The sequence below is a fragment of the Myotis lucifugus genome, unplaced genomic scaffold, assembly GCF_000147115.1.
Source record: "Myotis lucifugus unplaced genomic scaffold, Myoluc2.0 scaffold_6, whole genome shotgun sequence".
Classification (NCBI taxonomy): Eukaryota; Metazoa; Chordata; class Mammalia; order Chiroptera; family Vespertilionidae; genus Myotis; species Myotis lucifugus.
The window spans coordinates 12,731,352-12,803,440 of NW_005871054.1; the positions used below are offsets into that span (position 1 = coordinate 12,731,352).

At 38.2% G+C, this 72,089-nt stretch overlaps 1 protein-coding gene across 7 annotated transcripts; it reads right to left on the reverse strand.

Moving 5' to 3' along the window:
• Positions 1-7,610: 7,610 nt before the first annotated feature.
• On the reverse strand, positions 7,611-53,996 carry SOCS5 (suppressor of cytokine signaling 5). 7 transcript variants are annotated; one of them, XM_023747073.1, is made up of 3 exons: positions 53,810-53,996; positions 39,066-39,152; positions 7,611-11,834 (listed from the first exon to the last, which is right to left on the reverse strand). In XM_023747073.1, the coding sequence occupies exon 3, from the start codon at positions 11,820-11,822 to the stop codon at positions 10,212-10,214; it is 1,611 nt and encodes a 536-aa protein (XP_023602841.1). In that variant the 5' UTR covers positions 11,823-11,834; positions 39,066-39,152; positions 53,810-53,996; the 3' UTR covers positions 7,611-10,211. The 7 variants fall into 7 exon arrangements, 5 of the variants coding, with proteins under 5 accessions (XP_023602841.1, XP_006083444.1, XP_006083449.1 ...); XM_006083382.3 differs by lacking the exon at positions 53,810-53,996 and adding an exon at positions 53,483-53,647; XR_001345922.2 differs by lacking the exons at positions 7,611-11,834; positions 53,810-53,996 and adding exons at positions 37,752-38,690; positions 53,483-53,664.
• Positions 53,997-72,089: the final 18,093 nt, after the last annotated feature.

The following is a 72,089-nucleotide window of genomic DNA, read 5'->3' on the forward strand; positions in this document are numbered from 1 at the left end:
AACTGACATCTTCTAAACCTCCAGCAATTCTAGAATCAGGTATGAATGCAGCCTTTTTATGATTTAGAGGTTAGGGTCTAGAATCAGCAGAATGATGCAGTAAGGCCTAAGAAGGTTGAGTCTCAATTTCAACATTAACCAAGTTAGAAACTTTTAACTATTCAGCTAATTGAGTCATAAGGTTAGAATAAAGCACAACTACTTTTTATCAATGTTTTTGACATGAGGCAAGGTAAAACTAGCAATTACACGATGCTCTCTTTAATTCTTTCAAATCAAGATTTGGGTTTTAGGTCAAAAGATCATATTTCATGCTTTTTAAATATATGCTCAATAGGTATTTAATTACTTTATTTTTGAAAATTAATTCATTCTTTCAACTGATATTATTTACGGCCTGCCATGGGCTGGGCACTAGACATACAGCTGGGGACATAATGGTAGGTCTCTGCCCTCAAGAGGCCCATAGTAACAACTTAGCAATGATTTTGTGTATAAGATGGTGTATGGCAAACACATATGATGGAAAGGGATACAGGAGTTTTTCCAGAAATCTCAATCATAAAAGGAGCCACATTGGTTTTCAAAGTCTCAGCCAGTAATCAATAATAATGTAGATTTCCCACAAGATGACACAGTTGCAATAATTTGTATTGGTGGCACAAGGTGGCTACAAACAGGTCTTATGGCTTACTGTAGCCATGCCCATGCTGTGTGTGCCTGTGTGCGTGTGCCTGTGTGTGCGTGTGTGTCCCAGTCCTGTGGTCATAGCCACAGTTATAAAATAGAAGGGTGTATTTAGAGAAAAATAATTAAACTTTAATAAAACTTTTCTATGTATATTGCCACATTTCTACCAGGATGTAAAAACATGAACTAAATTTATAATAACTCTACTTCTATTGATTCCAGAGATAAATTCTTTCACTTTATGGAAAAAAACTAAAAAATTTTATGAGCCTTGAAATAAAAATTTGAATAGAGTTATGGTTGGCTTTATCCTACTTCCAAGTAATTTTCTGAGCACGTTTTATAGATTTATTCCTCGTGAAGATTTAGAGATAATGTTTCAAGATTTTGACTCTGTCCTTCAATAAAACTCCACATTAAACCAACAGCATATAGAACTACTGGCTGAATTCACATTTTAGTCAAGCCTTCTGCAGAAGAAAGGCCAAAAGCATCTCTAGATTTCAGTTCTCCATTTCTACTAATGGAATAATATGCATGATGAATGTAAGAATAAAGAAAACAGTAACAACATGTATTGAGCACTTACTATGTGCCAGGCACCGTGCTATGCACTTCTCAAGGATTATTTAGTACAGCATTTGCTCACCACAGTGAGGTAGGTAGAGGAGGTAGATGAGAAAAGTTAAGAAACTTACTGGTTAGTAGGTAGCTGAACTGTAGCACAACCCAGGCAAATTGACAATAGCTACACAGCTATGAAGTTTGAGTTTATCAGAAGAAAAATGTTATGTAAAGAACAACTTTCTTAACTTAAAAATTATCTATATTATAAAAGGCCTGTGGCCGTAACACTGTAATGACCAAAGGACCGGTCACCTAGAGGTGCATTGATGGATCCCGACCATGGTGGTGCGGCGGAGGGAGTCTGGGGTCCCGTGGCGCGGGGGTGGGGGGGTCTGGATCCCGCGGCGTGGGGTGGGGGGGTCTGGGTCTGGCGCGATTTCACACGCTGGGCCTCTAGTCTTAAATAAATCCCTGTCTTGTATTAACTCATATATACAAATTACAAAATGCTCATTTTTCCAAATGCCATAGAGCTCTAAAAATGATTGGTGATTTATCTGCCATTTCTTATCTGAGATGATTTTCAAACTATGATTCTATGAGACAGGCAGATATTTTCTTTTTGACAAGAAGAAAAGAAGGCCAAGAAATATCGTGATTTGACCATGATGACATGAGTGGGGGCCAAGTCTCCTAACCTGAACCCAGGTCTGCTACTCCCCTGCAACCAACTCCTAACATCTCATATAATGTTTCTTCAAGGTCATTCGTTTCCACTAAAAAAGATGACTTTAGTACCATATCACTTTGGACCTATAGTTTCACAGATATAGTTACCTCCAATGGCAAGAGACTATTGCCTGAGTGTTTCCTAAGGCATTCATTTGTTCTGTGAATTATCCATGGGTTTCTCCATTCACCACAGGAAGGTCATCATATTAGTTATGTCCTTGGCTTTCTTTTAAAGCTATCTGGATGGATAGCTTTGAGCCCACACCACCAGAGAGAACACAGTCCCCATTTCGTCCATTCCCACATGATCATGAGTCCCCTTGGGTCTCTGCTCTCATTTAATAAGAACTGAAGAAACAGTAATCCTACACCCACCCACCAGAGGTTCGGTTCAGTGAACTGAGACTGTAATCACAATCCATTTGAAAACATGATACAATGCTTTTGAGTACTTCTCCATTTCCAACGCAGCATTCTTTCATGGCTTTCCTAAAAGTTCTAAATAGCTTTAAGGTGTTGGCATAAAAGTAATTACTTTTATCTATCTAATCATCTATCTATCCATCTATCTTCTTTGTATTGGAATTCACTAGAAGCTACCTGAAGAACTGTGAAAAAAGTATGTGTGCTTAAAAAATATCAACATATAAAGAAGGAAGATAATTTGAACACTAAGTATGAAAACAAGATTGGGGAAACAAATAAGGGAGCAGGGGAGAGATGTGTTCATTTGATCTTATCACCCCAGGGCCCTGCATTCTGGTTATTCAAGCAGAAAATTTATATTTTTTGTAGGAAATTTACTCTGAAACAACTTTTAAATGTCTCAGATATGGCATGTTACCAATCTTTTACTTTTATTAAAAAATTTAACTCTGGGTTATTTTAAACACAGGTATTTTCAGATATTCACATTACACCACTTTGCTTTTATGAGACCTACAGTAGTACCTGTTTTTGCTAACTGAAATATATCCAAAGAAGATTTTTGCTTTGATAAGAGACAAAAATTTAAAAAGCATTCAGCTTTTATTTTGCAGTGAGTCATTATAGACTCTGATCCAAATGCATGCTACTTACCACTGTATGTCCCCATCTTACTTCTCCATCTTCTGCTAAGTCAAATTCTTAGACATTCTTGTGATGAAACAAATCCAAGACACCAAATCACCCTGTTTCTACTCACGTTTCTGTTTTTCCATATCAAGCATGCAACCAGTTTTTGCTTAATTACTTTTTGCTTGGTCTATTTCCATATATTTGCATCATTATACTTTTACTAGAGGCCCAGTGCATGAATTCATGCACGAGTGGGTCCCCTCTGGGTGGCCTGCGGGGAATCAGGCCTAAACTGGCAGTCTAACACTGCCTGCAGCTCCTACCTGCTGCTCCCGCTCATCCTGGCCTCACTGCACCTGCCACAGGCTCGCGCCCAGTTAGTCCCGCTCAAGAGAGGCTCGAGCTGCTGCAGCAATGCTCACCAGCCATGAGCCCTGCGTCTGGCGCCCTCCTGAGGGTAGTGGCCTTCGGGATTGGGCCCTCCTGAGGGTAGTGGCCTGTGGGATTGGGCTGAAATTGGCTCTCCGACACCCCCCGAGGGGTCCTGGATTGTGAGAGGGCACAGGCCAGGCCAAGGGACCCCACCAGTGCATGATCGGGCTGGGGAGGTACCGTGGGAGGGCTCCAGGGCGTGTCCGGCCCATCTCACTCAGTGCCGATCAGCCAGACCCCAGCAGCAAGCTAACCTACCGGTCAGAGTGTCTGCCCCCTGGTGGTCAGTGCACATCACAGCATGCAGTTGAGCGGCCTTAGCATATCATTAGCTTTGATCGGTTGAACAGTCGACCGGTTACTGGATGACCGGACACTTAGCATATTAGGCTTTTACTATATAGGATATTTTGCCCGTGTTCTCAACTAGCTTATATTCTGTGAGGTGAGGGTTTTCATCTTCTACTGAAACTTTATTTCAAGAAAGCACCAGTGATTAGGCCTTTGCAATCTCAGTTCTTCTAACCATCGAATAATTTGGAGCACATCTGAGTATACTCTCTAAAAGTTATTCGAGGTTTAAGCCTCTTCTCATCTCTGTATGTTAATATCTATCTAAAAACCAAGCGACCATAACGATTGGAATGATCGGAATGACCGGAATGACGGGTTGCTATGATGCATACTGTGGCCTGCCAACTGGCCCAATGGGGGCGGGGCCAGCCGGCCAACCTCCTGTGTCCTCTCCCCCTGGCCGGCTGGCTGGACCCCACCCGTGCACGAATTCATGCACCGGGCCCTAGTAGTTTATAAATTTTGATCTTTTAACTGTTAAAATGCATGGAAAATATTGGAAGGGAATAAATGTTAATAACAGTTACTATTGGAAGACTACAAAATGGGAGTTGGGAGGGGGAGGGTTGGAGTTGGTGATAGTAGAGAAAGAGATAATATGGAGGTGTTTTTTTTCTTTTTGGTACTGTTTTATACTTTCAGTACTTTCTAAATATTCCATAATGAACTTGTATCTCTCACATAAAAATTTGTACTAAAAATACACAAGTAAACTTGACATGGAAGGCATGACAACCAAATTTGACATGGATAAAGTGTTAAAAGTGAGTGTAAGGTTATGATTCCAGTATCCTAAATTTTTTTGAAAGGAAAGTCTCCTATTAAAAGTAGTTGGCGTAAAAAACACACCTAATTTTGCAGAATCTTTGAATTGTCCAAAGATAAATATTGCCATAATTACTTCCCCCAAAGAAATGCTTTACTCCATGCAAAACCCCTAGCTGTTGCCCTCCTGTCCTATGGTTTTAAATACTATCTATCTAGTGACTCCCCAGATTTTACTTTCCCCTTAAGTCTACATTCATACATCCAATTGCCTACTCAGTGTCTATGTTGGGGTAATTAATAAGAATTTCAAAACTCAGCATATCGAAGATACCCTCAAATTTGCTCCTTCACTGGTTTTCTGAAATCTTAGCTGCTGGCATCACCATTCTTGCTCAGGTCAAAAATTGGTGTCTGATTTCTTCTTCACATCGAATCCATCACCAAATCCTTTTAGCTTTACCACCAAAAGACATCATGAATCTGACTTCTCCCTATGACTACCGCCCCAGTCCAGGCTCCCACCTTCTCTTACCTATTTAAAAAGTTTCACTTCAATAAACATGACACACTGAAGTAAAAGTAGCCATGAGAATTGTGCTACCTTCACTGGTTTCATAATCTGGAGCAAGGTTCAAGAGCAGCTGCCCCACAGCCCATTTCCAGGAAGGTATCCTTATGGAAGGTGAACTGAGATTGTGGGCACAGTGGCCCCTTTGCCTTCACTCGATCAGAGCAAGAAATGTGCAGTAACTTTCCAAGTACCTGAGTGTGTGTGCGTGACTTATTGGGTAGTGAAGGCTGGTAAGGCTGTCAGAATGAGTGTGTGGTTCTTTTAATGTTAAAATAAAGATGTGTATAGAAAACAAAAGCTGTCTCCCTTATTTTGCCCCACTATAGCTTGTTCTCCATGTACCAAAGGAATAAAAAGCAGAACATGTCACTCGCCTACTTACAATCCTCCAATGGCTTACCAACATATTCAGAATAAAATAAAAATTCCTTACTATGGATTCATAGCCCTCATTGGTTAGGCCCTTGACAATCTCTACGTTAGCACCTACTACTCTCCTCCCAGCCCCCTGCCACCCCCTCACTGGACTCCAGACTTGGTAGCATTTTCTTTCTCAATATATAAGCTCATTCTTGACTTGAGATTTTGTTTCTTTCATCAAAATGCTCTTTTCTTTGGTCATTCTCCTCTCACCACTCAAGGTCACCATTCCCCAGTGACCCTATAACTTTGTCTTATAGCCCAATGTAGACCCATCACCTAAAATGGTGACTGGCACTGAGTATTTGTTGAATGAATGGCTGAAGAGTCTAAATGTTCAATCAAGCTTCCGGGCACCAAAACAGTTGTTCCAACTGAACCATACTTTCCAATGGCAAGCACCAACCAACCACTTCCCACAAAAATCCCATCCCAAACCTCTTGTACACCATACTATTTAGAAAGTCTGTTCTGTATCAGCAGTTGCAAAAAAAATATGAAACAAAACCTGAGCCTCATTGGTACTGTAGTTTTTGTGCATACAACCAAGCAGTCTTGTCCTCTTTGGGAACTCTTCTCACCTTTAAGTCAGCCTTTTGTGTGCATCTTTATCTAATTTCATATAGTAAAACTGTGTTGGTGTGCAGAACAAGTGAACAAACTGGTGTAATTTTCCCTGTGTGAACACACTCCCACAGAGGGATAGAGTCCTGATTCACTCATAGCCTTTCCCTTCACCTAAAAGCAATTTTACAGCTATCAAAATAAGTGATTTAAGACCAATCTCAATAAAACTTACCAAATGACTGTTTAGTGCCAGGGAGCAAAGGAAGCTTGGGATAAAAATGAACAGTTCGCCCTATCCGGTTTGGCTCAGTGGATAGAGCATCGGCCTGGGACTGAAAGGTCCTGGGTTCGATTCTGGTCAAGGGCACATGCCTGCGTTGTTGGGGAGGTCCCCAGTAGGAGGTGTGCAGGAGGCAGCTGATCAATGATTCTGATCATTGATGTTTCAATCTCTCCCCCTCTCTGAAATCAATAAAAATATATTTTAAAAAATTAATAGCAACCAGGTTAAAATGTCAAATAAAAAGGTTCATAAGCTTTGAATTTTGTCAAAATGAAGCTCAGAAGTATCAATTTTTATGGTTCAATCCATTATAAATCTTATATAAACCTTCTAATAGACCTTAAGAAAACGGATCAGTTATGGGGTATAATTACTTGGGCTAAATTTTTGTCTAAGAAATATCAATTTAATTATGACTGTTAATAACTATATTTAAACCAAGCTATTTCTTTTTCATTTTTTTTACTGTGTTTAGCCAGAAAAGAAAATACTAATAAAAGCATTATCTTTGTACGGTGATTGTATGACAAAAAAGACTAAGAGTAGCAAGACTAAACTGTAGGTGTAGATAATCAAATTTGAATGATACAAGAAATACACACACACACACACACACACACACACACACACACACACACACACACTAGAGGCCTGGTGTACAAATTCGTGCATGGGTGGGGTCCAGCCGGCTTACCCCAATTGAGGCTGATTGGGGCTGGCCTGGCTGGGGGAAGGGGCTGTGGGTGGTCGGCCAGCTGGCCCCGCCCCTGATCGGGGTGGGCTGAATGGGGCCGCAGTGTGCGTCAAAACAACCAGTTGTTCTGGCATTCTGGTCGCTTGGCTTCTATATATATATATACACACACACATATCTATATATATGTACACACACACATGTATATGCACATATATATGGAATAAGGCCTCTAAATGACTTAAAATCAGATGGCAATATTGTCTAAAGTAATATTAACACCACAAATGTATGTATGTCTGTGTACATATATGCATATACAGAGAGAATAAATGAACAAGTGAATGAGTGAGTGAAAGAATGAGAATATATATGAATCAGAGTCATCTGTCTTTGGGTTAATTACTTCACTATGAAGATGTGCCTAAACTTCTAAAGAATTTCCTGGTTTGTATTAAAATACACTTCAAAAAGACCATGAAAACACAAATTTAGTTGACAGACTACAATGGGATTCAGAAAAAGACACAGTGAATATAGACTTCAGTGTAATTTCATGCTGGTGATTTTTCTTTTTTAAAATGTAAGCCACTAATATTTCAAGAAAAAATTTTTAAATCAAAAGTTGCATATTAATATTACACACAAACTGAAACATAAGTGACTTTTAGCACAGTGTATACATGCTTACAGAAACTCAAATATTTACACATTTAAAACAATTTCCATTTAACATTTAAAGTTCTGAAATACATAAATGCATTAATACTTTCTAGAAAACTACAATTAGAACATTGATTTGCTACAAGCATATAAAATATGAAGTGCTTTCTTGGAGTTTCAAGTTACCTCTTTAAAACAAGATCTTGCTTGCACAAATAGTCTGTCTCCAAAAAGCAGTAAGAACTTTTCATTTCCAAGAGGTTTATTTCCCAGGTACATGATCAGCTCAAGAAAATGAACCCAACGATTATGCAATATAATTATGTCATAACAACTTAATTGCACATAATGCTGTAAAGTAGGTTTGGATGAAGTTCTCAAACACTTTGGTATATGTTCTTCAGGGACTTCTATTAGGAATAACAGGAATTATTAAGTTCCTTCAATTCCCATTTTGCTTTAAAATAGATAAATCTTTGGTTAAAGTTCTATATTTTGGGCATTTGTTAATTAAAATGGTCCCCAAACCAATAAATGGCGCTGATGTATTAGTTCATAAGACTTCTTTTAACCTGCTTCTGGTGCAGTGGGAGGCTAGAAATACTTATTTACTATGACATGTCATTGACAGTTTCTATTTTTCACATAAAAGCAGAGAAATCAACAGGTTTAATCAATATTTCTCTGTTCATTTTGTTATAATCTAAACTGCACAGTAATTTGCAGTAACTATAGTGTTGCACAGTATATGTGATGATTGGAAAGATGTATAGCATTACATTTAGAGTTAGTTTAGTCAGAATAAGTCAATATTAGACTGTACAGTAATTCTGCATTGACTATAGTAGGTTGTCAGGTAAAGCTTATTTAAAAACCCCAATCCATTCCATTTACAAGAGAAATTGTTGCAAATGTATAAAACAGTAGATATACAAGGAGAACACCAAACATACTTTATTAGCACAAAAAAGCAGCCATAACAAGGCACAGCAAGCAGAGAAACATACATTAGCAGTCAAAGGGTTAGTGTTGCATACAAATATAGCTTTTCTTTTTTGTAGCCTTGGCAATAAGCCATCATGTAAAATAACTTTCTGTAGCAGCAGGTAAGGGAACTAAGGAGCACTCACCAGTGGTACAGAGCACATGAACAAAACGACACAAGAATGGATTCCACTACTTTAGTGCAAAATGTCTAGGACAGAACTGTAAGTTCAGTTCAATGCTAAGAAGCAAACACTAGAACTTGGTATTACTTCCAAAATAGCTCACTCAAGTAGTATTGCATACTATTCTAAGTGACAAAAAGGTGCTAAGTAAAGTTATTTACAGATACAATGGTTGTACAGTACCTTTTAAATCTGCAACTTAGATTTCAGATTTTCCATTAAAAATGAAATTCAATTCCATTGAAATTCTATAAATTGTACTTTAAGCAATTCAGCTATGAGCATTTACAACAAAGAGAAAAATACTGCCATCCAAATTATTACAGTTTAACAATAACCTCAACATCAGCAATCACTGTAGTTATTATTTCTGACTTGTTTGGGCATCTTCTAGTCTCATTTTCTTCATGGTTCACAAACTTGTCATGGGCATAGGAAAAAATCCAACATTAATAAATCAACAATTAGAGTGCATATGTCAACTTTAAACATCATACAAAGGACTAAATTGCAGCAGCTATTCCCAATATGTTTTAAGTTAAAGCACTCATTAAAAAAATTAACACCTAAGGCCTTTAAATAAAATTCTCCTACAAACTTTATAAGTCTGAAATTTTAAGAACTACTATTTAGAAAAACTGGTTTACTTAACAGTACCTTTTGCAGAAGAGAAAAAGACTAACTATAAACAATATCAACACTTAAGTAACTGCACTATGCCCTTGTGGCCAGAAAATTGCATTTATTTTTTAATTTTTTCTAAAAGGAAGGCAGTCTTTATTTTTGGATTTTCAAAGCTTGATTTATAGTAACTACAAACATCACTACTTTTGGAAGGTTATAAAAAAATTCTTAGAAAAAATAATAATTTCAAACATTAATCACACTGTTGAAATACTCATCCAATATTAACAATTTGTTCTTTAGTAAGAAATAGAATTCTTCATAGCAAATGCCTCAGAATTGCCTCATTCAATTACTTCAGCCATTAAAAACCAAACAGCTAATTCGGCAAACTATATTTGTAGCCTTACTGAACACCTGCAGTTCTATCTTCTGTTGTCTCAATAGCGACCATGTTTTTCTGAGTAACAGCAGATCGCATCTGACAGATACTAACACTTCTGACAGATACTGACACTAAGCTTACATACTGTACTGAAAAAAACCTAACACTGATATGTGTGCTTGCTATAGGTGTACTGTCTGATGCACATAAAAGCAGATATAGGACAGGAGAATTTACTTCGCCTTGACTGGTTCTCGTTCTAACCAGCGAACTCTAACTTTTTGTTTATAATGATACTCTTTTAGAAAATCCTGCAACATTGATGGTAAAGGGAGCCCATCAATTCCATCGTACGTAGTGCATCTGCAGATTACTGCACGGCAGATATACTGCAAGCTAAAAGGGAAAGTCCTATTTAGTGAGATAGTAAGCAACGGTTCAAAAAACATGCAAGAACTTGGATCTTTATAATGTTCCAAAAGTCCTGTTACAGTGGTGGAGTGAAATACACATGGGTCGTGGGCATCAAAGCTAAAGTTGTGATTCCACTGTTCAATTCGGGCGTGCAGGGATCTGTTGTAGCGACGGAAGCTCACAGAGAAGAGGTAGTCCTCTTGTGCAGAGTCCCTGAGCAAAAATGTGCCTTCAGGTTTCCCTTCAAGAAGGGCTTCTGCTTCATAACGGTCCATCACTCCCCAGTAACAGGGATTGCCTGTAATCTGAAGCAGATCAGGCACGAGGCAGTGTATATAATCAATCTGTGTATGGACTTTCCAAGCTCCCTGTCTGCTGACGTGGGCATGGCTGTCTCCAGATACCTGACGTTGCTTCTGCCTACGTGACTGCAAACACAGCGTGGTTGTGTCCTCTTCTGAGTCACAATTAGCTTGTGGAATTGCAGAACTGTCCCCACTTATTTCAGTCATCCCAGGAGCTAACTTGGGTCCCAGTTTATATAAGGGATTAACCTGTGCAGTGGCTTCAAATGTATGTATTTGTGCATTGGGAGGGGGGTCAACCCCTTCTTCAATACTAAGCCGCCTTCTCTCTCTAAGCCTATCTTCTTCATCTTCTGTAGAAACCAAGGATGGATCAAATGTATCAAAAAATGTTGAATGTGGGCTCACAGGGGCTGTATGCTGTTTAATCAAATGCCATTTTTGGGCTAAATCTGAGCCAGCAGGAAAAGGACATTTCTCAAGCATTAATTCAGAAAGGTGTATTTTTCTTTTATTAGAAAAGAGAGGCTTTGACTGCTTGTTGTAAGTTCTCATAGGAAAACACAAGCCCACAGTATCCTGCAACCTCTGTCTCAGAGAGCGACTTCCTACAGTTCTGCTGGAAACACTGTCCATGTCATGTACGGAGCTTACGCCGTATCGCCTCTCTCTCCTCTGAAGTGCACTTCGAGTTCTACCAAACTTTTTATCAGTATCCAGTGAACTTTGAGTCTTTGTAGAACAGGAATGTTTCTTCTTCCCACCCCACGGAGCATGTCGAGAGTAGGAATCTCTTCTTGCAAGTCTTGATCCTGTGGTGACACACGAGTCGTTATCCTTTTCAATGCTTATTTCAACAATCTGAGGAATTTCAGTGGCACAGTTTGGGTTTCTCCTTGAAGAATTCTTTGAAGGGCTTAATCCCAGTTGTAAGGCAACATTTTCTCTTAAGGGACTGCTTTGTTGCTGAGGCGCTGAGTCTCCTATACTGATGCTTTTCTCTCTGACAGACAAACATCTGTTGGAGTTCATGTCCACATTTTCACTACGGCTTCCTCCCTCATGACTAAAGAGATTCTGACACCTGTATTTGAAGTTATTCCACATTTTCCCCACTTTATCCATTGATTATAGGACCTAAAGACAAAACAGGGAAAGGAGAAAAATAAGTTAAAGTGGTGTGTGAAACAGAAAAGGCAGAACCCACTCCCCTTCTCTTTGGAAATTTCAGCAATACTGGTCAAGAGTCCGCCTTCCATTACTAAAGTGATAGGACAGACATTCTGCTAGGTAGCTGTAAGGTCACCAGGCCCTTTGTGGCACTGCATTCAAGCTAGTCCTCACTTCCCATTTCCTTTCAGATAACATACTCAGGACTCGGGGGAAAGGAAAGAAACACTTTCAATTAAACTCTGGTTTCTTTTTCCCATGTATCAATCTAATTTCATTATGACATTGATTGTTGCCTTACTTTGAATAATTTAGGTACTTGCCTGAAATATGAAAAGGGAAAACGTATTCTGTATTTTGAAACATATATGATTCAATTTCTCAAAAGTTATAAGCAGGACCACATTTATATAAATATTAAAATTAGTTAAAAACCTTTAAGTAGCAATCTTCCCAATTTCACTTACCAACTACTACTCCACTAACCTAGCAATCTAAAGCTTACAGGTTAATCACTTGTAAAAATTTTATATCTTCCCTCTCCACCCTACAATGTATCATATTTTATCCATGATTTTGAAGAAGCAATCTGAGTAGAAAGAAAAATAAGAGGAAGGAAAGAGAATACAATATTTAGGTTTAAGTGAAAAGATATCTTTAAGCTTCACAAGTCTCAATCCTGGAAGAGCTTAGAAGAAATAGAGCAATAAAAAAATTTATGATACTTTAATAATTAACAAAATAAAAACAAAAATATGCAATTTGGCTTCTTTATTCTTGCTCCTTTATAAAAATCTAAAGCAGTTTATGGCATTTTACAAATAAATTATTTTAAGACTACAATATTAACAGGCACACTGTCTTATTCAGTAACCTAAAAGTCAACACTGGAAGAAATGGAAAAACCTGAACTGACTGATAAAATTCTAGGTGGAAAATGATTTGTCCTCAGAATTTTAGGGCATTATTTCACTGTTCTAGTTAGGGGCTGTCAAAAAGTCCACATCATACTAATTCCCAATCTTCTTATGTGGCCTGTTTTTGTTTCATGAAAAATTATAGTTGTTCTTTATCCTTCGAGTGCCCCCCCCTTTTTTTTTTTACATTCATTAAGCTGGGGCCTTTCCATGTCCTTCCCACTGCCCCCTCCCTCTCTCCTGAAAGTCCTTTTTATTAGATACTAGAACTCTTAGGTTCATCTTTTATCATGTTTTCTTTTCAATATTGCATTTCCTTTCCTTTTCTACTGTCTGGTAGATTTCTTTGGCGTCACTTTCCAACATTTCTAGTTCAGTTACAATTTTTCTATCACAGTTTTAATTTCCAAAACAATTTTCTTGTTCTCTGTTCTTCTTCTTTAAATATATATATATTATTGATTTCAGAGAGGAAGGGAAAGGGAGAGAGATAGAAACATCAATGATGAGAGAGAATCATTGATGGGTTGCCTCCTACACGCCTCCTACTGGGGATAGCAACCCAGGCATGTGCCCTTGACAGGAATCAAACCTGGTACCCATTAGTCCACAGGCTGACGCTCTATCCACTGAGCAAAACGGCTAGGGCTCTCTGAATGTTCTTTTTAATAGTATCCTATTTTAATTTCTTGTCTGTAATATCTCATTTCACTAAGGATACAAAACATTTTAAATATTTTAACATTTTAAATATTTTTATCTGTTTCTTCTCAGTACTGTTTTCTTCTTAAGTTCTGTCTGATGAGCCCTGGCTATGCATCAGGACTAACATGCTAATCAGAAGCTCTGTCTACATGGGAGAGTTGTTTGCCAACTGATTGGTTTTACTACAAGGTAATGAGGCAATGAGTTGTTTTTTTATCCCCAAAAGTCAGTATCTGTAAGTCTGTCTGCTGGCTGGCTCATCCCAGAGACAAATGCTCCAATCTCTTCTCTAGAGCATACAGGGGTGAGCAAAAGTAGGTTAATAATAATAATAATAATAAATAAAATAATTACTGAATACATAAGAATAAACTGCTTTGAGTAATCACAACTGTAAGCCTACTTTTGTCAACCCCGATATATACCTGACTGCCATGTTCTGAGAACAAGGCAAGAGAATAATGGAGTCTTAACCTCAACCTTAAGTCCCTGTTTTTTCAAAGGTGTCCTTATTTATAAAAGCTGTTCCAGCTCCAGCTATATCTGAACCTCTTGATTAAATTTTCCCAGCTCTAACCTCTAGTTTCATCTAAGGTAAAGGAATGGTGATCTCCTGGCTACTGAGGGTGAAGATTGACACGTGGGAGCCTGATGCATACACTTTCAACCACACGTTTTCCGCTCTATACTTCATCCTTACCCTCTGAAGTAGCTGGTTTCTCTAATTTCTGAGCCAGCAGTGTAAATTGGTTTGCTCCTTTCTAACATACTCATTTTGCAGGCACTTAGATCGCCATTCTCAGTTCTGTTAATTTCTAGTGACCTGCTTTTACCAAAAACTTCACCAATTAGGCCTATTTTTATCTTCTCTCGTTTGTTTTTTGCTTCTGAATTTATCCCTTATGCTTTTTTTATTGCTTTAGTTTTAGTGGGCATGTGCAGGAGGCAACCAATTGATGTCTCTCTCTCTTACATCTATGTGTTCTTTTTCCCTCCTTCTTCTCTCCTTCCCTTCCATTCTCTCTAAAAATCAATGGGAAAAATATCCTCAGGTGAGGGTTAAAAAAAAAAAAAAAAGGACAATGCTCTAAAGTAGGGTGTGAACAATACTAAATAAACTATGTGCCACAATCTCATCACTATTTCTCATCTTTTTTATTTTTGTCATGTATTCAAGAGGCCTATAGAATCCTAGGAGAGACCATCTAGAGCACTGACACTTTTGTAAGATATAAGAATAATAAATTACTGGGAATAGGAAATGTAAAAAAGACATGAAATGCAAGTACATTATTAGATTGAACAGACATAAAATAACTGTCAAATTGCTATAAAATATTTTAAATGCTTGCTTTTAATTTCTATACCTAACTTATCATCTTTTTGGCATCAATTCACAGCCCATACTTTGGGTAGCTCTGGTATACTGTTGTGCTATCTAATACATGTGGTTACTGAGTCCCTGAAATTTGGCTAGTGTCACCTACTGAAATAACAGCATGGATTTAATTGGTTAAATATATCATTAAAATTAATTTCATCTGCTTTTTACTTTTTCAATGTGGTTACTAAAAAATTTAAAATTACACATATGGTTCAAATTATATTTCTTCTGGACAGTACTGATTTAGAGCAGGGGTCAGCAAACTACATAGCCTGAGGACAAAATATGGCCTCTGGCCTATTTCTGTATGGAGCCTGGCTAAGAATGTTTTTTACATTTTTAAAGGGATTACTAAACAACAACAAAAAACCCACAAAGATTATTGACAGAAACCACATGTAGCCTGCAAAACCTAAAATATTTTCCACCTCGCCCTTTACAGAAAGTTTAATGACCCAGGTCTACAGTATGTAAGATTACAAACCATACCATGATAGACATTAGAATAGCAATATTCAAGAAGTCAGAGTCTCTTTTCTCCATGTTTACAACATAAATTTTGTAGCTATCTAAAAATATTTCTTTGACAAGCAAATTATACTTGAAAAATGACTGTTTTAGAAAGCAACCAAACTTAAAACCACTTATCTCCCTATACAGCTGCTTATAAGTTGAATAACCGAGTGGGACTGTACTTGACAGGTTACAAAAGGCAGTTTCCAATACTGGAACTTTGGTTCAGTTTATAAATAGAGCATGAAACTTAGTGATTTCTCTATTTCTAATCTGAATAGTGTTGATAGATTACATCGTGACAAAATACTCTAATTTAAAGAGAGACTATTATGCTTCCACACCCTTTGGGGATAGAAAGTGGAATTTTTCTTGATGTGGGAAATGCTATGTGGGCGGCTGTAATACTGGGAATAAAAAAAAATGCTGATAATGATTCATAGAAGAGTCCATGTAAGAATCAGACAGGCATTTCAACTATTTTTTTTTAATATTTTTGCCTTGACATTCTCAGGAGAAGGTTTTTATTAAATTATTTATTTATTTATTTATTTATTTACTGATTTGAGAGAGAGAGAGAGAAACATCAAGTTGTTGCTCCACTTATTTATGCATTCATTGGTTGTTTCTTGTATGTGCCCTGAGGGATCAAACCTGCAACCTTGGTGAATGTGGACGACACTCTAACCAACTGAGCTACTGGGCCAGGGCCTGCATTTCAACTATCTTAATATTTACAATGTCAGTTTTGAGGTTCTTTTGTTTGTTTTGTTGTTAAATTTTAGGAAATATTTTTAGCTGAAACCCTTTGAAACCTAAATTACAACTCTATTACTTTATATAACGTTACACATAGCTAAAAAAGTGTTAAATTTAAACTGTATTGATTCTGGAATAAAAGTCACTCGTTCATTACAATCTTTCCATTTCCACTCCTGTATAGCTATCCTTAAAACTAACCAAAACAAATTTCTAAAAACTCATTTCTTCCTCCAAGGATAATCAGAATTTAAAACTGGTTTTATAATGCCATTTTCAACAACAGCTTTTGTTGAAAAACGATATTTAACAGGATAAGCTATAAACCAGAATTATGGAAAATGATAGGTCAAATTCCATTACTAGAAAAATTTACGTACATAAAATATTAAAGATTACAGTCAATGGCCCTCTTAATGCCAAGTTATATCTATTACAAAATTCCCACAAAACAAAATAATTAAAATAGTTTCCAGGAGTTCATTTTAATGGGACTCAATCCACACTTTATTAGAAATAAATTAATTCAGCAAGTTTTAAGACTACACGGCATGCCACAATGGTTAAAGAGGAATAATATGACTCAACTCAAATCCTCTGTCTACTGTTTAGTCTATCTAGACTACTTAGTCATGGTAATACCTTCCCAACAGAAAGTCCTTCAGTTTCAGTAACAAAAATTGGGACACATGATTAAGGAAAGTATTTCTGTGCCAAATTCAGAGTACAGGAGACAGTTTAAGAGTTTCAACTTTTAATTGGTATTTTGGTGGCATTTCAATAATTTTTAGAAAAATATAACTGGATGCCTATTTATCTCTTATACTGTTATTCAATATGTTCAACCATATAAAATTACTGATATAATTCAACCTCAGAGTTTTATTGGAATATACATAACATTTATATGTAATTTATACATAATCATTTATACAATGATTTTCAACTGGTGTGTCACAGGAATTTTCAAAACATGCAATACCTGACTATTTAGTTAGGGGCACTGTCCTCTTAGATTGTCAAATAAAAATATGACAACAGCTAATATAATAATAGCCATCCAGTGTGAATCAAAATTATACCTATTTTTTTGGTCAGATCAGCAAAAAATATATTTTTTGGTGTGCCACAGAATTTTAGTAACTAATTTATGTGTGCTATGAGGTGGATTTGAAATGTTTAGAAGTCAAATCTACAGGATTAATAACTGATTGGTAAAAGGTAATGAAGAAGAGAGCGGTATCCAAAATGAATGCCAAGCCTGAATGGTGTGGCTTAGTAGTTGAGAGTCAACCCATGCACCATTAGGTCACCAGATGATTCCCAATCAGGGCACATTCCTGGGTTTTGGGCTTGATCCCCAGTAGGGGAGGGGCAAGCCAATCGATGTTTCTCTGTCATTGATGTTTCTATCTCTCTATCCTTTTCCCTTCTTCTCTCTCTAAAATCAATTTAAAAATACACAGAAAAATGAAAACAACCAATGCCAAGTTTCTGACTTATGAAAATAGGTGGGTAGAGATGCTATTTTGTTATTTCTGAGATGGGAAACACAATAGATAGAGCAATTTTGGCAAGTGAGGGGTTGGAGAGAGTTAATAAATTCAATTTAGAAAATGCTACAGTTAAGACTGTCATTGAGATATCTAAGTAAAGCCTCATTAGTCCCTCAATGTATGTTCATATAATGGATTACTATATAGCAGGGATGATAAACTACAGTGACCCGCATCTATACACATGAATCTCAAAAGCATTGTGCTTAGAGAAATAAATCATACCGATGATATATACATTATGAATTCATTTACCTTTTAAACTGGAAAACCCCAAAATATATTGTTTAGGTATACATACATACATACATAATAAAAATATAAAAAGCAAGGAAATGGCTACCTATTTGGGGAAGGGATATGGAATTAGGGAGAGGCACTCAAGAAGCTTTGAGAACACAGGTGATTTTTTATTTCTTATAGTAATGGGGACATGGTTTTTACTTATTAACTATTCTTTAAACTGCAGTTACATTTTATACACCTGTTCCTGTATATGATACATTGCATAATAAAATTTAAAAAACTATATAGGCCACGTTTTGACCACTATGGGAATTAATAACCAAGTATTATACAAAAAAAGCCACCAGAAAAATAAAAAGTTCTCATAACTCTTAGGTAAAAAAGGAATTCAAAACTAAAAGTTACAGACTATTTAGAAAATAGCATATTAATATTTTGCATTTTTTTCCTGTACAGCAATTTGGCAATATTTATCAAAACACTCTTACTCTTCAACTTGGCACTTATTCTAGACTAGATGGTTACCCTAAAGCAGGCAAAGTTTAAAACAAACAAACCTACAACCAGAAAAAAATATTAAGATAAACTGGTTTTCTAATGTAATACAGAGGTCAGCAAACTTTTCCTGAAAAGGGCCATATAGTAAGTAAATATCTTGGGCTTTGTGGGCATGCGTTCTCTGGAAACTATTGAACTTTGCCATTGTAGCCTGAATGCACATAGATAATATGTAAGTGAATAAGCATAACTGTTTGTCAATAAAACTTTATTATGGTCATTGAAATCCAAATGTCATATAATTTCCAGTGTCACAAAATATTCTTCTCCTGATTATTCCCGCCAACCATTTAAAAATGTAAATCCATTCTTAGCTCTGGGGTTGTACAAAAACAAGTAGCAGAACAGATTTACCTACAGTTTGCCAACTTCTGATAAAGTATATCATAAAGCCTTCGATATTACATTTACTAAAACAAATGTTTATTCTAGAAAACAATTTGGGGAAACAATACTCTAAGAAATAAACATACCAAATAAAAGTCTAACCCTCATGCCAAATAAAAGTCTAACCCTCATCTGTAATCCCACCACCCAGAGTCAACCACTGTCACTATTTTGGTGGACATCTTTCCATACATACTCTTTTATGTAAAAAGCTGTATGTAATCTTCTTTTATAATTAAAAATGTATATCATGTCTGTGACTATATCCCTTCTCATTTATTGAATAGTGTTTTTTCTTTTTTTTAGTTAGCTATGTCAGAAATGGCATCAGACTAGTAAAAGAGGAAAACCTTTGACAGCTATATCTTTTAAATTGATCAATAAACCCAAGAGTATTTGAAGTAAACAATAAAGCAGACAAACATTGGAAAGCTGAAAAAAGAAAATAACAATGGTAATGATGGCTATGATGACAATTTACATTATTGAATGCTAAGCATGTGCCAGGCACTGATATAATATACTTCTCCCAACAATCCTATGAGTAAAAATTATCTCAATTTTATATATATATATAAAAACTGATACAATTGAAAAATTAATAGTAATCTAGAATTAAGTTTCTTTCATTATTATTAATCTATTCAGGTTTTCTACCTCTTCTTGAATCAGTTTTAGAACTGTATATTAACAACTCTAACTCCGAGTAGGGTTATTAATAAGTTCTTTAAAACCTCAACAAATATATCATTTCTATATATTTTCAACTATGGCAGAGAACAAAAAAAGATGAAACTGATACTAAAATTTGGAAGGTAGCACATGCACACTCAAAAGAACATTAATGGTTTCTTTTGTTGTTGTTGTTGTTTTGGGTAATCCTTACCTGAGGATATTTTTTCCGTTACTTTTTAGAGAGAGTGGAAGGGAGGGGAAAAAGGGAGGGGGAGAGAGAAAAGAGAGAAACATTGATGTGAGAGAGACACATTGATTGGTTGCCTCCTGCATGCACCCCGACCAGGGTTAGGGACTGAACCTGCAACCCAGCTATGTGCCCTTGACTGGGAATTGAACCCTTGACACTTCAGTGTGCAGGCTGATGCTTTAACCACTGAACACACCAACCAGGCCTGGCTTGTTTCATTTTATTATAATGTATGAAACAATACTCTGACCAAGAGTCCAGAGTAAAAACTATATTCACAGCCTACCGTGGATATTTTGGTGTCTATACTCTATGCTTACCTATTATGAAAGTCATTTTTTTTGTGTAGAACTTGTATACCACTCAGAAATGTTCTGATTATTCTAACTAATGGATCTATATGACTAAGTTCTATTTCTTTGCTCAAATACTACTTTTAACCACATGGTCAGTTAAGAATGTGTTTGAAGCCATATGCTTAATTCAAGGAATGAAGTTCAAGAAGTACTTATATTTCTTTCTGCATATTAAGAAAAATATAGTAGTCCATTTTTAAAAAGAAAAAAGAAAGAGGACATAAAATCAAATTAAGAGTCACAGTGTTATACAGATTCTGCATTAATACCCCCCAAGAGTGATAACCTAAGGGTGGTTTTTTTTTTCTAATAAAAGTAAGTACCTAAAATTTGTTTCTTAAATTTTACTCACATAGTTCTAACTTCCAGTGTCATGTTGGAGGTGCTCCAGGCCTCAAAAATCCCATTCTTAAGCCCAAATCACTTGCAGAAACACTGCATGTGCTTTGCTTAGGGCATAAGCATATTGAGACAGTCCATGGGACAGAGAGGAGAGGAGGCTGAACTCCAGCTTTACCACTTAAGAATATTGTGAACTTGAATGTATTCCTTCACATTCCTGAGGTTAACTTTGTCTCTTGGTAAAACAAAGATAACAATACTACCTCATAGATCGGTTATGAGGAATAATAACCATCTATTATAATAAAAGCGTCATATGCTAATTAGACCAGACGTCCTTCCAGATGACCTTTCGGATGAAGCTGGGACTGGAGGGAAGCCTGGGAACCGGGTGCCTGCCTGTGGCTGGAGGGAAGCCTGGGTCCTGTGTGCCAGAGGGAAGCCAGTGCTGGCAGCTGGGGGAAGGAAGGCCTACTCTTGCACGAATTTTGTGCATTGGGCCTCTAGTTAACTATAAAGCCTTTGGCTCATAGGAGACACTTAAGACAGTGGCTTTAAAAATGGTATCAGCAGTATCTAGCATAAAACTTTAGCTCACTTTCCTTTAAAGATAATTCTCCCTTTCATTTCTTGTGGGTTATGCCCCAAATGTTAATATTGTCCTATGTACAATATCTGCCAGACTGTAAGTTCTATTAATCATTTGAACTTCTATGTTATTTCCTAAGAAACTTTATGGGGATTTCAATGTTCCTTAGCAGTTGAAGCTACAGCTCATCTACAACCTAAACTAAGCATAGCTAATCTGTATAGTACTGGGAAAGATCCAGGAAAACAGTCCTCATTCTTTATTTTCTTCAAAATTTCTTTTTAGTCTATAAAAACACTACCACAATTTAAATTTTGCCACATAGATGTTGTACACCAGTGAAACATAAAGTCCTAATAAGTTATGCTTCATTTTCTGTGAAGAAAGTATCTTATGCAATATACTAATGAGTGTACCATTAACTGAAATGTTTCTTATCTGGCCAGTACTATTGGCAGACTGAATGGAACACAAAGAACATGTGCTTTAGCTTCCGAGGGCCCTAAAATAAAAATCAAGCACTCACTAGCTGTGTGAAATCTAAGTCTCAGCCTTTCCATCTAAAAACAGGAAAAATTACCCCTCTTTTTAATGGTTTTTAGGAGGATAACATGACATTATGATTAGGTAATAATAGCTGAGTATATAATAGGGTCTCAAAAGTGGTAGCTTCTGTTATACAACCAATCCAAGGCAGGAGAAGCTACATGTTGGTACTAGTAGCAACAAAACAAAGCTGTTTTATGGCTAAGGAGAGATTATTGATGAATTAGTCCTGCCTTTACCCCCCACCTCAAGGGAGGCTACTTTTAAATGTAAAGAAAAGTGTCCTGGACAGTTTTGCTCAATGGTTTGAGCATCGGCCCATGGACCGAAGGCAACCAATCAATGTGTTTCTTTCACATTGACATTTCTCTCTCTCTTACCAGCTCTTCTCCCTCCCTTCCACTTCCTCTAGGAAATCAATGGAAAAAAAGAACCTCGGGTGAGGATTTAAATAGTTTCAAAGATGAATTGAGCAATTTAAGAAGGAAATTTTATATACGTATTAAAGCTTTAAAAATATGTGCACCTTTTGACCCAAGATTTTACAATTGGAAATTTGTTCCAAAAAAATAGTCATTTAACAACACAAAGATTTATATATACGAGATATTCATCATAGCATTAGTTATATTAGCAAAATTTGGCAAGAACTGTATTGTTCATTTAATAGAGGATTAGTTAAATAAACTGATACTTTTATATGCTAGAATAATAGAAAGACATTAAAAACCATGTTTCTGGAAGCATTTAATTTTCTGGAAATATTCATGATGTTAAATGAATATAGTTTAAAACAGTATGTGTAATTGACCTCAACACATAAACATATACAAACATATACTTTCATAAAAAGATATGGCTAGGAAATACCACTGTGTTTATCTTGGGTGGTTTTTGATTATTGTAATTTCATTTTTTCTTTTCTGTATTTTCCAAAATACTACATTTAAATATATTAATTTCCTAGTTGGAAAAAAATGCTATTTAAAAAGGAAGATCTTGAAAAAGACCAATCTATTTTCATATTATAAACCCCAAATTATGTGTAGAATGCAGAAGAAATAAATAATGAAGTATTTAAAAAGACCATTTAAGGAAAGGTAGAGGAAAAGCAGCACAAGGAAATGAGGGATTAGAGGGGTAGATGAACACAATGAATGGAGAAAGGAATAGCAAATTACAAAGATATCCACTGGAGCCAGCCTGATTTTCTCAAACAGTATTGAGGATGAGTAAAGTCACATTGGATTGGGAAGTAAGAATGGCAACCTTATTTTCCAAAAGAGTACCAATAGTAAGAAATGCACATTCTTTGGCATATGGAGATACTATTTATAGGATAACCAACAGAAATAGATTGTGTGATGCCATATAACATTAACACTTCTAGTACAGCTGAGCTTAGTTTCCAAAATGTAATAAAGAGGGAGGAAAAAAGCAGTGGTAAGAATGGTGGGTATTCCATTATTATAAAAACTAGAGGCCCCATGCATGAATTTGTGCAAGGGGTGGGGTCCCTAGGACTGGCCGGAGATCAGGGCTGATCGGGGCCTGCCAGACGGGGGGAGGGATGGGAGGGGAAGGGAACACGGGATGTTGGCCACTGGCTGGAGGAGGGACTACGGGAGGTTGGCCAGTGGGCCGGGGGTAGGGACCGGCTGGGGGGAGGGACCATGGGAGGTTGACTGGATGCAGGAGGTTGGCTGTGGGAGCACACTGACCACCAGGGGGGAGCTCCCGCATTGAATGTCTGCCCCCTGGTGGTCAGTGCTTATAGCAACTGGTCGGTCAGTTGTTCTGGTCATTCAGTCATAACGGTCACTTAGGCTTTTATATATATAGATGTTTTCTACTTGTTAATCAAAAAGTAGCACTCTGATATGAATTCAACTCTTACACATCAGTCTCTTATGAATTCAACTCTTTCCTTATGCATCAGTCTCTTCTCCTTGCTGGGTACTGACACTCACTTGGGTTGGCAAATGTAGGTGTGTGTGGTGGGGGAGAAGTACTGGTTATAAGTATGAATTTGGTGGGAAAGAAGAATTCTCATTGAAATCCAAGAACAAAATCAGTAACCTAAGTGGGCTTAGGCTTCAAGGTACTGGAACTGAGAGTCTGACCAGGTCCCACAGTTGCCCTAGGGAACCAAGCAGCAGGAGTCTGTTGGGTCCACATTCTAGACTCCGCAACTTGGTATCTGATTTGCCTCATTATGTGGATCCTTATAGTAACCACCACTCCCCCCTTACTTGTTAATCCTGAATACATCCATACAGAAAATTAAAAGCAAGAGCTATATTTCTTTAACCAGCCAATGAGATCTGTGAGAACCTGATTGGCTCAGTTGTTCCCATTTGGACAAAACTTGTTGTGCTAGCCCACCTGTGACTGGCATCTTTGATGTGGATACCTACGTCTTCCAGCCACCTATGGCCAAGTAAGGGAAGGTCATTCATAATGTGGAGCACATCTGCCTTGTTTTTCTCCCTCAGCAAACGTTCCCCTTAGACATGACTGTGGGAAAGCAGGAGCTGAAATTTCTCTGTGACAATATGTAATATAGAGATGTTTAATACTTTGGTCCTACTCTACCAGTTCATAAATAATGTTCCCTGGAATTCTATTCTACAAGATATTAAGAAGTACTCTACAAATAAAGGTTTCAGTTCAAGTAAGTTAATGCCTTTGCTCTCTGAAAAGGATATCCTCCTCAGCATTATTTCTCGACCTCACTTGACAATGGCAACCTTATTAAGATTTCACAGGACACTAATGCTCTGTGGATCAGTTTGGAAACTTCTGTCCTATTGTGCTTCAAGTTTCCAGGCAATCCAGAATTTACTACAATGTTCGTTTCAAGAAAAAAGGGACTTTGTCTTGGGCCATGCTTGGTACATATTAAATGTTCAATATATATATATGAATTAGGTGCTCAATATACAAATGTTGTGAAACTAAGACATTAACATGGAAGCTGAAGAAAAAATGGTAAACAGAAGAGTAAGTGGAGAAAAATAACAAGAAGACTACCATTTCTGGTAGTCTAGGATTTTTCAGACCAACCTCCTTGCTGAAAACAATTAAAAGTCCTTAGATCCAAAAAGTCCCAAAATAGCTTAAAATAAAAAGCTGACAAGATGGTGGGAAACAGTCAGACCAAATTCTAGGGACAATTTGGAACCCAGAGAGATAATAAGAACCCCCTAAAGACAATGACCCCGAGGGCATTTGCAGGTAGAGTTCAACAAGTTAAGTCTTTGATTTCAGTGACCTCACAGGATTAGGGGAACAAATTTCAAAGTACAGATTCCTCAAAAGGTGGAGAGTCCAAGGGAACTCTTTAACACATTAAACCAGGATCCCAACGGGCTATAATCTCAATCAAAGATAAACAATAACTAAAACCAAACCCTAAATCCCACCCCCAGGAGACTGAAGAGAAGGTTGTTTTAGCCCAGGGAGAAGTGAGAAAAAAAGAATGACGGGTAAAACATCTGAGGATATAGATCCCTAAGAAGTCAGACCAGCCTAGGTAGAGTTTGCAGTCTGGGTTTGCATGGACTCCTAATCCAGGGAACTTCAAGCTGTGAAATTCTTTGAAAATATTCCTCGGTTAGGGATACCTTTACATATCTTAAAAAAAGAAAAGATAAACCCACACTGAAGGAAGACATTTTCATTCTAGGCCTCAAAGAATACTCACAAGTAATTTTAAGGACAATAAGCAGGAGGCACATTCAAATACAAGTACACAGAAGACATGACTGAAAACAAGAGTCCACAGGAGATAAAAGTATCAGTAGTCAAATTCTTTCCAAAAAGAAAACCTTGGACCCAAATTACTTCATTGGTGAATTCTATCATTATTTAAGGAAAAACAAAATATTCCAATCTTACACAAGCTCTTTCAGAGAGAAACATTCTCCAATTTATTTTATTTGGCTAATATAACCTAACACCAAAGTTTAACAAGGAAACTTTGAGAAAAAAGGATACAGGCCAATCTCAGTCATGAGTATAGATATAAGTTTTTTAAACAAAATATTAGCAAGCTGAATCTAACAGTATATAAAAATGGTCAAGTTAGACATATCTTAGGAATACAAGGTTGCATTAACATTAGAAAATCAATTAGTATAATTCATTATACGATAGTTACAGAACAAAAAATATGTAGCTCATGACATGTAGAAAAAGCATTTAATAAAATTCAACATCCATTTGTTAAGAAAATATTTAGCAAACTAAGAGTGAAAACTAAACATTTCCTAACTTAATAAAGAACATTTCTAAAAAATGATAGCTAACCTCATCCTTGATGAAATGCTGAGACCGGAATAAGACAAGATGCTTATTATCATCACTTCTACTCTACATTGTAATAAAGATTCTAGTCAGCAGAATAAGGCAAGTTAAGAAATAAAAGGCAGTGATTAATTTTATCTCTATAGCTTTGGGAGGAACAAACAGTTATTATTTCTGGATAAAATAATTGTGCATTTCAAAAATCTACAATGCTCTACCAAAAATGATTAGAATGATATGAATTTGGAAAGTTGGTAGATATAAATCCTATATAATAAAAGCCTAATATGCTAAGTGTCTAGTAATCTGTTCAACCAATCAAAGTGTAATATGCTAATGATATGCTAAGGCTGCTCAACCACTCGCTATGATGTGCACTGACCACCAGGGAGCAGACAGCCGACCAGTGGCTTTGACGTGCACTGACCACCAGAGGGCAGATACCCCGACCAGTAAGTTAGCTTGCTGCTGGGGTCCGGCCGATTGGGACTGAGCAAGATGGACCGGACATGCCCTGGAGCCCTCCCGCATCCCTCCCCGGCCCTGATCGTGCACCGGTGGGGTCCCTCAGCCTGGCCTGTGCCCTCTCGCAATCCGAGACCCCTTGGGGGATGTTGGAGAGCCAGTTTCGGCCCAATCCTGCTCAACGCAGGAGCTGCCCGCTGGTGGTCAGTGCGCTCCCACAGGGGGGGCACTGCTCAGTCAGAAGCTGGGCTCACAGCTGGCAAGTGCAGCAGCGCTAATGATGTCCAACTGCTGGCTTAGGCCCGCTCCCTGCGGGGAGTGTGCCTAAGCCGTCAGTCAGATATCCCCCGAGGGCTCCCGGACTGCGAGAGGGCACAGGCCGGGCTGAGGGACCCCCTCCACTCCCCAAGTGCACAAATTTCGTGGACCAGGCCTCTAGTCTATATATATATAAAAGGCTAATATGCTAAGTGTCCTTCCCCGCGGTCCGGGTAATGATGACACATAGCAACACCTGGCTTCCTCCCCCTAGTGCAGGGGTGGGCAACCTTTTTGTGAGTGCATGCCAAAACCAGCAAAATCTCTGACTCAAAATTCTTCTGCGAGAAGGAAAAATTCTTCTAATTTTTTGAGAACATGTTACGTCTACTTGATATCTCTTAAGGTGTACGTATGTGAAGAACCTTGAAGAAATAATAAAATTCATTCGAGCGACAAAAACACAGTATATGATGATGAAAAATACATTTATTTTTTAATGTATACATGTACACTGATAGTCCGAAAGAAAACTTTATGACTCCGTTTGATACTATCAGTGGGACTTTTGCTGCTGCATCACTGATGACAGAGATTTTACATCAGGTTTATATTTCGTGACCTTCAGAGATATGCACGAGCTACTACTTTCATCCATTAGGCTACTCCTATTACGAGACTTAAAAAAATTCATCACTGAGAACAGAGCTTCACAAGCGTATGTGGATGAAACCAAAACACTGGTCGGATCTAGGAAGGCAGGGAGAGTTAAGGCAGAGGCATAGAAATTGCTTTTCCCCTCTCTCGTTAATCCATGTGTATGGTCTTTAAGATAACTTGTTATGTAAAATTATTTATTTATCTAAGATGCACCTACACTGAATTTATCTGAAAAATAAAGAAGTCGATATTAAGAAAAAAATTGTAAATGAGAGATTATAAGAGAGGGTTTTGCGTGCCAGCAAAAGTTACTGGCATGCCATGTTTGGCACGCGTGCCAGGGGTTACCCACGCCTGCCCTAGTGACAACTAGCCTCCTTGCAGTTTCTTCAGCCCAGGAACACGACTTGCTTTAGAGCCAGGTGCAAACACTTTACACTATAACCAAATGTGTGCGAAGCGTTTTCCTGTGCCTCATCTCATTTGATTCTCACAGAAGTCCTGGAGTAGGTAGATAGGAGACTCGGTGGAATCCTATTTTTTTTCATTAGCTGGAAAATGGAGATTTAGAAAGTTTAGAAACTTTACCCGACTGAAAAGAAGAAATGGTGAACCTTGAAAATGACTTCAGGTTTTCTCACTGTGCAGAATATAGTCAAATACTGCTTCAGTTAAATATTTTACCCTTTGTTCTCCCTGCGTGATCTACAATAATAATCTGCTTTGTGTTGATATTTACTGCTGTGTTGCTGACAATTACCTGAAAGAGAAGTTGGGGTGCTTCACCGGGCTGGAAAAAGTTCAGCTAAATCAGAAAGCAGGTTTAATTAAGCAAGTATGCTCTATATCTATAAAAGGCTAAGTTGACTCGTGCATGCGCGATACATATAAAACTCTCGCTGGTGCCAATCACGTGTGTGTTCCCATCTGTTATTGTTGATAGTGAATTTGGTTGACACTTCTATTATAGAGAAAGGGCAAATAACGATATTAAAATATTTCTTCTAATTAATTTCCTTTCAAATGTGCATGAATTCGTGTACCAAGCGACTAGTCAGTATATAAAATATCTATTGTGTCAGCAACAAGGAGAAAATGATATGTAAAAAATATGTACCATTTGCAATAGCATCAGTGCTGTTAAGTACCTAGGACAAATCTCTACTGGAATATTTAAAAAGTATGATCTATAAGGGGAAAGAATGATAAATTACATTACATTAAAATTAGAAACTATACTAGTTATCAAAAACACAGGGTAGGAAACAAAATTCTCAACACACAATATTGATTAAGAGACTAATATCCAGAAAATATAAAGAACTCCTAAAAGTAAGTAAGAACAGACCAGATAACCAAGTGGGTAAAGGCTTTAATAGGCACATCACAAGAAGAAACCCAAATATTAAAAAGGGGCTCATCCTCCTTCATAAAACCAAAAGAGACACCATTCTCTTGCCCAAAATATTTAAGTTTGTCAATACCAAGTGATAGTGAGAATGTGAAACAACAGGAATGCTCATATTCTGTTGGGTGAGAATAAATTGGTATAACCACTTTAGCAAACACTTTGGTATTATGCTGTAAATGGAAAATATAAATTTACTATGATCCAGCAATTCCACTCATAAATTTAGATCTTGAGATACTGATACCCATGCACACCAAGAAAAATATACAATAACAGTCATAGCAGAGTTTTTCAATATTATGAAACAGAACAGAATACACAAATTATGGTATATTCATATAGTAGGATAGTATGTGTACAATGGATTAGAGAAATGAAATGTTATACACAAATAAATGAATGGCACAAAAATAAGTCAGACACAAAAGACTATATATTGACATATATACATATGTCTGTATATGTGTGTATATAAGATGTAAATTTCATCTTTAAGGATGTAAACTTCTGAGAGAAGGAAAAATATAAGAATATGGCTACTTCTGAGAATGGATAGAATAGAGACATGTAGGGTTTGACTGGTAAGGGCACATAGCACAAGTACGGTAGACTGGCAATGTTGTATTTCTTAACTTGGGTGGTGAATGCCTTATAATTACCCATTAAACTGTACCTTTATATGTATTTTACACACTGTTCTGTACATGTTAGATTTCATCATGGGAAATAAAGAACAACAAAAAAGTATACACAGAGAAAGCAGAAAGCAGTATTTGTTGTAGGTACTACTAGCAAAGGGCTACTTAACAACCTTCAGGTATCTTCAGTGAAACCCAAATAATAGTCCATCTCTACACTAGACTATTATTTCTTTCATTATATTACCTTTATCATTACTGTTACATATTATATCTTAACAAAATTTCAAATCTAATTATAAGAGAAATAATCCTTTGCCAAGTTTTTTCTACTTGACTCCATATGGCTGCTACATACACAGAGAGCCATTCCGAGAGAGAAAGCCATAAACATTTGGCACAGCAGATATAACTAAATGTTCCACTAAAAATGATCCATAAAACATCCAATTACATAGTGGTAGATTTACTTTAAATCTTATGAAGTTAAACTACATATTAAGTAGTTAATTCAGTAACTTAACTTACATTATTCAAGAACATAAGTATCCTTGATATGACATTTTTCTGCCACAATTTCTATTCAAATATGTTTTTTATTAAAGAATCTAGTTTTTGCCCTGTTCTGCATCTTAATAGCCATATAAGGCAATTTGGATTCCACTTTCTTACTTAACAATATGGGAGAACTTCAGTTTCCTGGATATAATTTATGAATTTCATCTATTTAACTAACCTAGTCCCTTCAGTTGAAATGAAGCTAATGGGGAAAATTTTTTTATTTGATTTTAAGAGTATATATATATATATATATATATATATATATATATATATATGCTATGAGAACGTATGTTCTTGTCTTTACAGTTATAATCAGGTATTTTTCTAGAACCAACTGTTACCTCCTTGAGTACAGCTGGATTTTTATGGGAAGCACATTTGCAGTCCTTATATTCCATCCACTTTTCAGTCCACTAATGGCCTACAAAAATGTCTCAATTTGGCTATTCCTCATCGCCCCTCAAATTCACTATGTCTAAAATTAACTTAAGATTTCTCTCAAATTGGGATATCATCAGTACCACGTTTCTGTGGAATTTCTTAGAAAAATTTTATTTTATTATTTTCCACTTAACACCATTATATTTATTTTTTATTTTTAAATATGGTTTTTATTGATTTTAGAGAGAGAGGAAGGGGGAGGGAGAAACATCAATGGGAGAAACATGAATCAGCTGCCTCCTGCATGCCCCCTGACTAGGAATTGAACCAGTGACCTTTCGGTTCATGAGACGATGTCATCCACTCTGGCCAGGCAACACCGTTATATTTAATATTACCAAGTTGACAATTTCTTTTCCAAAATGGCTCTCAAATTTACCTTTGCTCTGCACTTTCACTACCAGTAACCTTGTCCAGATTTCTATTGCTACATTCCTAGATTTCTACAACACCTTAGTCTCTCCTCTCCTCCTATACTCATACCACCACCAGACTCATTTCCTTTCAGCAACACTCAACAGCTACACACATCTTGTGCCTGACTTTCACTGACTGACATCCATAATTAGGCCTTAATTCTCCTTACTCTGAAACACCTCCACCACTACTCTGTCCTTCACCATTCAATTCTATTTTTAATGTCTACATCAAGTTCTAATTTCTCTAAAAGGGTTTATTACTAATGCTACAATTTGTTGTTTTCTTCTCAGATCGTTTCAGACATGTCAATTTTATCTCTATAACAGTACACCTAGGGGAGAAATGAAAAACTTTACATCAGGTTTTTTAGAAAAAGACAAAAAGGTGTCAAGGCCAAGGTGCTCTATTCTATTCTGGTACTTGGGTCTTGGCTCAGATAACTAAATCAACAGCTGGTCTGTGAGCTGGCTAGTGAAGTATGACTCATTCTGCCAAATGGATTAAACAATTAGCTGCAATGGGGAAGTGTCTATGAAATTCTATTTAAACCACTGGGCATGTATTCTACATAAGCAATTATTTGAAAGCTTGGTCAGAGAATTTTAGTAAAAAAATTTGATTGCTAATTTGGATAATGTGCCTAGTGGGATAGAGGCCAAAACTCAGAGTTTACTAGGCAATCAAACATTCAATAATTATTATTTGACAACAAAAGAGGTCAGGTGATAGAATGGGGCTAATTTTCCTTACTCCACCCATTCTTAACCCTTTTCTCTTTAATGTTAGAGAAATTTTATAAAAGCAAAATCCACCAAGCTATAGCTGTAAAAATTTCTTTCTTCATTGTCCAGTCATGGTAAAACCTCCATATTTCAAAAGGATAGAGATTAATAGGTTGAACTTGCCTGTGTCTTTACCATAAATCAAGAAATTCTCCATTAAAACAAAATCTAATCTTTTCTTGTGAAAAGCCACTATATTTTCTTCCAATTCCACTCTTGTACCTAGATTTGACACCAAGATAATGTTTTCCATAACTTAATTTTACTTTTTAATTTATACTTCAGAAACTATGACTGGGAGAGGTGTTGATTACTTCCCAAAGTAAGTTCCTAACATAGATGATTGTTTTTATGTTCTTTGTACTTTCCTTATAAAAAGGTATGTTTGGGGGTAGTGGTGGTGAAATTACAATAGAATAAGACACTATTTGTATTGAAAATACTTGTAGCAAGTAAAAACCTTACAAAAAAAACAGTGTAATACAGCAACCCAAGCATCCAGATGAAAGGATAAAAAGAAAAAATGGTACAATCTATAATGGAATATATTCAGCTTTAAAAAGAAAATAAATTCTGCCCTCACCAGTGTGGCTCAGTTGGTTGAGCATCGTCCCAGACACTAAGAAAGAGGTTGCCAGTTTGATTCCTGGTCAGGGCACATGCCTGGGTTGCTGGCTTCCATCCCCAATAGGGGGCATGCAGGAAGCAGCTGATAGATGTTTCTCTCTCACATCAATGTTTTTTTCTCTCTCTCTCTTTCTCCTTTCCTCTGTCTAAAATCAATAAAAACACAATTTTTTTTTAAAAAGAAAAGAAATTTTGATACATGCTGCATCATGGATGAATCTTGATGATATTATGCTACATGAAATAAGCCAATCACAAAAGGACAAATATTGTCTGATTCCTCTTATATGAGGTTCCTAGAATAGTCAAATTCAGAGACAGAAAGTAGAATGATGGTTGCCAGACGCTGGGGGCAGGAGGAAATGGGGAGTTAGTGTTTAATGGGTACAGAGTTTCAATGGGGAAGAGAAGAAAGCTCTGGTGATGGTTGGTAGTAATTAGTGTACAACAATGTGAATGTACTTTAATGCCACAGAAAAGTATACTTAAAAATGGTAAAAATGGTATCATTCATGTATATTTTATCACCATGAAAAGCCAGTATAACAGAGAAGAATATACAACCTTTTAAGTAAACACAACCTTTTGTGTTCTGCGTGGTTAATCAATTTTGAAAAGAAGCTATGCTCTCTATTACTGGAAGTATCCACTTCTCTCCACATAGTAGAGAACATAGAAAAAAGTTAAGTCTAAGATATCAGTGTCTACATAAGCAATTACTCTTGTTCACAGGAGTATTTAAATATCAACTTCTTATGTCTCTGATAATTTTGCTGTAATCTTCTTGAATGTCTTTATCCATTCACTCAATACTTTATGAGCAGACTAGGTACTAAACTTTACATAAGCTGCTAGAAAAAAAAAAGAATATCAGCCGAAACCGGTTTGGCTCAGTGGATAGAGCGTCGGCCTGCGGACTGAAAGGTCCTGGGTTCGATTCCGGTCAAGGGCATGTACGTTGGTTGCGGGCACACCCCCAGTAGGAGATGTGCAGGAGGCAGCTGGTCGATGTTTCTCTCTCATCGATGTTTCTAACTCTCTATCCCTCTCTCTTCCTCTCTGTAAAAAATCAATAAAATATATTAAAAAAATAAGACTATCATAATCTCTGAGAAGTGCACAATCTAGTAGACAAGGCAAACTAATTATAATACAACCTAAATGCTAATTAATTAGAGGCCTGTTGGGAACTCAAAGCACAAAGCAACTACCTCTGGCTGGGGAAGCATAACACACTGCTAGTTGTACCGCCTACTTGTTCTTCCTTTCTTCCATCTATATATATATATATAAAAGCCTAAGCGACCATTACAGCCGGTCGACTGCTCGACCAGTAGCTATGACAACGCACTGACCACCAGGGCGCAGATGCTCAATGCATGAGCTGCCCCCTGGTGGTCAGTGCACTCCCACAGCGGGAGCACCGCTCAGCCAGAAGCCAGGCTCATGGCTGACGAGCAGCTGTGGCAGCGGGAGCCTCTCCCGCCTCTGCGGCAGCTACCGAGCGGTGGTGGTGCTGTGTTCGGCCCCTGCTCGGGCTCCTCCCCGGCTACTGCTACATCCCTTGGGGGATGTCGGACTGCCGGTTTAGGGCAAGCCTGCGGGATCTGGCCTAAACCAGCAGTCTGACATCCTCCGAGGGGCCCCAGATTGCAAGAAGGCACAGGCCAGGCTGAGGGACCCAACTGGTGCACAAATCCGTGCACTGGGCCTCTAGTAATAATATAATTAGCTAGCACACAGTTGCCAAGAACAAAGACACATTATTCAGTCTTCGTTCAAGCCAATGAGATGCAAGCAGAAATGTCGTGTGGGAGCTTTAGGGAAACTTTAAGAGATAGCTTGCATAAGACCTTTCGTTTTTGTTCCTTCATACTCATGCTGCTTAAAACAAAGATACCTCAACTTTGGGCCAGGAGGACAAAGGTCTGAGAGATATGAGAGATTCTGAAGCAGTTACTGGAAACTACTTCCTTAGTGATTTTGTGAAGAGCTGTCATTTCAGCCTTACACTGAAAATTCCAAATTTTTATGGGAGAAAAATAAATCCTCTCTTGTTTTTAAGGTCATTGTTATTTTGGTGGTTCAGTTACTTGTCACTGTACATAATTCTAACGAATGCAGGGGGTCAGGGAAGGCTTCACAGAAAAAGTGATGTTGAGCAAGGTTTTGAAGAATGAATAGTTACTTGCCAAGTGGAGAAAGGCATTTCAGTTTCAGGCAGGTAATGTAAAGGCACAGATGCAGGAAAGGGTCTGACTTTCCAAAGGATGAGGAGTGGTTCAGATGACTGACGTATAAGGTTGGTGGAATGAAGTAAAAGAAAAAGCAACCCCAAAGCTGGAAAAACAGACTTAAAGAGTCTTCTTCCATGCCATGCTGAAAAAGATGTTTACTCCTGTACTTGGTCATCTATAATAATAAAAGCGTAATATGCTAATTAGACCAGAGGTCTGGAAGGATGACCTTCCAGATGAAGCTGGGGCTGCGAGGGAAGCCAGGTCCTGGGTGCCTGCTGGCAGCCGCAGGGAAGCCTGGGCCCCAGGTGCCAGAGGGAAACCGGTGCCAGCAGCCGAGGGAAGGAAGGCCTACTCTTGCACGAATTTCGTGCATCCGGCCTCTAGTATTAAATGACTATGAATTCAGATGATCTTCCGCATATTTTAGAAGATCCAAATGCCTCAGTCAGAAAACAAAGCAGTATGGATTAAGCTATGGTGAGGGAGAGAAACTTAGTTCTATAAGAGAAAGGCAAACTAGTATTTCTGTACATGCTGAGGACTAGAAGAAATAATACCTGGCAGAAAGAAAAAATTAGGACTCCTGTGATAGTTAAGGGAGAGGAATCTGGACAACAAAGAAGAGCATACATATAATTTGGCAATGTCTGGCTGAGGTAAAGATTGGAATACCTGCTGTTTAAAGTAAACTGAGGTCAAAGAATTACAGTATAACTATGAGCATCTGATTATAATACATTTTATTTTTATTATCTGCCTGCACACATTGTATCCTTTTACAAGTGGCTGTCATAGCTGAACAGCATCTACCTATAATAGGAACCTGGTATTTGATGGTCAAATACCTTTCCTATCAAAGAAGAGTTAAAAATATGAGTGAGGCAGAAAAAAATCAGTGCTCCTTATGTTTGTTTTAATTTTTATGCAAGAAGGTAGTATTCTTTTATTTTTCTGTAATATCATGTATTATTTTTGTAAACTTATAGTTTTAAAAACAACCATGTATGCCCAATCAAAAAAATAAAAAGTGGCAGCAACTATTACCTCATAGAAGTATCAAGAGACAAAATTATTGAGAGGGTCTATGGCTTCTGTGAATACATCATTTATCCCAACTTGCAGGAGACAATAAACAGACATCAACATTGAGATGATGCAATGTTGGAATTACCTGACGAAGATCTTACAGCAGCTGTTACCAAAAATGCTCCAAGAAGGGCAAACATTCTTGAAATGAATAGAGAGACTCAGCAAAGGAAAAGAATCAAATGGAAATTTGAAAAATGAAAAATACATTAATTCACTTCAAGTCTCAATAAGCAAAATGGAGATGATAAAAGGAAGTCAGTGAACTTGAAGACTGATTGATAGAAATGATCTAGTCTGAACATCAAATAGAACAAAACATGAAAAGAGCCTCAAGAACCTTTGGGATAACAAAGGCCTAATGTTGGTGTTACTGGCATCCTGAAAGGAGAGTGGAAGAGTGGAATGCACAAAAGTATTTAAGAAAATAATGACTTTTAAAGTTTTCAAACTTGGTGACACAACATATATACAGATTTGAGAAGCTCAGAGGACCAAAAAAAAAACAAAAAAACAAACCCCCAAGAAACCCATACCCAGACACATCATAGTCAAACTGATAAAAACTCAAGACAAAGGAAAACTTGGAAAGTAGACACACACACACACACACACACACACACAGTAACATACTATTAATAGGGAAACAGCAATTTGAATGAATCTAAATTTCTCACCAGAAACCACAAAGTGCAGAAAGAAATGGCATATTTTTAAAGGACCCAAAGAAAAGAACTGTCAACACAGAATTTCTATATCCAGTGAATATATTCTTCAGATATATTCACTCTCAGATGAAGGTAAAATTAAGAGAATTCATGGCCAGCAGATATACTCTAAAAGAATTACTAAATGGTAGAAGGAAAATGATGCCAAAGGAAAAAATGGAACATTAGTAATGAAGAAAGAACAAAGAAATTATAACCATCTGAGTAAATATAATAAATTATTTTTCTCTTCTTGAATGTTTGGCGGTTAAAAGCAAAAACTATAATGTTTGATGGGGTGTTCTATGTATGTAGAAGTAATATATAAGAAAATAAAATAAAAAAGGAGGAGGGTAAAGAGACATAAATAGTGTTAAGACTTCTACATCCCACTCAAGTGGAAAAATATTTATTCTAAGTAGACTATGAAAATTTAAGTATGTATATTATAATCCCTAAGCAACCATGCACACATAGACACTAGAAAGAGATAAAGTAAAAAAAACAAAAACCCCACAATAGATAAAATAAAATGGAATACTAAAAACTATTCAAGTAACTCAAAATAAGACAGGAAGTGAAAAAAGTGGTACAAAACAAAACAAAAATCCCTTATACTATCCCTTTGTGTCATACCCCTAACCCCTAACTATCCTGTTTTAACCCATGACAACCACTGATGTCATATAAATGGAATCATACAGTAAGTAACCTTTTGAGACTGGCTTCTTTTACTCAGCATAATGCTTTTGAAACTCATCCAAGCTGTTGCATGTGTCAATAATTCATTCATTTTATTGCTCAATAGTATTCCATTGATTAACTGCACTACAATTTATTTATCTAGTCACCTGTTGAAAGACACTTGGATTATTTCCAGTTTGGGGCAATTATGAATAGAACTGTTAAAACATTTATGTACAAGTTTTTCTGTGAATACAAGTTTTCATTTCTCTAGGGATTGGGAGGGGGGAGGGGGAATGGGGAGATATTGGTTAAGGGGTATAAACTTTCACTTATAAGATGAATATTTCTTGGGGACCTAATATATGGCATTAACTATAGTTAATGTACTGCATTGTATACTTGAAATTTGCTAAGAGCGGATCTTCAATGTTGTCACCAAAAAGGGGGGGGGGTATAACTATGTGAGGTAATAGCTATGTAAATTAACTTGTCATAATCATTTCACAATGTATATGTGTATCAAATCACAATGTTGTATATCTTAAATATTAACAATTTTTATTTGTCAATTATACCTCAATAAAGCTGGGGGGTGGAAAATGCTGACTGGGACCAAGTACTAAGCAAACCATCCTAAGCAGGTATAAAATATTTCTTTTTTTGTGTGTGTGTCCCCAAAAATAAACGAGTCCACCAAAACACACAAAGGATTATAATTCAAGAAAGTATTCTCTATAACTATATGTATTTTGGGGTGACTGCCATAAAAGTTAGATCTTAGATTGTGAGTTTTAAGAAACAAAACACAACCATATGACCAAAGCCATTTATTTAGATAAGTAACCAACCTCACCATCCCTAACTGTGTCCTAGTTTCTAAACATTAAATGTAAGTTATCGGTAGAAGCACTCAACTTCTTTTAAATGACAACAGCATTTTTATAACTTTTCAATCTTTAATCTTCTGGGGATATGAGCTTTAAGTAGCAAATCCAGCTGTTTCTACAGCTGAAAGTATGTTAATATGTAAGCTTGGGGCAATGAAAATTTGACAACAAATATTTATCTACTGCTAAACAAGTTAATTATTGAGTACTTAAATATTCCAAGCCCTAAGGGTCATACAAAAGAGATCAAAATGGTACAGGTCCTCAAGGACTTAGCTGAGGAGACAATACAGACTCATGAGATAGACACCAGAACTGTAAATAAAAAACTGTTATGTACAACAATTAGAGAATAACATCTAAACAGACATCAAAACATTCTGGTAACTCAGAAGAGAAAATAATTTCATCTGATGTTGAGAGACACTGGAGTACAGTGAAAAGAAGAATGTACTGGAGTCTAGAGGCCTGTCTCAGCTCTGCCATTAAAAACTCTCGGGTATGTTTCAACTGCTCCCCAGTGTATAGTTAGTAGGCAAGGTACCTGACACAAAAAGGACATTTGTTCATTCACCGCTGCTTTGGATTTGGCTAAGCAAGGAAGAAGGGGCAGGCAGGGGCTCCTTCTAGAAGGAATTCTGCAACTCAGGCCTATGGCAAGCTCACTATTTGAATTCAATTCCATCTTTTCACAACCATGTGGCTGTTCTCCTGGCCTCCTCCAGAGCACAAACTCTTGTATCAAGGGCCTCACTGTCCTGGGCCCAGCTGCACTGGCACCTCACAGTCCCAGGGACCCCCTATGATGCATCAGCTGTCTGGCTTAGTTTCAGGCTGGTTCTCTGGGTCTTAGTAAGCTTATCTGAAAGAAAGGGAATCAATCAGGTCCTTTAGAACATCATGATCTATTAATATAAAAATTAGAAATATTATCCATAGAACATAAACCTTACTAAGTTGTCAGCTATGAGTAAAACAACTTATAAAATTTGTTATCTGGATTTTACTTGTTTGTTCTACAAGAAATATCAAACTGTTTTTAGAAATGCCAAACAGGAAAAGCAAACACTAATGAATTCTTTAAAAGAACAATTCTTACTTTAGTCTCAAAATATTAAAATGGCTAGATCTCACAGTAAAACATAACCTATGAAAAGATTCATCGCAGTTCTTCCCTAGATTGAGTTAATTCTTATGACTCAGAACAATATTCTTGTAAATCAAATACTCTTAGTACCTCTAGAACACCAAGTGCAGTAGAGTTCCAAGCAATGTCTGCAGGCAGCAAGAAAAAGGTCAAGAGTGCCCTTCTTAACTTCCAGACCTAAAACCCAGAAGTAGAAAAAAACAAATCATCTTAACAGTTCCTGAATGACAACTATGTGCTAGATGTTGTCCTAGTAACTTTAAATAGATTATCTTATTTAGTTCTCACAACAATCCTATGACTTGGCTAGTTATCATCACAATTGTCATGATGAGAAAATTGAGGCTCCGGAGGTTCAGAAAATGTCCCACAGCTACAGAATATTTTACAAAGCCTAAAAATAAGGTAATCAAAGAATGTGCCACTGTCTTAAGCCTTTAGGAAAACACTCTCATCAGTGGACCCAACTGTTCACATACCTTTGGTAGATATAGCCCTATAGTGAAGATGTGGACTAACAAACCATCATGATTGGATATTATATCTTAACTTAAATTAAGAAATTAGCTTTGTTTTCCATGAGTCTTCAGTAATTTGCTTAGCATGAAACCAGTTCCCCTGATCAAACTGAGTTTCTAGATCTACAATTGCTGAGGAACAGACACCAGACTATTCAAGTTAAGGTCATTCTTTGAGGTCTGTTATGAATGGCACCTCCTTGGAGATGTCTATTTCTTTGTTCATTGACCATAACATTCCTTTGTCTCTTCTTTTGAATATTAACTTTCTCCACTGGATTTCTAATATGTTCTTTATATAGCAAAAAATGTGAAGCTGAGCCACTAGAGTGAGTTCTTGAAGAGTACCAGGTCCATATGCCTATGATGCCCTGGATAGAGACAGCAATATAATATTTTATTAAGAAAACTAAAGACTATGATTTCCATTCTTTCTTTAACATAAGAACATCCATATCTGCAAGGAGGTGGGTAGTTGCAGTGGCTGAGAAAGGAAGACAAAAACATCTTTAAAAAATACTCTGGAACCCATGGCTCAGTTGAGCACAGACCTAGGAATCAAGAGGTTGCCGGGTCAATTTCTAGTTAGTGCACAGGCCCAGGTTGGGGCTAGATCCCCAGTAGGGGACCTGCAGGAGGCAGCCAATCTATGATGTTCCTCTCTCATAGATGCTTCTATCTCTCTATCCCTCTCCCTTCCTCTCTCTCTAAAAATCAATAAGAACATATTAAAAAAAAAAAAACACCAACTTTGAAAAAAAGAAAAAAGGAAAGAAAGAAATATTAAATATCTTTAAGTATACAAAGAATTATTTGATAGAAACCCACACTTTTAAACTATGAAACATGGGGCACTGCCTTAGTTTGGGAACAGTTTAGAATATGTATTACACATACAGTGTAAGAATAAATGTCTCTTTCACTTACTGATAAAGATCAGTTTAAAATATATGCAAAAATGGAAAAGAGGCACGGTTAAGATGAAAAAAACTAAAATCACCTAAATCCTTCTTCCCTTATCCTCCCAATCATTAATTTTATCAGAATTTTTAAAATTAAAGTAATTTTTTGGGGGGTGTGTGTGTCCGACTATGAGTACATGCTTATTGTAGGAAATGTAAAAAGTATTAAATATTGTATTAAGAATATGTTATCAGAAATAGATCCAGAGACATGGAAGCATACAATAGACTGAATCTCAGAGGGAAGGGGGAGGGGAGAAGTGTGTGGGAAGAGATTAACCAAAGAAGTTATGTGCATAACTAATGAACACAGACAAAAGTTTGGTGAAGGCCTGGGTGGGGGATGGGAGTGAGATGAAGGGAGGAAAAAAGGGGACATCTGTAATACTTTCAACAATAAAGATAAATTAAAAAGTAAAAGACTATGTTCTCTGACCAAAATAGCATTAAATGAAAACACAGTAACTAAAAAGATACCTGGAAAATCCCAAGTATTTGAAAATTATTTGACAATACTCTTTGGAACAATCCATGGGTCAAAAAAAAAAATTACAAGCGACATTAGAAAATATTTTGAATGAAATGCTAATGAAAATGTATAGCTTTAAATGTTGATATTTTAAAAAATAAATTTTAAAATCAATGAACTAAGCTTTCACCTTAAAAAATTAGAAAAAGTAGAATAAATTAAACCCAAAATAAGGATGAAGGAAAGAATTAATGAAAGAGCTCAAATCATAAAACACAAAACAGATAAACCACAGGAAAAAAAATCGAAAGAACCAAAAGTTGACTATTTTAAAGGACTGATAAAAGTGATAACCCCTAACTAGACTAATCAAGGGGAGAGGGAGAAGAAAATGAATCCAATATCAGAATGAAAGAGGGAGCATCCAATAGATCCTACCAACATAAAAAGGAAAACTGTTTTATAACATATATAATTTATTTTCAAGCTGATAAATTTGACAAGTTAAGATAAAATGGGCAACTTCCTTGAAAAATACAAATTACCAAAACAGGCATAAAAAGAAATAGAAGATCTGAATAGTCTTATATCATTCTTTTAAAAATTGAATCCTTAATTAAGAACCTTTCCACAAAGAAAACTGCAGACCCAGGTGGCTTCACTGGTAAATTCTATCAAACATTTAAGGAAGAACAGCAATTGTACCCAAACTCTTCCATAAAAGGAACACTCACTGCTGGTAGAAATGTAAAATGGTAAACCCACCTTCGAATTTGTTGTCAGTTCCTCATAATGTTAAACACACACATATTCTAAAACCCAGCAATTCCACGTCTAGGTATTCATCCAGAATATATGTGTCACAAAAAGCCTTGTATAAGAATGTTCATAGCAGTTTTAGTCATAACAGTTGAAAAATGGAAAAAAAACACCTTTCTGCAATAATAATAAACAAATTACAGTATATCCACATAACTGAATACTGGTCAGCAACTAAAAGGAAGTAACTACAGTTACATGTAACATGGATGAATCTATATTTTAAACAAGAGCTTCATAAAATTTTTATGCCCAGGAAAGTTTGAGAACCATGGTTATAGAAGTACGTAAGAAAACAAAAAGAGAAAATAGGGATTTGGGTAATTTATAAGCTAATCAGTGCCATATACACTATTAACTATATGTAACAGTTGTCATCTTCCATTAAGTGCTTAATTGCCATTTAAATCAATATTCCTCTGTTCATGTTTAATTTTCTACTTATGTGCTTCAAGGAATTCCAATTCCAAATTTTAGTCTTCAATCATCTAACTACCCTAATTTCTCATTAATCCCAACTCATATTGTGCATTTTAGATAAAAATCTTGTTCACCAGTTTCCTTTTTTTTCCTTCCTTAATGTCCCACTTTCTTGATACTGTTTTCCTCACCTCTTAAATAGTGTTATTCTTACTCTTCACTGCACAGATTTGTCTTTCTACCTCCTTTAAGACTGAACCCAAAACTCATCTTTTCCACTAAGTGCTAAACCTCAGATTTTTTCCAAATTCTCTCAGCAGTTGAAGATCTTGCTCCTAATATATGTATTTATTTTACTGAATTTGGACATCTCTTATAATGACTCACTAACTCCATCCCCTGGTTATAGAGTAGACCAGTGATGGCGAACCTTTTGAGCTCGGCGTGTCAGCATTTTGAAAAACCCTAACTTAACTCTGGTGCCGTGTCACATATAGAAATTTTTTGATATTTGCAACCATAGTAAAACAAAGACTTATTTTTTTATTTTGATTTTATATATTTAAATGCCATTTAACAAAGAAAAATCAACCAAAAAAATGAGTTCGCGTGTCACCTCTGACACGCATGTCATAGGTTCGCCATCACTGGAGTAGACCCTTTGGGTTCAGTGAATTAAAAAGATTACAGTCCTTTTCAAGGTTCATTTTCTTGTGCTGTTTTTACTTTTCTCTCTGACATTCTAGTTGCCAGAGGCTTAAACTCTATAGGGCTGGAGGGGTAGGAGAGAAAGAGATGGTTGATTATGGCTGTTCTGCATTAGATTTTAAAGGTGAAAAAAGCCTTTAGGCTTCAATATCTGTTCAGACTTGCTCACTTGCCCAAGGAAGCAAACAGGATTCTAAAAAGAGACTTTAGGAGAGGAATAAGGAAGTGCATTTGTCTACAAATTCCCTGTGTTGTACAGGTGATCAGACAGGATGCAGTACAGTTTCAAGGACATTCAAATATTTCTGACAGCAAATATTTCTATGTATTGTTTATAATGTTAGGGGGTGGAGGTCTGACTGGAGGTGGGCAAAAATTAAAAATCAAACTAAGCGCCAGTACTCTTTGTTCTGCATACATTATTACTTAGGAATTACTCGTCTAATTTCACAACTTTCAATTTTAAACTATGCCTTCCAAATCATATTTATAAACCTGATCATGCTGCTGAGCTAGAACAATATTCCCAAATAATATCTTGATCATGTTAATCTAAAAAGCATAGAATTATCTGAAAGCAAACTCAGTATTCCCGCCCCCCCAAACTTGCACATATTATTCTACTGCTAAGTCAGAAACCTTAGACTCATTCTCAACTTTCTCTATCATCTCCAAACACTAACGAAGTCTGGAAGACAAACTCCTAAATATCTCTGAAATCAGTGCTCTTGTTTCTATCCCCACTACAAATTCCTTAATTCATGCCATCATTATCTCTTTCCTGAACTAGGGCAGAGCCTTAAATGACATCCTTGACACTAATCTACCTACCAGAGGCCAGAGAGACAGCCACATTCACTCAGCCTGCCACATGTATTATTTGATGAATAAATGTCTCCAATCTCTGTTCCTCCAGACTATTCTCTTTATTACTGCTATAATCAGTTTTCTAAACCACCAAACTATTTGTGTCACTTCCCTACCTATAAACAAAATAAAAATCCAAATTCCTACTATGGCATATAAAACTACTCACAATTTGTTCCCATTTTACCTTGGTTCTAGTCTGACTTTCTAATTTTTTTCTGCACTCATTTCAAGAGATCAAACTTCACCCTTTTCTTTAGACACACTATGCCCTTTCTTTTTAATAATCTAGAATAAATAGTAACTCAGTCCAGCTTATTTTGTTTTTATGAGTACCTTATACTATTTTAAGCCATTAGCTAAACCTGTACAGCAGTAATGACTGAAGAAACAATCAGATAATATAGCCAACTCTCAGTTAGCTTATCTATTAACATGGTCAATATAGTCTAAGTGGAAAAGTGAATAAAATGTTTCAACTAACTGCTGAGCTTCTTCCTTACAGTAAATTAATGTTAAAATTCTTCAGTGACAGACTTATTGTCCTCCTTTTGATTCCCAGGCACAAATAGAACTGTAACTCAATTTTCTTCATATCTATCCATTTCCTTTCTTTCATCTTTAACACCTCCCTTCCCCACTTGTTTCTCCTCCTGCTAAGTTTTTGCAGCATCCTCTTTGTCCACTCTTCACAAGAACACAAGTATTCTTCTACCACTTTTAATTGTAGAGCACTTAAAGATTTATAAAGCACTTTTACATATACTTACTTGGTTCTTACCTCATTTTTTGGGATTCCAAAATCAACAAATATATATGCCCTTATAATTAAAAATAAGATGTTCTTCTTATATTTTAACTCAAATTTGAGGAAACTGCTGTTCAAAAAGTTCAGTGATTCACCTAACATACTGCTATTCCCTCTGCCTAGAATTCCATAAACCCTCTTCATCTGTTCCTCTCTTAAGACACAGCTTCTGTCTTCCCGTCCTTCCAGAGCAAGAATGTTATGCCTGTTTCAATGCTATCAGAATATTTTCACACCACTAGAATAATCTAGGTCTCTGAACTCTACTCTGGTGTTCTTTTCTGCCAAACAATATTTTCCTTACTAACTAATATTATATTTACTAATGCCTATTAATTACCCAGCATTTTGTAAAATCAAAAGGAGAAACATTTTATGGGCAACCAGTACTTATTTACCAATCTTGAGGGTAAAACTGTACACCAAAACATCCCTACCTTTCCTTAAAAATCAGGAATTTAAGGGATGTCTCTAAATCCTCTGAAAATAATCTAGATACTGTCTCTTGTGGTAATGCCACAGCAAAGGAGTAAAACAGCACTCCATAAACCCTAAATTAAACTATTACATGTTTTAAGAGATGCCTCTTAATATCTTGGGAAACTTTTAGGATTAACAATCAAAAGACCAGGGCCACAGTACCAACTGCAATACATATTTAACTGACTTGGGAACATCATTTAATCTCCCTGACTCAAATTTCCACTTTAATAATGCCACCCACCTTTCACAATTGTTAAGAGAATTAAATGAAAAAATGACTACAAATCATTTAGCCTGGAACACAATAGTAAAAAAAATGATAACCCCTTTTATACTTATTTTTATATACATCATTTTTGTTTTCTGAAACATGTTCTTGGACTTTGTGACCCAGCAGCAAATACAATAAATGCCTTCAAGGAAGTTATTTCCATGACTTCTGGATCCCCTACCTGGGTCATAACTCAGGTCCTAGAAATATAACTTGGAATATCTCCTCCTAAATGCATTATCTTGTTCTCTGCCACACGAAAACTCATCAAAAGATATTCCTGTAGCTTCTCCTTATTGGCTTGACTTTTAACTACCTGAAACAGCACACAGAGTCAGCTGCAAATCTGGCAATATTTACTGCCAGTATGTTTTTTGAATCACTTATTTTAAAATGTTAAATAAAATAATCTGAACGATAAAGATTTATTTTTAAAAAATGTTAAATAAAATTAGTTCCAGCACTGATCACCTGAAGGTTAATGAGGTTGGAATGGTGTTTCATGTTAATAAAGTAAAAAACTAAATAAATAATTACATGAATCAGCTCTCCTTTGGCCATAGGCATATTTTGACTTTAAAAAAAAATTTTTTTTTTTTTGAGAGAGAAATATCGATGTGAGAGTGAAACATTGATCGGTTGTCTCCTGCACATGATTGAACCTGCAATCTGAGTATGTGCCCTGAACAGGAATCAAACTGATGACCTTTGGGTGCATGGGATGATGCTCAACCAACTGAACCACATTGGGCAGGGCCGCTGGCATATTTTAACCCTTAAGAAATTACTTGGATTTCTCTAATCAAACTATACTTACATTTTTAGTAAATTTATCCTTTAGTTTTATAGAATACTTCAGTAGTTTTCCTGATACAATGACATATTAATCTATGGAGCCCAAGATCTATGCCAGGCCCCAAATGCCCACGAAATCCTGGTTTTCCTCAACATTTTTCTCTTTCCATCCTCTGATGGCTTCCTTAGCTCCCCTTCTTTTGACTACCCACCATATATACAGGCTTAAAGTTCAGCTCCCAAATCATTTTCCTTCTTTCATGTTTCATTTTAAGTATACATATATATTATTTAAATAGACTTCTATCCTTTTCAATTTTTTGAACTACAACATATCATATACTTGATTACCACCTTTAACTGAAGAATCTTGCTCAGAATAAAAAGACTGGATGTTATTCCTGTTATAGTGGTCTTCAAATTTAAAGATAATTTGCAGATAATTGCAGAGCAGATAAGCCCATTTCAAAATTATCTTCATCACTGCTTCCTCTTATTAATTTTGATAAAAGATTACTGTATGATATCTCATCAAAGTAAAGGTAAATTTAATTTTGGTATTAAACAGCATATAAGTAAAGTGCTTATGAACTATTAGAGAACCCATGGAAATATATTCTCACTATACTGTATTTGGCAATGGTGTAATTATAGTCTCTCTCAAGTCATTCCTTAGAATGTGTCACCTACCAGGTACATGTAGAATAAAACTAGGTAACTAACTCTCAGTTAAAGCACTCAGATGTATATTTACCTAACATTAACATGAGTCAGCAGTTTAGCCAATTACCCTTCAAGGTTACTTCTCCTTTAAAGCCCTTTCCCCCCTTAAAAGTAGGATAGTTGGCTAATCCAGATGAAGAGTTTTTACGTTGGGCAAGGCAAATAATTTGTATTTTCCCTGTCATTCTCTAACATCTACACTGAAGCTAAGAAAGTAACTTGCATATCTACCCAGTCCACATCCCCATGAATTTTAAATATGAGTATCAGGCAATTCACAATGCCATAACTGTTTTTAAATATACAAAGAAAATTCCAACTTAATGAAAAATTGAGCAATGGTTGTATTTTATTATAACACTAGTTGCCCGGTGCATGAAATTCATGCACGGCGGGAGGGGGTGTCCCTCAGCCCAGTCTGCATGCTCTCCAATCTGGGACCCCTCGGGGATATCTGTCCCTCTCGCAATCTGGGACTGCTGGCTCCTAACTGCTCACCTGCCTGCCTTCTTGACCCCAACTGCCCCCCCTTACTGGCCTGATCGCCCCCAACTGCCTTCCCCTGCCAGCCTCATGACTCCCAACTGCTCTGCCAGGCCAGCCTGCTCTCCCCCACCTGCCCTCCTCTGCTGGCCTCATGGCCCCCAACTGCCCTCCCCGGCCGGCCTCATGGCCCCCAACTGCCCTCCCCTGCCAGCCTCATGGCCCCCAACTGCCCTCCCTTGCTGACCTGATCGCCCCCAACTGCCCCCCACTGTCGGCCTGCTTGCCCCCAACTGCCTTTCCCTGCCGGCCTGTTCTCCCCCAACTGCCCCCCCCACCCCCCCGCCGGCCTGATCACCCACAACTGCCCTTCCCTCCTGGCCTGATCACCCCTAACCGCCTCTGCCTCAGCCCTGCCACCATGGCTTTCTCTGGAAGGATGTCCAGAAGGTCTCCCTAATTAGCATATTACCCTTTTATTAGTATAGACGGTATTGCTAATGTCTTTTGAAACCATATTTAACTAAATATTTTATTCATATAATTAGATTATGTAATAGACGGAACAAAGTATCTGTATGTTTAAATTATATAAAATTTCTAAGGCATGTCATGAGTCCAAAAAATGTACAATAAACTGTAATAACTTCATAATCTTTATTATAATAGTTAATCAAAAGAAGATTAGGAGTTGGTCACTCTCATATATTAAAACTTTGTATCAGTTAAAAGTTAATACAACCCTGGAAACTTTTGATGGCTCCATGTAACTCTTTTAGTCCTGCTAGCATTACTTCAGAATAAAGGGATGACCCATGTATTTATCATATGAAGTACCACCAATAGAATGCCTGCCTGAGATATAAAACAATATAGCAAGAATCTACTACTATCATAATGAATACGCTTTTGAGCTATACCTTATTTCTGATTTTAATATCTAACCTGTAAAATAAACTCAATTTAATAAACTCTAAAAATAAGAACAATTAAAAATATTATGTGAAATACACTAAAAAATAATTGAAATTAATGTTTTAAAAGAGGCATGAAAAATAAGCTCATGTGTCACAGATGGTGAAAAGTTACATGTTGTTACAGGAGGTTAAGATGTTGTGAGAAGGAAAGACCACAAAGATGCTTGAGAATCAAGGAAAGACCCATAAAGATGCTTGAGAATTAAGATTAATCTACTATAATCAGAAGAAGAGCTACTATAAAAGCAATAGGACCTCCTAAGGCAAAAACAATACATATCCAAAAGAAATCTACCACTGTCACCACAAAATACATTTGATAAACCACATGCTCATGACACTAATTAGACCTGGGTTACAGCAAATTTAAAAAGAACAAAATGTTACAAAATTGGAGTAACACAAATTTTATCACTAAAACCTAACAGTTTAATGAATGAAGTCATCAAAATATCCAGTTAATAAAAAGCAAGGTTCAAAGATCTTTTGATGGTTCCACTGGCAGAGAGGAGTTTAATAACAGACCTTATAAATTCCTGGTTTCCTTATAAGCATACCCAGTAGGCCTCTAGAACTCAGTAGAGTACCTGCAAATCAATTTTAACATTTTGCTTCTAGATTAGTGAAACTGCAACAAGGGTCTCCTGATGACATTCAGAAAAACAGACACCCAACTTGTTATGCATATCTAATTAAAGGTCCAAGGTGAACAGAGGAAGCAGGACAAAAAATGAGAGCAACAACGATACTAACTGTCCTTAAGGCAAACTATTATTTTTATCTAGGAATTTTTTTTTTTGGTAGCCTCAAAGTGATTTTGTTAACAGCAAGGAAACAAGTGAGCGTACAAATGCCTATATATACCTACTGAACCATAAAGTATAAGGTCTAATATTTGCTGTACCCTTACTATGTGCTAAAGAAGCACTTTTAATCCTCACCAATACTCTATGAGGTGGGTACTTTTATTACCCTCACTTTACAGATGAGGAAATCTAGGTACACAATGGTTAAATCACTTGCCAGAGATCATAATGTTATTAAGTGGCTGAAATACAAATCCAGTTTTTCTCTATTACAACTATAATAGAAATTATGTTTTCATAATTATCATGTAATTCTACTACTGCTCTTTTATAAAGGTACTAGAATCCATTTTAACATAAAACCTTCACACTTACTAAAAATTATATTTTAAATATATAATTTTCTTTGAAAATGAGCCTTTTGAAATCTGAAAATCTTTTTTTTAAATGTATTTTTATTGATTTCAGAAAGTAAGGGAGAGGGAGAGAGAGATAGAAACATCAATGATGAGAGAGAATCATTGATTGGCTGCCTCCTGCACACCCCACACTGGGGATTGAGCCTGCAACCAGGGCATGTGCCCTGACCACCGGGAATTGAACCAATCATCACCTCCTGGTTCATAGGTTGACGCTCAACCACTAAGCACACCAGCCAGACTGAAAATCTTTTAAGCAATTAATTTTTAGCATAAAAATTCTAGAACACTAGCCTACTCTAATAAGCTTACCTAATATTTTAATTTTTTTGAAGATTTTTTAAAAATATATATTTTTTATTGATTTTTTTACAGAGAGGAAGGGAGAGGGATAGAGAGTTAAAAACATTAATGAGAAACATCGATCAGCTGCTCCTGCACGCCCCCTACTGGGGATGTGCCCGCAACCAAGCCTGGGACCCTTCAGTCCGCAGGCCAACGCTCTATCCACTGAGCCAAACCGGTTAGGGCTTACCTAATATTTTAAATTTAGATGATAGTTTGTCCCTTCCCACTGAGAGAAATACCAGCACTTCCACTAACAATGCAGCATATTGTTTTAAAATTTTCAGTAAAAGCTTTACATCACTTCATGTATAAAAGTAGTCAACTTCAAGAATGTGGACTAACTGGAACTCTTACACGATGCTGGTGGGAGGGTAATATGGTACAGACATTTTGGAAAATAGTTTGGCAATTTCTTAAAGGACAATAACCACAACCACAACACAAATCACACCTTGTATCCAACCCAGTCATTCTACTCCTAGTTATATACCTAAGAAAAATGAGAGCATTTATCCAATGATTTGCACATGAATGCTTATAAAAGCTTTATTTTTTAATAACCAAAGAATAAAAACAACCCAAATGTCCTCAATAGAAGAATGAATAAGCAAATTGTGGGACAACTATATAACGGAATACTACTCAGCAAATAAAAGGTAATGAACTATAGATACAGATAATATGGACAAACCTCAAAAATAATTATGCTGCACAAATGAAGCCAGATAAAATCAAGTACACACTATGTGAATTTATTTATATAAAATTCTAGAAAATCCCAAGTAGTCCATAGTGACAGAAGGGGTTGCCTGGGAATCGGGGAGGGGCAGAAGAGAAGGATTACAGAGACCAGACATTTTAGGAGGTGATGAATATGTTCATTATCTTGACTGTGGTGATAGTTTCATAATTGTATATTTAACATGTGAAGTTTACTGTTTGTTAATTACACCTCAGTAAAGGTGTTAAAAATGGAGAGAAAAAAAATCAGTCAACTCAACTTCTCATCTTTAGAAGGGAACAACATCACAAATAATTCAAAAGCCATTTATAGTTGGCACTAGAATGTTTTAGTTTAAACACTATGCTTTTCCGCCATCTTTCTGTGCCACCATAATGAGGCACATGAATGTACTGGCTCTAAGAGTATCAACAATGCCAAAAAGAGAGGCAAACTCCAGGTTCTTATTAGGCTGTGCTCCAAAGTCATCGTCCGGTTTCTAACTGTGATGATGAAGCACGGTTATATTGGTGAATCTGAGATCACCGCTGATCACAGAGCTGGGAAAATTGTTGTAAACCACATGGGCAACTTAAAGATCTAGCAAAATGGAAGAACAACCTGTCAGTTTCCTTTCACTGTACTGCCAACCTCAGCGGGCATTATGGACCATGAAGAAAAGACAAAAACACACAGGAGGGCAAATCCTGGGATTCTTTTTCTATAGGTATAATACATATGTGCAAATAAAATACCTCAATGGGAAAAATAGAATAAAATAAACACTTTAAATGTGATAAAATAGAAAAACCCTGGACTACAGTCCAGAGATCTGTCCATCACTAACTAGCAATTTTGTTCCTTCCACTATTCTGGGCCTTGGTTTCCTGATCTGCAAAATAATCATCTCCATGGTCTACAATTCCAGCTCTAGAAGAAATATGGCTCATACCATATATCTTTTTCCCAAGCTTCCCATTCTCATTGTTTAGTTATTACTGCATTATTGTCCCTTGTCTACAAATGGAGAAAACAGCCCATTCTAAACAAAGGTGATAAGAAATAGCTTTCTAAGATCACTGGTTTGCTACAGATGAATCTCAAGGTGAAAAATGTAGAAGCTATTATAATGTTAAAAGGTGTTAGGTTTCAGTATTTTAGGCTACTGTTTTGTGTGCCAGTACATTCTCCCTAAGGACAAACAGTAAAATTCAAGGACAATAGGGAGAAAAGAAAAAGTAATTATCCATTAATTATTCAAGAACTAAAGAGGTGCCAACTGAACATATTAACTTTTTTTGCAGATTTTCTCTGACCAATGAATTGCATTAAAAGGCACAATCTGATCTATAAAATTTTATCAAATCTATTTAAGATTTGATAAAATCTTAAAAAGCTTTCATTTTATAAATTATGAGAAATTAGTAAGATAACAAATGGGGTTAAGGAAATATTTAAAAGATTAAAGATTTAGCTGTGCAAATCTTAGCTGCTGCTTCTCAGAGACAGGAAGTGCCTCTGTGGACTGCCACTCACTGCCTAACCCTGATATGCATTTCCTATGTTCCTAATCCATTCTCAAGAGTGTTATACAAATGCAAGATTCTTAAAATTAAACTAAGCATCTGACATTAAGATCCCCAACTGTTAGAAACCTGAACCTGATTTTAGTATTGGTTTCTAGGCTGCTAACTTACCAACATCTTTCCAATTCAACACACAGTTAAAGTACCTTAAAACTTCTATAGAATTTGTGGTTCAATTTTGCATGATCTTGTAAAGAAACAATTAAAAGCAAGAAAAAGAAAGCATGTGAATTACGTATTAATGTTGTAGAATACAAGTCAGTAGCAAACTAAGCAATCCAGTCCAATCTAAATGTTAACTTGGTAAGAACTGAGCCACTTGGTATAGAACTGAGCAGTGGCTATGGATGAAGAGACCTGAAGAAAGGATTTTCAGCAGCTGGAGCGGCTGCTACAAGAATTTCAAGGTGCAGCTTTGAGAATCTCCGGCAAAACTGGTTAACTGCAAAACACCATCAAATACGTACATACATTTAAAATTAAAGGATAGCTGAAAAGGTCTAGCTGCGAGCCAGCTTTCGGTGGGAATGCCAAAAGGAAATGTCAAAATCACCTGGAGACTCCAATCGCCCAGCCTTCAAACTTGAGGACCATGCCACGGTGTGCGCTTAAATTGTTTCTTAGCATCCTTCTTTGCACGCAACCCCCTCTCCGGAAAGTCGCTTCGCTTCAGCTACCCGAATACCCAAACCCCAGTCCCCACGAATCTTAGGACCCCAAGCAGTTGCAGAGAAGTCTTCCTGCAGCCGCCTGCGCATCCCTTCCCACCTCGCGTTATAAACCCGGGGTGCCCCAGTCACCTCAGCCCCCATCAAGCGTCCCGGTGTCCCCTTTCTCCCAGTGGACCTCTTTTCTTCGACCCTGAGGACCCCCCGCTCCCGTCAGAGCCTCAGAGCCCTAAGTCAGTCGGCGGTGCCCCTTTCCCTGCAGCGCCCGCATTGCCCCACAATCTCCGGTAGCCTCGCCCCCATCCACCTCGACCTGGATCACGAACGTTCCCCTACTAGACCCGGGGGACCCTGTTCCCCTGTTCCTCAGGTTCCCCAACCAGAAAGCAGTTCCACAGAAATGCATCGAGAGCCTACTAAGCGCAAAGCTCCCACTACGCGCGGCGCGGTCTGCACAGGGCTCGCTGTCCCACGCCCGCTGTCTCCTTCCCGGCCAGAGGCACTACGCTGCCTCCGCCCGGGGCGTGGAAGCACCGGCCGGAGGCGGACGGCGCCGGGCGCGGGCACCGGGGACCGTAGAGGCGGCCGCTAAGGGCGGTACAGGAGCCGGGGAACGGGTGCCGGCAGTGCCGGGCGCGGGCCGCGGGGAGACTCACCGGTCGGGGCGCGCGGGGCGGCCTCATCCAGGGGCACCTGCGGCCAGGCAGGATGGGCCCGGACGGCGCAGTCACCGAGAGGGCGAGTCCGCCCGCCCGCGGTCCCGTCCCCTCCGACTGCCTGAACGAGCGCAGTCTCCCTCCCTCCGGACCGAGCTCGGGGACACCAGCTCCGCCGGATGCCCCCGCCAGGCCCCCACCCCCTTTCCCGGCCGCCTCCCCCTTGACACCCTTCTCCCCTCCCCCCTCCCCCCAACCCCCCTCGGAATGGAAAATACCTCCCGGGTGGGGGGCGGCGGGGGCACGCCTCTCGGAAGGGCAGCCTACCGTGACCAATAGCAGGAGGGGCTCTGGAGGGGCGGGATTCCTAGTGGCCAATCCGGAGGCAGGTAGGTGAAGGCCGAGGGAGGGAGGCTGGGAGCGAGAGGGGGGCGGCCCGGGAGTCCGGGAGGTCCGGCCGCTCGGGTGCGCGCTGTGAGCGGCTGCCATTTTGGAGTCGGGCAGCTGCTACGGCGGTCGGGTCGGGCCCGGAGGGAAAAGGGAATTGCCACTCAGGTGGGAGAGAGTTTGTCAGGTGAGCTCGAGGGGCGGGGTTAAGCGGGCCGCGGCTCGAGGGGAGGGGTCGACGGCAGCGACTGGCGGGGACGGAGGGTGGTCACGTGGTCGCAGTCGGGCCCCGGGTGGGCTTGGGGGCGAGAGGTCAACCTGAGGTGGGAGAAGGAAGCCAGCTTTGCCCTGGTTTCAACTCCGTTCAGGAAAAGGAAAGGAAAAGTGATGAATGGACAGTGTGAGCGACGGGGCGGAAAATGTGAATGAGCCTCCGAGCTTCTTCCAGCTTGGAGCCTCGTCATTACTACATTACAGGATCTGCGGGAAACTGGGCGCTCCATTTAATTCAAGTATTGCCATCCCTGCGCCCAGCTGTCGCAAACGTGACTCCCAAATCCATGGAGGGGTGTTTGTCGCCCACTCTCTGCCTGCACTGTACACGGAAGGGCCCCCGCTCCAGAAATGGCCGAAAGGGTAGAAGCTTCCTAGTTGAGGCCTTGTGACGCTGCCAGGACTCTTTCCCGCTGGCCTCCTAGAAACCTGTCATCATTCACAAACTCTGTGTTAGGTAAGCCCGTGATTGGATTCCGACGCTTCCAAACATAAAACAAACTACAGCCTACCCCCCCCCCCCAGCCCCCCAAAGGAAAAAACATGAGACCCTATCGAGCATTCAGTTCACGCTTCAAGTCCAGCCAAATTATGCTCCCTGTCAGTCCACTGAAAGTGCTCTTCTTCAAGGGTCACTTTTCAGTTCTTACTTGATCTCCATTGCAGTATATTCTATAGATAGACTACATCCTTCTTGAAACTTTTTCACCACCCAAATGCACACCTGACCCCAGTTTCCCTGGAACTATCATTTCCCTGAAACTACAACCGCAGGTTGTCTTTCTCTTCAGTTAATCCAGCTCTATTCTCTGTTGGCTCTTTGAGTCCAGAAGGGGATCCCGAGCCCCCTCCTCAGTCGTACATAATCGTTCTGTTGCAGAGTAGGTGGCCTAATCGTCGTGATGGCTGGGTACACCTTCTATGTGCGTCTGGGCCTCTCCGCTGGAGCTTCACCATGGGAACCCAGATACTTCTGGAAGTCCACACAACCTGTTCCTTACCTTCTTTGGTAACATCACCATCCATTCCCTTAGCCAAGCCAGGAACCTGGGAGTAATCCTCCATACTACGCCCCCACTGTGTAACACCTCTCTATCCCTTCTAATTTTGCCCTGTTGATTCGATTTACCAAATGCCCTTTCCTCTCCATTTCTACAGCCACGGCCTCACCTGGCCATTTATTCATCAGGCCAGTATTTACTAAGCACTTTACTAGGTGCCAGGGGTTATTTGAGATGCTTAGGCTGGAGTGATGAACAAAACTGATAAGGTTCATGAGTGGGGTGAGACATACAAGAGTCTATCAGTAAAGTAGCAAATAAACAAGATAATTCAGGAGATGCTAGTTGCTATGAAGACAAAGGCAAACAAACAAAAACCTACCCCACAACAACAACAAAAAGACAGGGACACCTGCAAGACCCTCCTCGAGTCTTTGCCTCCCCCGCCCCTGCCCGCAACACTCATCCTTTCTTCTTATTCTTAAAGAGAGTAAGGCCCAGAACTTTCCTCTTCCTTTTATGTTACAGTTGCCTGAATACAAATCCCCCAACTAGAAGATAAGCTACTTTGAGGGCAGGGATTATGCCTTACTTTATACATCTTTGTGTCTCCTCAGCACCTTGGCCCAGAATGGGTGCTCAGAAAATGAGTGTCAAATGAATTGGTGAGTCGCCTGAGACCTGAATCACACTGCCACAGAAGCGTCCCTGGCCCAGATCAGAATGGAAGGTCAGTGAACTCACCTATTAGAATCTAGTGGTAGTGATGCCTCATGGTAGGGGACAGGGTAATCATGAATTTGACAATCTGTGTTCATCCCTTCCAGGCCTGGGATGCCATGAAGCTGTGCCCCGGGTGTAGCAGTAGTTGCTTCATAGACACTGTTTATTTGACAGTGCCAAGTACATGTGGGCAGTTTAAAAGTACTCTTTGTTTCCGACGATGAGCTTCCAACTCAAAGCACTTTGGGTGAATTGCCAGGGTAGACTCTGCAGGAGAAGGCTGCTGTTGCCACTTCACTTTGTGTTTCCAGGCCCTTGGGTATTGCACCCCGACAGGGAGGGAGTTGTTGCCAGTTCCGGCACAGTCATTGTAATTAAATCCAAGTTCTGGCAAAGGGCAGTACGTAATTATGAAGTATTATTATGGTTTTTATCATTATTAGACACCCAGCTGCCCAGCCCAGGAAACCACAGTAGTAAAACACTGGGAAGCCAAGCTCCTCTCCCAGCTGGCATGAATCAATACCAGGTGTATTGGCACACAGACTTGCAGCTCCACTCATCAAGATGGGTCCTTCTTGTCCCTCTTTTTAGCAAGATACGTTTTTAAATAAATGGAAAGAGGAAATGTAAAGACCTTTGCCATCATCTCTGAATCTAGTTCCTCACCCTCGCATCTTCCCAGAATGATCTCTTCTCATCTATGTATGTATTATATAAATCCTTTTCAACTTTATCCTTGACCTGTCAGCTTCCTAGCCATCATTCCCTAAATGTCTCCTGAGGATGTATTAGTTAGGGTGAGAGTGCAGAGCACAGGTAAGAGTGCTTTTACATTGAAAAAAAATATATGATACAGACTAAATAATTCAGAAAGTATAGTCAGGCTTGACAAGATATCTTCCTTTCATTAAGTGCCTACTCAATGCCATGCTCAGCATTTCACTTATGCTGACTTCATCCACACCAGCCTGCAAGGTAGATTTTATTAGTCTCACTTTCTTCAAGGTCTCAAAGACTTAGTAAGTGACAGAATTGAGATGTGAACATAAAGATACACATTTGGTAACTGTGTACTCATGGTAGATGTGTCTATGCTGATGGGTGAATATAGGTATCAGACTTCTCCTCCTATCAAATTAAAAATTTTGGGGGGGCAAAGTAGATTTTAAGTTGAGCACTGAAAGGACAATTCGGAAGTGATGCTGAGGGAATGGTGCCATAAAAGGAGGCCAAATTGGCCTTTAGCCTAAAATCAATCAATAAGCAAAGATTTCTTGTTCAGCAATGAGTCATATTATATTCTTCAAGCACCTTTCTTGTCTTAGCTCTTCCGAATACAGAAGTCAACCCAAGTGGTACAAGGTGAGCTGAGGATGAAGGAGGGTGGTTTGGGGAGGGAATACGATTTTGAATGCAGAACTCCTCTATGGCCCATAAACTGGCACATCTAGCACTGGCTTCTGGAGCAACGGAAACCGTGGCAGCTTTCCGTGCTGATGTTTTTAACTGGTGTGTGTAGAACAATTTCCCAGTCTCTTCTTGTTTCTAAAAAACAACTGATTAAAAATTTTTTAAAAATTACTTATCACTTACTATTTATATAAAGCAGTTCACTTCTATTTTCAGTTTTATAAGGGATTTAAGATAACATACATCCATTTATGTGTAAAATTTTTATCTGTTTTAAGTCATGTATAACAGTGTAACCACTATCATAACCATGAAATAGAACATTTTCATCAAACCAAAAAGTTTCCTATGCCTCTTTGCTATAGAAATTTTTATGCAACTTGTAATTTGATGACTCCAAAAACTGGATGTCTAGCTTCAACGTAGCTTTCAAAGGCTAGGCCCATAATTTTAACTATCTGTGTAACATATCTAACTAGACATTACAAACAGCCACCTCAGATGAAAAGTGCATAAAAGATAAATCTTAGCTACAAGAGAACCCCCATCTCTCTCCTCAAATCATTTTTCTATGTTCTTTAAGTTGGTTGAGAAAATCATCATCTACCAAGTCATATAAGCTAAAAATGTTTAAAAATCTTTACTCCTCGCTTTCTTCCACCTCCCCAAAGTGAGTCTAATTCACACATTCTGTAATCTGTCCTTTTTGTTTGCACTTTCCTCCCTCAGACACTTAAACTTGCTTGCACGATTACAGAAAAAAAGAAAAGAAAAAGAAAAAAAATGCCTAACTTGTTTCTTCATGCTCCAATTCACCCACCAATCTGCCATTCTAATTTTCTTTTGAAAACCCAGATTTGGCTGTTTCATTCCCCTGCATTCAGGGACTACTTAACTGTGTACAAAATGGTACTGAAAATCTTTCACAGAATAGGGCCCCAACCTCTTCTTCTGGACTCCTCTGCTCCCCACCACATGCAACATGCTATACATTTTCATCTTCCTTTTTTTTTTTTAAATCAGATCTCTATCTGAAATATGCCTCTTTCTCTACCTAGAAACTCCTGCTCACCTTTCACAGCTCCATTTATATGACTTTTCTTCAATGAATCCTTCCCTGACCTCCCCAGACAAAAAATCTCTTTGTTATACTTGACCTCCCATAGCATGTTGCACATACATTTATCACACTGAATAGACATAGTGGTAAAATAGAACAGGAGAGATAGTCAAAATATCTGGGTCTAACTTAAAAACCTTATTCATTACTTGCTGTGCCATCCAAGGCAAGTCACATAACCTCTCTGGCCCTCAGTTATTTAACCTATAAAACTGTAATCTTAACAATTATAATAATTCTCTACCTCATAGGACTCTCGTGGTGATCAAATGAGGTAATCATAAATGTGAACATGATTTGCATTATGTAGATATTAGATATTATAATTATAAAATTATATTTTTTGATAGATTTTTAGCTCCTCAAGTGCAAAACCAATGTCAGGTCATTGTTATATCCCTCTACCTAACATAGTGCCTAGGCCTGCCTGTCGCCTACATTGGTTTATGGCATAAGTTACCATTTCTAGTAGAATTATATTCTCACTATTAACTCTTTTAGCCTACTATCCACAATGTTTCTTCAAAAGCCAATCATGACATCCTCATTTCTTTTTATAATTATTTATTGCCTTTTTATAATTAAACTAGAGGCCCAGTGCATGAAATTCGTACACGGGTAGGGGCCCTAGGCCTGGCCGGCAATCAGGGCCGGCCAGGGCCTTCCTTCGTTTTGCACCTCCCCCTGGTGGTCAGCACACGTCATGGCGAGCAATCAAACTCCCGGTCTCCCAGTTGAACTCCCGAGGGGACACTTTGCATTTTAGCCTTATATATAGATAGATAGATAGATAGATAGTTACAGTAAAAGTTCGATAGATAGATAGTTACAGTAAAAGTTCTCTAAGAAAATGAAATAAATATTCTACCCACAATAATTTTAAATCCCTTTATTTATTCAACAAAACTTTCTGGAGCCATTATATGTCCAGCATTGTTCTAGGCACTGGTCATACAAGAAACTTCATAGGACTTACATTATAGTGGGGACAATAAGCACAAACCAGCAAATTAAGGTGTTAAGCTATATAGTTACAGGTGCTGCAGATAGAACAATGTTGAGTGCAAGGCTGATGTAACTGGAGTGATCAGAGTGGCTTCCCTGAGGAAGTGGTGTATGAGCATCAATGATAAGGAGGCAACTATACAGAAAGAAGGGCAGGGGGAAGAGCACAGACAGAGGCCCTGAGACAAGAGCAGGCAAAGTAGATGTGAGGAACTGAAAGAAGGCCGATGTGGTATGGAGGGAGTGAGGGGCAGAGGTAGAAGGTGAAGTCAAAGAAGCACACAGGAGCCAGATCAGATCATGTAGGGTTTGGAAGTTCAGGGTAAAGAGTTTGAACTGTATTCTAATTGTAATAAAAACCATTGAAGGGTTGTTCTAGATTTGGATCTAGAGACAAGAGTCCCTGGAGTGGCTTGCATCCATGTTGGCTATACAAAGAGAGAGCTTGTCCAAGAATGGAGCCAATATTGAAGATGCTGAATAGAGAAATGGAGAGAGATAAATCAGGTCCTGGGTCACACTGTTTGAGCCCTGGATCAAGCTTTACTTGAATTAGAAACTCTAAATTACCTTTTGATTAAACTAGTTTAGATTATGTTTTTCATCTCTGGCAAGCAAAGGAGCTTTAGTTTATGCAATATCTTCAAACAGACTTAGGCAGATTAATCTCATCTTGTTCCCATGGCTTGACAAATTGCAATATTTCCCCAGATAATTTCCAGATTCCTCTCTTCTTGCACTTGGGGTGACTCTACCATTGCAACACACCCATCTACACACCAACCCAGAGTTCTGTTCCCCTTCCCCCAAGGACTCCTCCGGTTATATGTTTAACCCAGCCCACTGGTGTTAAAGAAGGAAAGGAACAGATGGCAACCTGATTCATGTTCCTCTTACAGGGAACTAAGCCAATTTATTTTGGGGGTCAGATCCAGTTCAGTTTCAGCAGTGAATGAAAGTTGTTTGAATCCATTTCTGGTTCAGGCTTGTAATCATCTGCAGTAATCCAGTCCTTCACATGGGAAAGTATTTTGGAGGGTTAAAATTTGTTTCAATTTGAGAGAACTATGTAACATGGAATCAAGTTGCACCTGTCTTATTCAGCCTTTGTGCTAACAGAGGTAGCATATGGGCTAGATAGGAAGGTGATTAATAATATACTCAATACTAAAATAATCAGCCTAGACGGCATCCATAATAAGCAATGTCCTAAAATCTACCCTTGGATTTACTTTGAATATTTTCTCCAGAGGAGAGCACATTTTGAGATATCATATCATATAGTATCTACCAAATTTCTAAAATATAGGTTGAAACATCTTTTGAAATTTTTGCCTGTTAGAGACACAAGGATCTTATGTAGGTGAAACATTTCTGTTTGAGAATTATTTTTAATTAGAGTGATATTCTGTCAATATCTTAAGGCACTAAGACTTAGTGAGCAATTTTGAGACAGGATTATTTTCCGGAAAATGTTATTAAAAGTCTAGACTCAGAATATCAACAGGACCATTTTTAAACGGCTTCAGGTAATCTAATGGCTATGTTCTGATATGAAGTATCCTTTGTTTTATTGCTTCATATATATGGAACTACATATATTACATTTATTAATTAAATATATTAATATATATATATATATATATATATATATATATATATATACACATAATTTTGAAACACAAAATGCTCCGCTTATTTCAGGATTTTTTTGTTAGTGGATGGTATGCAAACAAGGGATAGAATGACAGATGCTGTCTACATATTTTACAAAACACCTCTTGTTTATGCATGTGTAAGCAGGAAGTCAGATTTGACAAGATGCAAAGAGATGTCTTACAGATGGCACACGTGAGCAGGACAGGTCTTCCAAACTGATGAGGCTGTAAAAGCAGTTGTCATGAGTATGTGCATGTCTGTTGCATCTGTTCTGCAAAGAAATGCACACTTGCAAATATGAATTTTCAGAATTGAGCCCAGGGCTAGCTGAGCTTAGATCAGTTTTTCATTGGTTCAAGAGAGGCTATGACCACCAAAATGGATTGCATATCTTTTTGTGACTCTTCTGAGACTTTTCTGTTTTTACTGGCTGTGTTACTTGAAGTTAAAGTTGGAGATTAAAATCCTTTTACTTGACCCTTGAAGATATAACCATAATTAATCTTATAGCATTAAATTCATTGGTGATGTGCTTTGGAGGAAATAAAGTCATGTTCTGCAAAAGGGCTTGGATATACAGAATTTCAATGCTTCAAATGATGTAATTTTCTATAATATTTAGCTTGCCATTTTTAGTTTGGTACTCATATAATAGGAGATTTCGAAGAAAAGGCTAAAGAGGATAATTTGCTTGGTTGTGCTTCTGTTCTTTTGTTCTTTTAGAATCTAAAATTAACCAACATCTGCAGTGTCAACAAGGACTCCACATGGCATTCAAGTTCGTACTTTTCCTAAATAATGCATTTGAGGCAATGTAATCTGAGAGGAGTAGAATGCTCACCATCTCACACTTTATAGTTTCAAAATGATTTAACAATTAGTACCTTATTTGATCCTCATGACAACATTAAGAGGCAAGGAGATCAGGTTTTTTTGTTTTGTTGTGTGTGTTTTTTTAATCCTCACCTGAGGATATTTTTCCATTGATTTTTTAGAGAGAGTGGAAGAGAGAGGGAAAGACAGAGAAATATTAATGTGAGAGAAACATATCGATTGGTTGCCTCCTGCACGAGTCCCCACCAGGGCCTGGGCTGGGGAGGAACCTGCAACCGAGGTACCTGTCCTTGACCACAATCGAACCCGGGACCCTTCAGTCCGCAGGCCAACACTCTATCCACTGAGCCAAACTGGCTAGGGCTAGATCTTTTTTCTTCCTGTTGAACAGAGGAGAAAATGGAGGTCCAAAGTATAGAAGAGAAATGACTATAGTCACAAACCTGGTAAATAGCAGAATGAAAATGATACTGAGGCCCTATGGTTTCTAACCTAATGCCTTTTCTACCATATTACTAGGATCAAGTTACTGACAACCCATGTTAAAGTACCATGTTTTCAAAATAAAAGATTCCACAAACAACTCTGTAAGAAAATAAAAAGAACTCAGTACCAGAAACTAACAATAAACATGTATTTTGGTTTTTAAAGATTAATGGACTTCACTTGCTCAATTGAGTTAGCAAATGATTTCCACAGAGGTTCATCTAGTTACTCTTGTGATTTCTTATTTTATCTACAAAAAAGAGTTTTCACCAAAATAATTTTTTACTTATGAAATCACACCTCATAAATCTTTTCATATCTAGAATATTTAAAAACTTTCCTGTAAGAGATGTTGCAACTAAGTGTTGTCTTTGCATTAATAAATTATAATTTATGTCTACTTGAGTTCTGAAACATTTCATTTCAACTCAAACTTCTGTAAATTTCTACACTGTAACAATCATTCAGAATTTCTGGGACCAAAAAAAAAAAAAGAAAAGAAAGTCATTTGAAGTTAAGAAATGAATTAGCTTGTGACTAATACACAGGCATAAATTTAGAAGGACCTCCTTTTTGAAAGCATAAATAACATTTATTGCCAATCCATATAATATTACCATTTCTACTTTAAGATGCAGAGAAATTCAATTGCTTCTATTTCTTGAAAGTTTGAGACTTAAAAATTATGAATGCTGGCATTCTTGAAGAGGAACACTATGTGTTTGTAATTTCAAAAAGGTACTGGCATTCTCAAACATTGACAGGCAGATGTATTTCCAACAAGTGGAAACACAGAACTCTACTGGCAAAAGGAGCAGCCAGCAAGAATTTTAATCATGATTTGGCTCAGCCTATGCTGGTTCTGACTTCACAAAAGTGCATGTTTAGGAAGCACCTTCTACCAATTAGAAAGCTGTCAAGAAGCAACATTAGACGTTGCTGATACCAAAGCAACCCAAGCTTCCTTAAAACTTAAAAACATTTCCCCCATTGTTTAAATATGCCTCAATGAACCACAAACAAGATTTAAATTTGATATTGTCCAAACATTCTTGTGACTCTAATATCCTACCTACTCTGTGTTCAGGATTAGTGGAAATACACTAAATATTTTGAAAAGTCATCTAACCCAAGTAGAAGAATGTTATCTTTCCATGCATGCAAATACTTGAACATGGGAGTGATAAAAAAGAGACACAGAGAGAAAGAGACAAGTGGAATGATATAGAATGTATTTTGCTCGAAACAAATTGGGAAGAATTGAGGGGAGTTGGAGAACTGGGGTAGGAAAGCCTTGAGAAAGGGGAGGTTTAAATCATTTGAGTAGGCAGTAACTCCATCTGGTTAGTCATGGAAATCTGTAAGAAGGGAGCAAGAGTGATAGAGGGGAGTGACTGTGGTGGCAGCATTCAGAGACAATCTGATGAGAGAGACTGGGAATGCAGAGACATGAGAAGCAACTGCAAGAGGAAGGGAAGTGCCCAAGTCACCATGAGAACCCAAACTGCTGTTGTTTTCTGTTCACTTGTGATCAGATCTAGTTTTTTCTTCCCTTGCCCACTATCTCCACACGTCTGCCTCCACCACAAGAAAAAGCTGTGATCACAGGCCTAAGTTTGTTTAACTTAGTTCTTATTCACCCACTGCATGATTTGTGGAAATGGGCTGGTAACCATTATTTAGCAATGACTTCAGCATTAATCAATCAGAACTGCAATGATATAACTTTGTTCCCAGTCAACCCATTCACAACTACAGACCTCTTTGGGCTACAGCGCAATAACATGGTCTCTTGGCTATTCTGATGATGATTAATGGACTGGACAGAAAAATGTTGGAAGGGTCAGTGCAACTCTCAACGCTTTTCTGTCAGGTTGGCTTAAGGGAAAAAAAGCATGTCAAACCATGTTGGCCAATACCTGTATGTGGTTTGCCTGAATTATAAACACAACAGTACATTCTGTTCTCTTGCAATTTATTATTAGAAGAAAGAATACAAGAAAGTGTTAGACCATGCCTATAGCTAGACAATCCTGAGCACTCCCACACTGCCCATTGGAACGTGCCCTTTGCACACTGATATAGTAATGATTACTCTCAAAATTAGATGCAATACCACTTCCTCTTCCCTTTCCTGCCTAGATGCAGGTGAACAGTGACTCTCAGAGGCAGTAAGAAAAGGACAGGGTCTTGCCAGCTGTTGCTAAGAAGGATCAACGACTTAGCTACATACATATAGCTCATTCACCTGCCTCTTCCAAATCATCCAGTGCATGTATATCATTGCCACAGGAGGAATCAGGCTCCCCAAGGCCATCCTAAGGGTGTCTGTGTAGAGTAACTGGGCCTGTAGGACTTTACCTTTTCCTCCACAGAAGGACTTTTCCTCCACACACACCCTAAAATGGCCTTTTGGGCCTGTGCACCCCGAGGAACCTGATATCTCTTGTGTGAAAATATCAAGAGCCAGGAAGAATGGAACACAACGTGATTTATCCCCTCATCCCTCATCCTGCTGGATATGCCCCAGGGTGGAGCTATTCTTGCTGTCACAGATAATTCAGCCCTGAGTGGATCAACATGTTTAAAAGAAGTTTCCAAATATGTCTAAAACTCTAGGTGCAGAAACTTATGTGCCAATTAACAAGGGAAATGTAGAATAGAACAGGTTGGGAATTAGGAAAAGCCAAGAGGCACTGTGACATAGTAGAAAGAGCCAGCTCTGTTGGTAACTATGTACTAATATGCCTGTGGTTATTATGCCCATGTCCCTGTTTCCTCAACTCTAAAATGAAAGGAATTTGGTGAGAAAAGCTTTTGAGAAATATTGATAGCTGTTGTCTCTCTGTCTTTTCCCCTTTTCCTCTCTCATTCTAACTGGTTCTGTGTCTTTACCTCAGGAGAGACTTGTGGCTGAACTTCCAGGCTTTAGTTCTGAATAAACCCATCAAAGAGAATTGTGGCTTGAGGAGAACCATATCTCCCCACACTATCAAGATCTATTCTCTGCTTCTTGGCAGTACCCCTGTTCTGCATGCCTCAGGGAGGCCATGTCTTTGCCAAAGAGTACCTCTTTTCTAGAAAATAGCAGAGGGTCAACCCAAAGGGATAATGCAGATTGGGACATTCCATTATGGAGTAATGATAAGAAGGGCCTCCAGATATTCTTGTGCTTCTTAAGATGCCTGGTCCCTGCCAGAGCCCTCAGTGAGTGTACACAAGATACTTCAGACTGACCAAAGTTGAATTTCCTGTCCACCCAACAGCACAGGGGCTCCAAGTTTAAGTTGAATTCAATACTCTGAAGACTCTAAGGAACCATCAATGGTAAGATGACCTTTAATTTAATTTGTGTCTCATTATTTATTGAAACGAAGCCTAAACAAATCTTGCACATAGTAGTAAATCTGCTCTCTTGGGGTTGAACTCACCAATAGTTTACTTTTGCCAGCCATCTTGTCATGCTTTTCCTACACTGATCCTTTCTGGCCTTCATGTTTTCTCATTTGGGGTATTTTATTGCAAAATATTTTTAATGCAAATACAATGTGTATGCATGTGTATACACATATGAGATCATTATAATATTATTTTACATCTTGCTTATTTCCACTTAATGATATGTCTGAGATATAGACCTATCTCATTTTTCTTGGCTGCATACTGTTCCAATGTGTGATGTACCATGATTTATTCAATGAGCCCCATCTAACAGACATTTCCATCACCACCCCAACTTTTTAGCAATTACAAGTATATTGTACTGCAGTGAACATGCCTATACTTACATCTTTGCATATTTCAGTGAGTTTATTTTATAGACAAGCAGTGAAATTGCTAAGTCAAAAGATATCTGCATTTAAATTTTTAATACCACTTTTTATTATCAAATAAAACAAAAATACCGACACCCAAACAAAACAAATATGGAGCTTAATGGATTGTTATACAGTAAGCACACTTTTAACCGTCACCCAAGATCAAGAAACAGAACTTGGTCAGCCATGTTAGAGGCCTTCCATGTGCTCTGTGGTGATCATAACTGCCTCCCTTCCCCTGAAAGTAACCACTATACTGACCTCTATAGAAATCACTTCCTTCTAATTTTTAGGTTTTAGCAACCAAGTGGCATTCCTGAACACTGTGGTTCAGTGGTGTCCATTTTTTAAAATCTTTGATATGTCTTTTAAACCTCTTTAAACTTAGTTTTCCTTTCCAAACGTTTATTTTCCATACAATTTATCTGTTAAAGAACCCAGAGCAATTTGACCCGTAGAGTTTCCTGCAGCCCGGATGATACCAGTGCCATACTCTTGGTGCAGTTCAGCAAGTTCCCCTGCCCTTCGTATTTCCTGCAAACGTAACTGGATTTTCAGGCTTGATGAGACTCAGGTTTTGAGTCTCACCTTTGGCAAGATATTGAGTGGTACATCAGGCGGTCTCTGTGACTTTAGCATATATTGATGCTCAATGCCTAGACCCATTAATTTATTGTGGGCTATAGGATATTCTAATTCAGTTATATATTTTTCATTTATTAGCTAGAATATTTCTATAAAAAGATACTTCCTCCCATCTATTGTTTGTTTAATTGGTGGTACAATTTAGATAAAAGAGGAAAAGTAAGTGCTTGATTTTTTCCCTTTGTTCACTAATATTTCCCATCCTCCTACAAAGGTGACTTTTTATTTTAGTCATCATAAACTCATGTATTCTTCATATTTTATGGGTTTTGAGTCATTGCTATCATTACTTTTATTGCCTCTCAATTTATCTCCCTTTGGCCAGAGAGATCCTCTTCCATTGGTACTTGAGTCCTTTTGACATGATCCTGGTAATTTTTGATAGCTTCCTTGCCATCTGATATGACAAAATATTCTAGGCTCATCTTGGAAATCTCATGCTCCAGATCTGGAACCTGCCATTTCTCCAATAGGCCCTGGTTTCTTTCAGTAGGAAATGGTATTTCAAAACCACAATATAGGCACTAAATATGTTTATCACTTCTGTGTTAGCATGGTTTCTAGGCCTTTTTAGTGGACAGAGCTAGGAAATATCTATATACTATTAAAAATAAAATACATGCTGAGTTTATTTTTATACTTCTAATTTAAATTTAGAACCATAGGCTTAGGAACACAATAGGCTCAGAACAATAATAGTACCATCACCACCATGATTGCTAAAAGTTACATTTTTTTCGTTTGCACTCTGCATTTGCTTCTATTTTTTAAAAGTAGTTTCTACTATATCTACATTTGTCTGAGTATATAGCCACTGCATACAATACTAGCTCCCTTTCATTCCTCACTTTATCCTGATTCTACAAGTAGCTGTATATTTTAATCCTCACAAATCTTCCTACTGATGTGGCATGAGTTACTCTGAAGCTTGTTTTCTAGTAGATACACAGGAAGGACTCACAGGAACAATATTCCCTGAGTTTTTACATGCTGGTAACACTTTGTGTTCCTTGTACCCAAAAGCCAGTTTTTCTGAATATAAAAATTCTCAGCTCACATTTAATTATGAATCTTAAATATGTTACTCCATTTTCTTCAGACCTAAGTGTTATTGTTGAAACATTTGATGCTAACCTATTTTTTCACTTACAGTACTGTCTTTTAAAAACTATATGCCAATCAGTGATTCTCTCATTCTATCTCTCCCTCTCCCTTCCTCTCTGAAATCAATAAAAATATTTTTAAAAATGTAAAAATTGCCTAGATATTGCCAAACTACCTGGAGGATGATGTGATTTTTTTGGACATTTGCTTTAAATTAGTAGACTCCTATTCCTAAATAGCAAAAAGGAAAATAGTGAATGTTCTAAGAAGAGGCTATGCATCCTATGCATTTTCATTATGAACCAAAAGTCTGTGAATAGGTATCAAAGAACTTTGTAAATAAGAGCTGGTGGGCTCTTAAATTCTATAGAACCTTTACAGAATGTTTATGGCTGCTCTGAGATAATTAATGCAGCTGGAGGTTGGGGAACATGCTGACTTTTGGAGGCTCATTCAGGAGGAAGATGCATATGAACCTTTCCATTAGCCACAACATCTTTGAAGTAGAAACTGAAATTCACTGCAGGGTAAAGTTTGAATATAAATATGTTGGAGGGATCTATTTGGGTATCTCTCAGACCACAGGTCACATGTCTGTTTTTTCAGCTTTCTTCAAAAATTAAGTCAGCTGAGAAGGATAATTGGTTTTTATTACATTATTCTATTTCAACGAGCTTCTCATTAACAGACAGCTTCTGATAGGGACTTTTAGTTAGGTTCTCAAAAAACTTCCACAACAAGTAGCTTTTTTGGACCTCATACTTAGCTTATATCTTTACTGTAAAAATGAGTCCAACGCCTCTAAAATTAGCAACTCACATGGTATTGTCTAGTTAACTAGTACAGATATTTAAGGTAGAAAAAGAAAACATTCTGTATATGACTTATCTTTCCAGACTCATGTATGGAAGAGTTCCTAGTCACTGACTAATTACATATTTTAAAATACTGGACTCCTTCCTTGTACTTGGGTCAACATTTGTCCCTGTGAATTTTATGTTCACTCCCAATTCACCAAAATTGATGCCGCTTACTCAGTGGCCTGATCATGTGAAGGTGAAGATCCATCTACATCTTCAAGCAGAACTACTGTCATTGAACCTATCACTGGGAAACTCAGAATGAAACTCAGTAGAGACTTTTGTTAGGGAGTCTTGAGGCCAATGATGATTCTCTAGACTAAAAGTATTCAGAATGGATAAATCAGGGAAAGATGGAAGACAACCTGGAGCACCTATACTACCAATTTTCATCTGCCTTAAAAACAACAACAAAAAAAAACTTTTCCTGAATGAATGAGTACAGTGCTGTCTTTTTGAAGATATTCCAATAAAAACTTGAAAAGTACCAGTTTCTAGGGCTAATTCATTTATTTAAATGTATGTTGCTGTCATAGTTGTATTAATTCTACAGAATACTAGCTCACAGACTATCTGGAAGGCCCCAAAGGGATTATTACCTTCTAACAGCTTAAAGCTCATACATTTCATTCATTCCTCATCAATCTATCATATGATTCCCATTCATCCAAAAATATTAACTACTTTAAAATTGGACTCCGCAACATTGGAGTCTAGTTTTAAAAAGTTAATTATTACCTAAATGCAAGTTTCCCAATTGGCATTCATAAAGTGTGAAGTATCAAAAACTGTATTTTTAAGTTCCATGCACAGAAGATGCTGTTAATTGCTAAAATTTATTTGGCTTAAGAGACCTATTTGCTCCTCACTGCATTGCTCTTCACTTCTGATCCTGCACATTAGTTGGAGAATGAGAAGTCTTTTCTTTTTGTTGTGTTTTTAATATTTACCCTGTTTTTAAAAAAAGACGAGAAAGAACCCTAGAGGCCAGAAGGGAATATGGAGTTCAGTCAGGGAGTAGAAAGAGCTAAAGAGAAAATGAAGTGTACAGGGACTAGGAGAAGGTTTGTTGTTCGATATTTTGCAGAAGCAAAGGAGAAACATTTTTTTTTAGTTTTATTTGCACGTGTGGTTATTTTTTTGTATGTAGATAAGTGCTTACGTGTGTATAGAAAACCAGTATCAGGGAAGATTTGCAGCAGCAGGCAAGGAGTTTTAAAGGAACGTCCTAGACAGGTATTTGCTACAGGAGGACTGTTTTTGCAGTAAGAAAGTTCATACAGCAAGGAAATGCCTGGATAAAAACATGGATTGATGACAAATGGTTGTGTAAAATACTGACCTGTTTATCATTCAAGAATTATGTAAACATCAACCTGGATATATATAGAATCATGGTAGTCTACATCTTGTGTGCTTATCACCTACTCTTTTGGGAACTATATATATATCAATACAAACATGAAGAACTAGAACAGTTCCAGAAAGGCCTCATAAATGATTTGAGGACTGGTGGCTTACTGCAGTGGATAAAGCACTTTGGAAAGAATACTGAACAAAAACATGATTGAATTTTATGAATATGAAGTTTATATACTATATAATCAGGAAACATGGTAATTAGTGTACGACCGCTACCCTTTTCATTGACTAATCAGGGCGATATGCAAATTAACTGCCAACTAAGATGGCGGTTAACCGCCAACAAAGATGGCGGTTAATTTGCATATGTAGGCACAATGCAGGGAGGCGAAAGGGAAAGCAGGAAGAAGCCCCCTATCACTGACAGTGATCGGAAATCCAGGGGGGAGCTAAGAGCCTTTGCCCTGCCCCCCAGCCATGATTGGAGAATCGGGCGCCTTTGCTGCCCTGGGCAGTGATAGTGGGAAGTAGGGGTGGAGCCAGCGATGGGAGCTGGGCACGGGCAAAGCTGGCATTCCCGGGAGCTAGGGGTCCCTTGCCTGGGCCTAAAGTGGAGCCCGCGATCGGGGCGCCGCTGCCGCTGCGGGTCCCCGCTGCCCAGGCCGGATGCCTCGGCCAGAGGTGTTAGGTCTGGGCAGGGGCGGAGCCTGCAACCACGGGGAGCTGGGGGTCCCCTGCCCAGGCCTGACACCTCTGCTGGAGGCCTCAGATGATCAGCGATCGGAGGGTGATGAGGGTGAACTCCTCTGGCCGAGGCATCAGGCCTGGGCGGGGGGCGGAGCCAGCAATCGGAGGGGGCTGGGGGTCCCCTGCCCAGGCCTGATGCCTGGGCCAGAGGCATCAGGCCTGGGTGGGGGGAGGAGCCGGTGATTGGGGGGATATGAGGGTCCCCTTGCCCAGGCCTGAAGCCTGGGTCAGAGGCATCAGGCTTGGGTGGGGGGGGGGACAAGGCCAACAAAGAGGAGATAGGGGGCCCCCCTGCCCCAGGAATGATCTCCGGGCCCGAAGCTATAATCCTGGGTGGGGGTCAGAGCCAGTGATCGGGGGGAGATGGGGGTCTCCTGTCCAAGCCTGACACCTCTGGCTGAGGCATCAGGCCTGGGCGAGGGCGGAGCCAGTGATCGGGGGGAGAGGGGGGTCCCCTGCCCAGGCCTGATTTCTTGGCCAAAAGCATCAGGGCTGGGTGGGGGGCAGAACCAGTGATCGGGGGGAAATGAGGGTCCCCTGCCCAGGCCTGACACCTCTGGCAGAGGCATCAGGCCTGGGCAAGGGGCCGATCCTGCGATTGGAGGGTGATGGGGGTCAACGCCTGAGGGCTCCCAGTATGTGAGAGGGGGCAGGCTGGGCTGAGGGACACCCCCCCCCCACCCAGTGCACGAATTTCGTGCACCGGGCCCCTAGTATACTATATAATCAGGAATGAGTCACCAGACTATCCAACACCAAAACTAAAGGGGATAAGGAACACCTGAACTTTGAAAGAAGCAATTTTAGAACATGAAAGGGGAAATTCTCCTTTACTCCTTGACTTATAAATTTGTTATACCAAGAAGTACTAGAGAGATGAACAAAATAAATGCTATAGGAATTTAGGTAACTGCAATGATAAAGAACTAAGAGAGATAGAGCTGTTTAGGATATATCTGTGATATTTTAATGATGCTGTACTTATGATTATTTTTATCCTTCTACAAAAACATTTCTTGGTTTGTTTAGCAAAGAAGTCTTCTGAACGAACCATACTAGGTCTTTTCTACTATGACAAAACTACATTGTGCCAGTATCTAGCACAGTACTGGTAGAAAGTCGCCTATTAGCCTTTGCTTGAGTTGTTTCCCTCTTGTACTGGAGAGAGGT

What these genes read in the sequence shown, in the direction of transcription:
- SOCS5 (XM_006083387.3), bottom strand. Translation starts at nt 11,822, where the DNA reads ATGGATAAAGTGGGGAAAATGTGGAATAACTTCAAATACAGGTGTCAG.